General features: G+C 37.6%; 1 protein-coding gene across 1 annotated transcript; it reads right to left on the bottom strand.

Annotated features, from left to right (window-relative positions):
- Positions 1 to 14,637: 14,637 nt before the first annotated feature.
- On the bottom strand, positions 14,638 to 70,034 carry LOC118928372 (sentrin-specific protease 6-like). The gene is made up of 19 exons (XM_057493869.1): positions 69,997 to 70,034; positions 69,378 to 69,448; positions 61,274 to 61,422; positions 50,059 to 50,356; positions 44,917 to 45,146; positions 43,788 to 43,958; positions 39,765 to 39,798; positions 39,167 to 39,361; positions 37,989 to 38,212; positions 36,549 to 36,658; positions 36,306 to 36,422; positions 28,442 to 28,564; positions 27,388 to 27,480; positions 23,891 to 24,321; positions 19,207 to 19,310; positions 17,929 to 18,017; positions 16,668 to 16,736; positions 16,417 to 16,567; positions 14,638 to 14,871 (listed from the first exon to the last, which is right to left on the bottom strand). The coding sequence occupies exons 1-19, from the start codon at positions 70,032 to 70,034 to the stop codon at positions 14,638 to 14,640; spliced, it is 2,931 nt and encodes a 976-aa protein (XP_057349852.1).
- Between the last annotated feature and the right edge of the window lie 2,055 nt (positions 70,035 to 72,089).

Below are 72,089 nucleotides of genomic sequence, written 5' to 3'. Positions count from 1 at the left end.
TATATTTTTTTAAAAAGCAAAGCTGTATGGTGTGATCACATGTCTGTTATGTTTAACTGTATTATAAATAAAGTATTACTGAGTGTATCTGATCAAATAATTTCACTTAGTATTTCACTGGATCCAAGACGCTCCAATACTTCGTGCTTTCTCGGCCTTATCTGCACAGAGAGGTTTTCACACCCCCAGCTGGAAGAGCTGTGAAGAAGAATACATCAGAGTATTTCTCAAAATGTGATCTTGCCTGGGAACTAGTTAGAAATACACATTTGCTAGCCCAACTGAAGACCATCGAGTCAGAATGGGGTAGTGGCCAGTATCTTATCAAGTGATTCTGATGTGAATGAATTCCTTATTTGATGTGTCCTTAAGAGGTTAAATTGTTAAAAAAAAGAATCCATTATCATAAATTTGGACATCTAAAATTGCTTATTAGACTTATTTTTAACATGCTGTCCTTGCTCTGCAACTTCCAATGTGCAAATTCTTTTACTTTCAGTATAAATTCCCAATGATCAGATCTGATGGGCTTTGTTTTGCTTTTATCTGCTAGGTCATATCACTCACTACAAACTGATGTTCCTTGAGATCAAGTGTCTATCCTACGACCAATCGGCTGCCACCTGACACGGAGGCAGGTGGGAGAGTGCAGGCGACGGATGTTAACAGTTACGGCCACCCTGGGCAGCTCCCCAAGGGGCGTGCGACTGGCACTGCCGGACACACACCTCAACTAGTAGTAGTAACTTCACAGCCATAAAGTGCTTTTCTTGTGAAGACAATGGAATGCTGATATTTCATGCTAATTTTATTTTTATTGTTATATTTTAAAACTATAACTTTGATATTTGAAACTTCAAAGCTTTTTGATAGTTTCACATACTTCGTAAGTAATTTTGTCTGCAAAGTCAATTTTTTGTCATAATGTCTTCAGTTAATCATCCTCTGTCCGCTCTTCAGATGTATATTTCATCTATATTTAGGTATCTTTGATAATCATTTGTTCATAAAGAAAAAAACACGCTCTGACTGGGACAAAGGGAACGAACACCTTCCTGTTTCCAAAGCTTGCCTCTGAAAGGGTCGTTCCATGAATGAAATACCCAAACTGCCGTGCTATTTTAGCGTTCCCAGGACGTGGGCATGGCCGTGTCCTTTGCCCCGGCTGTAGGGCCTCTCACTGAGTGACCGTAGGGCAGCCTCGCACCCCTTCTTGCCCCCCTGCAGTGCTGTCACTACCGCCATCACGATCTTCTCAACGTTTCATAGTCAGTCCTGTTTTTCCTTTGCTTGAAGTGTTTCAGTGATGTTTTAGGGGAATGGCCAAGATCCTGAACAGGGCTTCAAGGCCTCAGTCGGCCTTCTCGCCTCCCCTGAGCTCCACTTACAGGCCTTCCTTAAGGTTATTTTAAAACTTATGAAAATAAACTTACCAAAAGATAGCATAGTTTGACAAATCTCCATACCAGTTTCCCAAATAATCAAGAACTGGCCACACTGCATCTCCACAAAAATATGCCCATCTTATTTATTTTCATCTCTTGTCTAGCCAAGTTAACCTATCTTCTAGGGTAAGGCGGTGTGTTCAAAGTCCAGCCTTGCTGGGGCCAGTATTTCTTTCTTTGGATTTCAGTTGGTTCTTCTGTAACTGGAAGTAGTAGCACTGAATATATCATACAGTCATTGTGAATAATAAATGTATTCGTACATTAAAAACACTTAAAAATTGTCTGGCATATAGTGTATGCTTAATAAACGAGGTCATAGTCACTTAGCACAAGTCACTCAAACCTTTGTGCAGCCTACAGGCACTATTGTTTTCTTGCCCTCTCAGACATTGTTTGGTGCATGTCTACCAACAGTTTAAATGTCACATCTTCAGGGAAGACTTGCCCAACCTCCCCAGAATAGGCTAAACTGTCTTACTACACTTTATGCTTTTCCAGCATGGCACTGATTTCAAATTATTAATTTGTGAGGTTGAGTAACACATGTCTCTCCAGTACAATAAAAAGACCCATGATGAGAGAACGGTATCTGTTTGGCTCCATTTTAAATTCCCAACACCTACGACATTGTAGGTACTCAAAACATTCATTCTGTATTTAAGGATCAGTTTCTTTTCACCTTACTTGTTTGGGTAAAATTCTCTGATGTCAACATGTATAAACTAATTATGATAATTTAAAGTTTTGTAACAGGTTTAAAAAACTTGTTTTTTGAGGGGTTAAAAATATTGAAAGTATATTAAGTTCATTAAGAATATTTCTTATACAGATTTCTTTTTTTTTTTTTAGATAATTTTTTATTGAAGGGTAGTTGACACACAGTATTACATTAGTTTCAGGTGGAAAACACAGTGATTCAACATTTATATACATGATAATTCTAGGTACCAGCTATCACCATACCAAGTTGTTACAATATTTTGACTATATTCCTTATGCTATACATTACATCCCGGTTACTTATTTATTTTACAATTGGAAGTGTGTATATATATATATTTTTGTGTGTGTGTGTGAGGGCATCTCTCATATTTATTGATCAAATGGTTGTTAACAACAATAAAATTCTGTATAGGGGAGTCAATGCTCAATGCACAATCATTAATCCACCCCAAGCCTAATTTTCGTCAGTCTCCAATCTTCTGAAGCAAGTTCTTACATGGAGAACAAATTCTTACATAGTGAATAAGTTACATGGTGAACATTACAAGGGCAGTCATCACAGAAGCTTTCGGTTTTGCTCATGCATTATGAACTATAAACAGTTCAAATATGAATACTCATTTGATTTTTATACTTGATTTATATGTGGATACCACATTTCTCTCTTTATTATTATTATTTTTAATAAAATGCTGAAGTGGTAGGTAGATACAAGATAAAGGTAGAAAACATAGTTTAGTGTTGTAAGAGAGCAAATGTAGATAATCAGGTGTGTGCCTGTAGACTATGTGTTAATCCAAGCTAGACAAGGGCAATAAAACATCCACGTATGCAGAAGATTTCTCTCAGAACGGGGGGGGGGAGGTTCTAAGCCTCTCCTCTGTTGATCCCCATTTTCTCACCTGATGGCCCCCCTGTGACTGTGCCTGTCTTAGGTTGTTCCTCCCTTGAGGAATCTTACCCGTCTCTGGCTAACCAGTCATCTTCCGGGGCCATGTTAAGTTGGTAAGTGAGAGAGAAGCCTTATTGTTTGAAAAGGTTAGCTTTTTACTTCTTTGCAGATTTATGCCCTGTGGCTTCTATGCCCAGCATTTGTCTTGAGGTGTCTTTACCACTTGGAAGAATTATGATACTCGGTAAATTCGATATGAGGCACGAATTCAATTTAAGGGTTGTAATTAGGAAGGAAGAAGAAAAGCTATAGGAGTAGCAGGCGGAAGAAAACATGGGAAGGTTGATTATTTCTTTGACATATCTTCTTGTAGAGTAACTTCAGCATGTATAGGTTTTAAACTACTAATTAAATTGCGCACACACATTAACATAATAGGAGTACAGTTACGTAACCAAAGCATACCTGTAATTACCAGCCATCTCCAGTGAAGCCAAGAAAACCAGTTAGGCACCTTAGGCATTTGTGAAAACTTATCTATGATATGGTGGATATTGTCCAACTGAACTTGAACAGTCTGAGAGAAATCAGACAAATTAAAACAACCCATTCCTGGGGACTGTTCACATCCCATATGTTCTTTTAACAGTGAATAGTCTGTAGTTGTAAGATTTTGGAGTGCTACAATTTGCACTTCTCCTAATTCTTGGTTGAGTTCCAACAGTATAGATCCAGTCAAATTTGTTGTTTTACTGTATGCACAGGCCAGCTTAGATATCTCCTTCTTCATTCCCATGGCAAGTCCAGGAACTGGTGGAATGAGTGCATCTACACCTGTAGCAGTGCATGGATCTTTGTTGGGGTTTTTTAATGATCATCTTCTGGCCTGAGTCTTCCCGAGAGTGCTGATGTTGGAAGTCCTTTTTCATATCGTATCTTAGTTCATTTTCGGGGTAGCCCAATTAGGCTTTGATCCTCTGTATAAACACAAACAGACCCTTTGCCTACACTTTTATATGCCCTTTATAACATTGTGTAGAACTCATTGGAGGTCACCACACAGGAACTGCTTTTTTTTTTTTTAACATTAATCTACACTTACATGACGAATACTTTGTTTACTTGGCTCACCCCTATACCAGGTCCCCCCTATATACCCCTTTACAGTCACTGTCCATCAGCATAGCAAAATGTTGTAGAATCACTACTTGCCTTCTCTGTGTTGTACAGCCCTCCCCTTTCTCCCACCCCCCCATGCATGCTAATCTTAATACCCCCCTTTTTCTACCCCCCCTTATCCCTCCCTACCCACCCATCCTCCCCAGTCCCTTTCCCTTTGGTACCTGTTAGTCCATTCTTGAGTTCTGTGATTCTGCTGCTGTTTTGTTTCTTCAGTTTTTCCTTTGTTCTTATACTCCACAGATGAGTGAAATCATTTGGTATTTCTCTTTCTCCACTTGGCTTGTTTCACTGAACATAATACCCTCCAGCTCCATCCATGTTGCTGCAAATGGTAGGATTTGCCCTTTTCTTATGGCTGAGTAGTATTCCATTGTGTATATGTACCACTTCTTCTTTATCCATTCATCTATCGATGGACATTTAGGTTGCTTCCAATTCTTGGCTATTGTAAATAGTGCTGCAATAAACATAGGAGTGCATTGGTCTTTCTCATACTTGATTGCTGCATTCTTAGGGTAAATTCCTAGGAGCGCAATTCCTGGGTCAAATGGTATGTCTGTTTTGAGCATTTTGATGTACCTCCATACTGCTTTCCACAATGGTTGAACTAACTTACATTCCCACCAGCAGTGTAGGAGGGTTCCCCTTTCTCCACAGCCTCGCCAACATTTGTTGTTGTTTGTCTTTTGGATGGCAGCCATCCTTACTGGTGTGAGGTGATACCTCATTGTAGTTTTAATTTGCATTTCTCTGATAATTAGCGATGTGGAGCATCTTTTCATGTGTCTGTTGGCCATCTGTATTTCTTTTTTGGAGAACTGTCTGTTCAGTTCCTCTGCCCATTTTTTAATTGGGTTATTTGTTTTTTGTTTGTTGAGGCGTGTGAGCTCTTTATATATTCTGGACGTCAAGCCTTTATCGGATGTGTCATTTTCAAATATATTCTCCCATACTGTAGGGTTCCTTTTTGTTCTATTGATGGTGTCTTTTGCTGTACAGAAGCTTTTCAGCTTAATATAGTCCCACTTGTTCATTTTTGCTGTTGTTTTCCTTGCCCAGGGAGATATGTTCAAGAAGAGTCACTCATGTTTATGTCTAAGAGGTTTTTGCCTATGTTTTCTTCCAAGAGTTTAATGGTTTCATGACTTACATTCAGGTCTTTGATCCATTTTGAGTTTACTTTTGTATATGGGGTTAGACAATGGTCCAGTTTCATTCTCCTACATGTAGCTGTCCAGTTTTGCCAGCACCATCTGTTGAAGAGACTGTCATTTCGCCATTGTATGTCCATGGCTCCTTTATCAAATATTAATTGACCATATATGTCCGGGTTAATGTCTGGATTCTCTAGTCTGTTCCATTGGTCTGTGGCTCTGCTCTTGTGCCAGTACCAAATTGTCTTGATTACTATGGCTTTATAATAGAGCTTGAAGTTGGGGAGTGAGATTCCCCCTACTTTATTCTTCTTTCTCAGGATTGCTTTGGCTATTCGGGGTCTTTGGTGGTTCCATATGAATTTTTGAATTATTTGTTCCAGTTTGTTGAAGAATGTTACTGGTAGTTTCATAGGGATTGCATCAAATCTGTATATTGCTTTCAGCAGGATGGGCATTTTCACGATACTAGTTCTTCCTAGCCACGAGCATGGGATGCGTTTCCATCTGTTAGTGTCCCTTTTAATTTCTCTTAAGAGTGACTTGTAGTTTTCAGAGTATAAGTCTTTCACTTCTTTGGTTAGGTTTATTCCTAGGTATTTTTTTTTTTTTGATGCAATTGTGAATGGAGTTGTTTTCCTGATTTCTCTTTCTGTTGGTTCATTGTTAGTGTATAGGAAAGCCACAGATTTCTGTGTGTTGATTTTGTATCCTGCAACTTTGCTGTATTCCGATATCAGTTCTAGTAGTTTTGGGGTGGAGTCTTTAGGGTTTTTTATGTACAGTATCATGTCATCTGCAAATAGTGACAGTTTAACTTCTTCTTTACCAATCTGGATACTTGTATTTTTTTGTTTTGTCTGATTGCCGTGGCTAGGACCTCCAGTACTATGTTAAATAACAGTGGGGAGAGTGGGCATCCCTGTCTAGTTCCCGATCTCAGAGGAAAAGCTTTCAGCTTCTCGCTGTTCAATATAATGTTGGCTGTGGTTTTTCATAGATGGCCTTTATTATGTTGAGGTACTTGCCCTCTATTCCCATTTTGCTGAGAGTTTTTATCATGAATGGATGTTGAGCTTTGTCAAATGCTTTTTCAGCATCTATGGAGATGATCATGTGGTTTTTGTCTTTCTTTTTGTTGATGTGGTGGATGATGTTGATGGACTTTCGAGTGTTGTGCCATCCTTGCATCCCTGGAATGAATCCCACTTGGTCATGGTGTATGATCCTTTTGATGTATTTTTGAATTTGGTTTGCTAATATTTTGTTGAGTATTTTTGCATCTACATTCATCAGGGATATTGGTCTGTAGTTTTCTTTTTTAGTGGGGTCTTTGCCTGGTTTTGGTATTAGGGTGATATTAGCTTCATAGAATGAGTTTGGGAGTATCCCATCCTCTTCTATTTTTTGGAAAACTTTAAGGAGAATGGGTATTATGTCTTCCCTGTATGTCTGATAAAATTCCGAGGTAAATCCTTCTGGCCCGGGAGTTTTGTTCTTTGGTAGTTTTTTGATTACTGCTTCAATTTCATTGCTGGTAATTGGTCTGTTTAGATTTTCTGTTTCTTTCTGGGTCAGTCTTGGAAGGTTGTATTTTTCTAGGAAGTTGTCCATTTCTCCTAGGTTTTCCAGCTTGTTAGCATATAGGTTTTCATAGTATTCTCTAATAATTCTTTGTATTTCTGTGGGATCCGCCATGATTTTTCCTTTCTCGTTTCTGATACTGTTGATTTGTGTTGACTCTCTTTTCCTCTTAATAAGTCTGGCTAGAGGCTTATCTATTTTATTTTCTTGAAGAATCAGCTCTTGGTTTCATTGATTTTTGCTATTGTTTTATTCTTCTCAATTTTATTTATTTCTTCTCTGACCTTTATTATGTCCCTCCTTCTGCTGACCTTAGGCCTCATTTGTTCTTCTTTTTCCAATTTCGATAATTGTGACATTAGACCATTCATTTGGGATTGTTCTTCCTTTCTTAAATATGCTTGGATTGCTATATACTTTCCTCTTAAGACTGCTTTTGCTGTGTCCCACAGAAGTTGGGGCTTAGTGTTGTTGTTGTCGTTTGTTTCCATATATTGCTGGATCTCCATTTTGATTTGGTCATTGATCCATTGATTATTTAGGAGCGTGTTGTTAAGCCTCCATGTGTTTGTGAGCCTTTTTGCTTTCTTTGTACAGTTTATTTCTAGTTTTATGCCTTTGTGGTCTGAAAAGTTGGTTGGTAGGATTTCAATCTTTTGGAATTTACTGAGGCTCTTTTTGTGGCCTAGTATGTGGTCTATTCTGGAGGATGTTCCATGTGCACTTGAGAAGAACGTGTATCCTGTTGCTTTTGGATGTAGAGTTCTGTAGATGTCTATTAGGTCCATCTGTTCTAGTGTGTTGTTCAGTGCCTCTGTGTCCTTACTTATTTTCTGTCTGGTGGATCTTCCTTTGGAGTGAGTGGTGTGTTGAAGTCTCCTAGAATGAATGCATTGCATTCTATTTCCTCCTTTAGTTCTGTTAATATTTGTTTCAGGTATGTTGTTGCTCCTGTATTGGGTGCATATATATTTAGAATGGTTATATCCTCTTGTTGGACTGAGCCCTTTATCATTATGTAATGTCCTTCTTTGTCTTTTGTTACTTTCTTTATTTTGAAGTCTGTTTTGTCTGATACCAGAATTGCAACACCTGCTTTCTTCTCTTTGTTGTTTGCATGAAATATTTTTTTCCATCCCTTGACTTTAAGTCTGTGCATGTCTTTGGGTTTGGGGTGAGTCTCTCGTAAGCAGCATATGGATGGATCTTGCTTTTTTATCCATTCTATTACTCTGTGTCTTTTGATTGGTGCATTCAGTCCATTTACATTTAGGGTGATTATTGAAAGGTATGACCTTATTGCCATTGCAGGCTTTAAGTTTGTGGTTACCAAAGGTTCAGGGTTAGCTTCTTTACTATCTTACTGTCTAACTTAACTCGCTTGTTGAGCTATTATAAACGCGGTCTGATGATTCTTTATTTCTCTCCGTTCTTATTCCTCCTCCTCCCTTCTTAATATGTTGGGTGTTTTGTTCTGTGCTCTTTTTAGGAGTGCTCCCATCTATAGCAGTTCCTGTAGGATGCCCTGAAGAGGTGGTTTGTGGGAGGCAAATTCCCTCAACTTTTGCTTGTCTGGGAATTGTTTAATCCCTCCTTCATATTTAAATGATATTCGTGCTGGTTACAGTAGTCTTGGTTCGAGGCCCTTCTGTTTCATTGGATTAAGTATATCATGCCATTCTCTTCTGGCCTGTAGGGTTTCTGTTGAGAAGTCTGATGATAGCCTGATGGGTTTTCCTTTGTAAGTAACCTTTTTTTTCTCTCTGGCTGCCTTTAATACTTTGTCCTTGTCTTTGATCTTTGCCATTTTAATTATTATGTGTCTTGGTGTTGCCCTCCTTGGATCCCTTGTCATGGGAGTTCTGTGTACCTCTGTGTTCTGAGAGGCCATTTCTTCCCCTAGTTTGGGGAAGTTTTCAGCAATTATTTATTCAAAGACACTTTCTATCCCTTTTTCTCTATCTTCTTCTTATGGTATCCCTATAATGCGTATATTGTTCCTTTTCAATTGGTCACTCAGCTCTCTTAAAATTCTTTCATTCCTGGAGATCCTTTTATCTCTCTCTGCATCAGCTTCTCTGCATTCCTGTTCTCTGTTTTCTAGTCCATTAATGGTCTCTTGCATCTCGTCCATTCTGTTTTGAAGTCCTTCCAGAGCTTGTTTTATTTCTGTATTTTCCTTCCTTAGTTCTTGCATATTTCTCTGCAAGTCCATCAGCATGGTTATGACTTTTGTTTTGAATTCTTTTTCAGGAAGGCTGGTTAAATCTATCTCCCCAGGTTCCCTCTCAGGGGAAGATGTAGCAGATGCCGAAGCTGTCTGGGTTAGTCTTGTCTGGATCATAATTTTTTGCCTTTTCATGTTGACAGGTGCTATTGACTGTCAGCTGGGAGGGCCAAACTTTTCACTTGCTACTGGCCTTTCTTTACTGGGACAACTGCGACCCCTAGTGGCTTGTGTTGGGTAATTGCGTGTAGGCTGGGTCTTTGTGTCTTGCCCGGCCGATATGGAGTGATCTCCCTTTCTGTGGGCGTGGTTTGCCTTAGGCTGTTTCTCTGCTTTCGCAGTGCCCCGAGGGGTAATGGACGGGGGGTGGGGTGGGGCGGGGGTGGCTGTTTGGCTGTTTACCTCCAAGGGGGTCTAAGAGCTGTTGCCCAGGGGGTTAGTGCGCCTGGTTTTCCCTGTAATTTCCAGCCACTGGGCTGTGACCTGTGTTGTTTTCGTCTAGCTGTTAAGTCCCTGTCCCTTTAAGACTTTCAAAAAGCACTCGCTTTTCTTTGTCACAGGGACATCAGCTTCGGCACCCGCTCAGAGGTCTTGCTGCCCTATTTCCCTAGTTTCCCGCCCTCCACGCATGCACTGTGTCTGCGCTCTGGTGCGGATGGCTGGGGCTGGGTGTTTAGCAGTCCTGGGCTCCCTCTCCCTCCCGCCGGGAGCTGGGGGGAAGTGTGCTCGGGTCCCACCGGGCCGGGGGTTGTATCTTACCCCTTTCACCAGGCGCTGGGCTCTCACATGTGTGGATGTAGTCAGGCTGTTGTCCTGTGTCTTCTGGTCTCTCTTTTAGGATTAGTTGTATTTGTTGTATTTTCAAAATATATATATGTTTTTGGGAGGGGATTCCCACTGTCCTATTCATGCCGCCATGTTGGCTCCGCCTGGACCTACACTCTTAAACAGCATCCACCACACATGCCTACAGATTTATTCAGGAGAAAAAAAATGCCCCAAGGTATGAAGTTTGTCTGCTGCACTTTAATTCTAAAGAAAAAGATGATGGAGTGGAAGTTGGGGGAGGTGTAAGCTAGCAGCTAAGGGATTCAGATATAAACAGAAGGAAAAGCCCCAGATAATCTTTCAATTCACTTTCATATTTTCATACAATTTCTATTTTCATATGAGCTTAGGGGATTTGATGGCCTTACAAAAGATTAGTATCAAGTCTTTTTTCTGAGAATCCACTTGCATACAAGAATTTTTTCATTACAATATAGAAAAATGTTTCCCATGAAACTTCATTTCCCCCAGACACTAGTCTAGTCACTTATTTTCAAATTTCCAGATCATATAGCCAACTCTTGTAAAATAAAATGTAAAAAAACCAACCTCAGGTAAGTTTCAAAAGCATCTTCTTTTGAAAGTTCAGTTTACAAACACCCCCATCAGTTAGCTCTGCTTCCTGACGGGCTGTATTCTAAGTTTAGACAATCAGCGTCAGGAGAGGATATGCCAAAGTCTACGTCTAGCATACTGTATCTCTATTTTCACTCATTTAATCATTCTGCCTTTTAGCACACTAAAATCCCCCAAATCTGTTTAACTTGGTTTAAATGTTTTCCAAACTTATGTGGCCACAGATATTATAAATAACCCTCAGAACTGGTTGTCAAATGCACTTTGAGTATTGCTAGTCTGGCTGCATTCTAAGCCAGAATTCTATTAAAAGAATCAAACAACCTTCACTGTTGTGGTCCCACAACTCCTGGTGACCACGGAGAGTTCAGAAACCACCCATTTAATGAATTCATTTCAGAACTGTACCGAGATGTCGTTTCATTTCGGAAGCAGGATGGCTGCCATTCTCTGACCTTTGAGTGATGATTCTCTTCTTGACAGCGATTCAATAACCAGGTCACCTACCAAGCTCATAAGAGGAATTTGGAGGGAATGGGGGTTAAGTGGTATTGTAAAGCATTTGAGAGAAGAAAATGTAGACAAGCTTTTCTTCATCAGCAACTTAAAAGCTTTCAGGGACAAATAGCAATCCCTTTCAATCAGTGGCTTACTACAGATAGATACAGAATTACTTATGGAATTACCCGAAAATACACAGCACCGCTGGGCGTGAGGCCCTAGGTATATGTAGTTCAAAAAGCTCACCAGGTGATTTTGATGCACATTTTAGATAAAAGTCCTTGTTTTCGATAATATGCTCCTCTACCCAATTCATTTGCAATAAGGACAATTTAACTGTTGTTTGTAGCAGACAGTAAAGACTTCTAAGCTTTCAACTTTTTTCTGTGTCTCAGGCCATGGGTCTGTGGTATTTTTCAGAGGGGAAAAAAGCCACTGCACTCTGGTACCCTTACAGTGGTTTGGGGCACTGCACCATTATCCCTGGTCTGGCATTAGAGTCAGGATGGTGGGACTACCTTTCCCCAAGGGACACATTTCTTCCACTTGATCAACCAATTCTTCCTCTGTGGTTAAACTTAAGTTTTGAAGAGTAGTTTTCATCACTCTTTTTCTTCTTCCTGGGAGTAGGAAAAAGACAAAATGTACAAGAAGGCCTGCTAGGGCATTTCAGAGATTTCCTGATACAGTCTGGTTTTGTCTTTTATGAGTTCTGTTTTCTTACTGGTAAAGCATCCCCGTGTACTCACTTGGCTAGACAATCTGCAGTGTGTCCCAGTTCCCCACTCCCTCTCCTTTTGGCCTCAAAGCCAAGCATAGAGCAGCCTTGTTATCCGTCTCTTCTCGGCACACAGCACACCACCACCTCATCTCTTAAAGGCTCTGCTCCTTCTCACCAAGTTAAGCAAGCCATCGTTACATTCCAAGAGCTTTATTCCACCAACTCTTGATCAAAAATACTAAAAAACATTCTTTATTATTCCTGTTCAGTGAATTGTCTGAGACTTTAAACAACTTCTGATTTCTGGGAAATTAAAACTTACTCTCTTAATATCTCACATCTTCAGGGATCATAGTTTTCTTAAAAAAATACTGATTTTGCTAACTTAAAACAAGATATAATTTAGGTTATATGATCCCTTCAAATAAAACCTCCTGTGTTTAACTGACTAGTAGTTTAAGCACAAACTACTATGCTGAGCTGATTCAGGTTTATGTGAATTTGAAATGATACCACTAAGTTCTCAGCTGCATGAGCGACATCAAAGGGAAAGGACAGCAAGACACCGCCCTCGCACCTGGACTGCTGAGAGCTCAGACACATACATATTTTATGGCAAGTAATCTGAAACTCTTCTAAAAATGATCAACTGTTATTCTATCCAAGAAGAAAACAAATACAGCAGATCTATCTAATTAGTTAAGACACCAGATACTCTCCATACAGTTTCAATGTCTAGTAACAAACCTCTTAACTTTAAAATTCTGTTTCACGACTTCTAAGTACTCATAACACAGTTTAAAAGGTTGATATCCACTTTAAACTACACATAGAAGTGGCAGAGCACACAATCACCAAGCACACGTGCACAGACACCGAAGGTTCTCCAGTCTGGGAGGACAACAGGCAGTCTCCAAAGACAGATGCACACACACACTTTCAAACATAGACTTCTACATGACGTGAAAGAAATATGATCAAACAACTAGATACTCTCTCTCTAGAAGTTGACAGAAATCTGTGTTTTTCATGTCAAAACGTGACTGACTTTAGTGAGCCCAAGGGACAAGTTATCTTTTTATCTTACCAAAAACTAAATGTGTAAAGTATGACCATTAGAAATTAAAACAAAACAAACAAGCATTTTAGAATAGTTTTTTTGGTACCTTCAAATTCTGACAAAACACAGCACAAAGAAAGTCAAATATGTCACTTTTGCTCACTGTTATCAGGGTTTTCTCTTAAAAAACAATTTCCATGTTTTTGGGTCCATACTCAATAAATAATAAAACTAAGCTCTTATTTCTTCATATCAGAGCTAGCAGACCTAGAGTATTCCTTTAAAAAAGAAATAATTCTATCAAAAATAGGAAATGTTACAATAATTCAGTGAAGTAACAAATCTACAATTGATACCACATCTGGTGACCTTCCTTAAGTTTACACTTCATTGTTTCCCTTGATGAGTGTGTCTCAATAGACTTTTTCTGGTTGCTGTTAACAACACCCCATCCATCCCATATTCCCACATAGACTTTATATTAAACTCAAGAAAATACCCTAAAATGTTGTGTGCAATGCCAGACTAAAAATATAAAATAATTGCTGCTGATAAAAATGACCTTCCTTTTATTCTCCACTTGTTACAAGTGCATTTTTAAATTCATTATTTAAATGAAATTTTAAAAATAATGACTTTCAAAAAATATATTTCAAGTCTCAAAGTTTCTTTGAAAGAATGTAAAACATTTCATTTGAAAAGAATCGTTTCAGCAGACATAAGCAAGATCCCTATGCAGTTCTACATCCATCAGCAAAACCATCATGTCTTAGTAATTTTAAAGGGGAGTTCAAAAGGTAGATTTTTTTATGCATTGTGCAATACAGTACTTTCACACATAAAAATAATTTACACTAAAAAACTTAAGCCCCAAAAGTCTGTTTATCAAAATAACAAGAACAAATGAGCAATGAAAAAATAGCAAAAGCCATTATAAAAAATAGTAAATTCCTATTTCAATTCCTGTGTTCACAGATTAAAAATGTTTATCAGCTGACTCCACCACAGATTGAAACATACTTCAAGCTATGATGCAGAAAGATAATGTGGGATATTTGAAATTCAAACCACACTTACCAAAACAGTTTTAACTTGAGTCTTTTATGTCTTCAGAAACATCCTTGACAGCATGTGCTAAAGTATAGTTATCACTTAGTAGGATAATTCAAGGTTAGTTTTCTTTGAATTGCTCTGAATAGTGCTTCTTGAATATTTGTGTAGAATTATAAATATTTTTTACCTTTTTGGGGTCTCTGAACACAAAGGAGTTTATGAATTAGAAATCTGTCATTTTTTCCTGGCTACACAAGCATATGATGTCTTTCTTGTTCAAAATGCCTTAGATTTCATCTTACTTTCCTATTTTGAGTTATTTTAGAATAAATGCAAGAGGTCAAAAGGGTTATCATAGATACTCAAATATCCCCATGAAATATATCATTACCCACTGAGGAATTTAATACAAGTTCACTGAAGAATATCAAAATTAATCATTTCCTCCTATAAATATTTTCTTTTTATTTTGTGTTTAGAAGTTGCAGTTTTAAAGTACTATTAACAGAAAATACATAACAAAAGCTTCCTAACAAGTGAAAAAAATAATTATAAATGCTGGAAAAATTGGCCTCATTAACATATTTACAGACTTTTATTTAATACATACTCCATCGGAAATTAATTACATGACATTTTTACAAGCATTAACATTTCCAGATCACTGAGTAGTGAGCACCTCCATTCTTCACTGCCTACAGCCCACGCTGGAGTCACGCAGCTTCTGGAGGAAACTGACGAGCCCCGGAAGCAGGTCAGTCGGAGATGCCGAGTGCGGGTCCTTACGCTGCTGCTTCTCTCTGCTCTGATCCTCCTGCAGCTTTAGAATTATGTTTCTGATTTCTTCTCTTTTTGTTCTCATTCTTGAGGGAGGAAACCAGTTTGCCAAATTCATAGGTAGGTCAAAATTGAGAATTGGATTCTGCAGAGAAAAACATCAAATGCAGATTAGAAAATTACAGCAAGTAATATTTTAGTTTCAATCATAAAAGCATTCCAGAGTTAAAAATGAAAAATCAAAATCTGATTTAGTATTTTACTCATTATCTATCACAAGCCAGGACATCGTGCTGGACACTGGTGATGTGAGCCAGTTTCTGCCTACGGACCTTATCATCTAGATCAGGGATAAGGGAACTACGGCTGACTAGTGGGCCAAGTGTGCCTACTACCTGCTTTTGTAAATAAAACCCTACTGGAACACAGCCACACTAACTCATTTACGTGGCGTCTGTGGAGGCTTGCATGCCATAATAGTGGAACTGAGGAGGACCAGAGACCATACGGCTGCAGAGTAAAATATTTACTATCTGGCCCTTTATAAAAAGGTTTGTCCAAAAAAAAAGAGTTTGCTGATTCGAGTCTAGATAAGCAGGTAACGATTAAAACAATCTGATACTTTTTTTTATGAGGAGAAGCATGGAGTCCTTCAAGAACACATGTCTGGGGGCTTCACACAGTCCCTAGAAGAAGGCTCTTTGCACTAAGACCTGACCGAGTAGGAGGCAGCCAAATACGGAATGACAGGAGCAGCAGAGAAGGGTGCTGCAGGCCAGGAAATGTGTCTCCAGGCCTGGAGGCAGGAGGGGCAGCACAGCGTGGGACTGCGCGGCACGCAGGGGACAGAACGCAGAGCCGCGACGCTGGGCACGAGGCTGGAGCTGGATCGATTGCGCGGGCCACGCTCTGGAGTTTGGTCTTCCCCCAACAGCGGCAGGAGTTAAAGCAGAAGAGCAACATGACCGGGTCTGGGTTTGTGAAAACCGGAAGGCAGCAGGCGCAGCTGGAGGCTGGGGGGGCTGCTTGGCGTTGGCAGTGGCGTACTGGGCCTGGACCAGGGCCACAGGGGTGGACATGGGAGATAGCAGACGGGGCTTGGTGGTACACGGGGTGTGGACGAAGAAGAGGACGGAGTCGCACAACCGTAAAGAGCGCCCAGGACAGGGATGCGTGGTGCTGCGCCTCCCAAGCCAGAGAAGAGAGTGCAGAGGAGGGGGTGGCCAGTGGTGTCAGGAGGCCCTGGGGGCACAGCCCAGTTTCAGTGTAAGGGCGGAAGTGAAGCCAGACTACAGAGATCTGAGGTGGAAGTGGGGTCTGTGGAAATGAAGACAAGCAAATAGAAACACCTCCAGAAATAAATATATCTGTGAAGGGGAAAAATGAGGGTGAAGGAGGCAGTCCAAATGAGGGGAGGGGTTTCTTAAAGTCAAAAGAACCAGCGGACAGGGAGACCTGATCAGTGGTGAGGAGTGAGGTCAACAAGCCTTGGATCTGATGAAGCACAAACACAGTCTTTCTATGCCTTAAAAATTCTCTGTTTTGGGAGTTTTTGCTCCCTAGGATAATTTCTGAAATGGTAATTTCTAAACTCTTTAAAATACTTGCTTATGGTATTTTTTACACTAACATCAAGTCAAATACACTACTTTGTTATTTATTATATCCGATCCAACACACTGAAACCCACCTCAAAAAAGCTCTCCACGTACTGCAGGACGTACACGCCACAGTCGCTGAAGTTGTCTTGCTGGGGGACCTTCAGGTTCGAGCCTTTCATGGCATCTTTGGAAAAGCTTCGTTTGCTTCCTTTTTTAACTTCCCACTCCATCTCTAAATACCTGTAAGAATGCATGTTAGTAAGAATACACATACATAAAAACAGACCGAGCCTCTCATTCCCAGCAGAATATGAAGTATGGGGTATGGTTTTGAACTTACTCTCTTAGAATTTTTACAACATTTGACCGAGAAGGGCCTCTGAGTGAGTCCATCAGTAGAATACAAGGTCTGCAGGGTACAAATGTCCAAATATTAGTACTTCATAGTGTTAAAAGGCATAAAAAGATGTACATTAACAAAAAATTTAAAGCCTTCAAAATTCCCTTTGTATGCCTCAGTGAAACTCAGGGGAAAGAGTATATAAACCTCACAGACACCCCCCACCAGTACTTAAAAATCTAAGGTTATGTTAAACACAAAACTATAAAATATTAATTTTCATTTCACTAAAGTTCTATAGTTGGTTCCTAAAAACACTTTAAAATTTAGGAGAAAGTCAGAACAATTATGAAAATTTGAACATCGCCATATTCCAAATCACCAAAAGTGGGACCATGGAGAAGTAAAAGAAAAATAACCCTAGTTTTAACTAAAACCCATTACAGGTAACAAAACAGGTAATCATATCATAAAAGAGTTAGGTTAGAATACAGTGTATTTTGCAAGACTACTTTAGAAAACTCAATATAAATAATATTCAACCTTCAAAATTTTGTTGTAAACCCATGTTAAGTCAGGAAATCTAATACAGCGCAAAGGGTCTTGGAATATTTAAAGATCTAGCTTCTTCCTGCCTACAATTTTATACAATTTAGAGATCTCTTAACTGATTTCCTTTATAAATGAAGTTTGCTTCTCAAAAGCTGTTAATGGAATTTCACCCAACATTTTCTACCAAAAAAGTTCAAAGAGATGAAGTCTAGAAATAGGTAATACTTCATCATGTAAGAAGTTTGGAGATCCTGGAAAGATGTCAGAACATGTAATTCTGAGAACCAAGAAAACAGACTCCCTCACTAGGGGTTCCCACCTCATCATGCCCTGTCAGGACTGCCTCAGGTCACTCCCCAGCCCCACACAGGAGCTGTGGACCCAGTATAAGCTCTGATTCCCTTGTTATGGATTGGAAGGCAAATGATAACTCTTTGTCCTTTTCTGCTCCAAATCACCATATATCCAAAAGGAAATGGTTCTCTGTGGAGATGTATGTGTGCACACATGCACATACATGGACCAAAACGACTGTCTGATATCCCCAATCTGATCCCTGGACAGCGGGCATGACTCAATTTTCCTTACCGACCCTGACTTTTGCTTAAATACTTGTTTGAATAAACACTGTTCCAATTATGCTTTATCCTGTGAGAGTACATAAATAAAAATTATCACATAGTTTGCAAGACATACAGTTAATGCTTACTGTTTACAGATAGTAGGCTTTAAATGCCACTGTCCTATTTCTGAATTGCAGTTGTCGTCAGCAAGGAATCCATCATCGCTGCTGTCATCCTATGAAGAGTCTACTGTCAGTGCTGAAAACAGTGTGAACGACTGACAACCTAACAGAGCAGCACTACTGAGGTGATCAGACATTAGAAAACGTGGTATGTCGCTTGATTCCTATTATCTATGCCACACACTGACATTTTAATGAAAAGAAACTTCTGGTAAGAAGTATACGAAAAATTGGTACATCTATTTACTCAACCTCAAATAAACTTTTAAATACTGAATATACTGTCGCTGATTCTTCCACAGTCAAATATTACTGCTCTTTTAGGTATTTTTATAGAAATACAGTTTACTGGCTAAGATAGCTGCTTCATAATAGGACATGAATGAATTACAGTTATTACTCTTTTATGTAAATAATTTTTTCAAATAAAATATTTAAAGGGATTTTGGAAACAGTTTTCCTTGACAAAACCATATATCCACTTCACTTGAGAGACGACAGGCTAATGATACTGCGTCTTATCTACTATCCTGAATGTAAAACAAAGGGTTGTTTTTTATTCCCTGAGAAAGCTGTGGCAACCTTAGAAATGAAATAATCCATAGTAGAAATAACGATAATTAAGGCTAATAATACTACACATTGTTAGATGAGCTGGTCCGCACAACTGCTCTGATCAAGGACAGGCAAGTAAGTGCTCATTGAAGACCTTGACCACAATCTGTGTATTGTGTCTGTGCATGTTGGGAAAAATCTCTCTTATTTCACAGCTCCTGCCATGATACATGTACCTTAAACTGGGCAAAAGAGAAAGAACCACTGGAAAAGTGAAAAATATATATAGTTTTGCTCAGTCATGCACCACATAATAAAAAATTTAAACATCTGCCTCTTGAAAGTTAAGTGAGACCAAAGTATGGCCCATAAATGCTTTAAAGGATCTGAGAAAGGGGTGCTGGGCGTGGTGGCTATGCTGGGGTAGGATGATTAGTTCTATATTAAAATTGTCTGAGGTAATATCAGTTTAGCCCACAGTGGCCCAAACCAAACCAGACACCCCAAAACAACACTAACGCATTTATCCTGGCAACTTCTGAGTCAAAAACTGAATTTGTACTTTGAGATGAGATCCGTATCTAGAAGGCATGAGCTACTGGTTGAAAGGAATCACCTATAGAATTCACAAGAAAAACTCTTCATTAGATAAACTATCAGATCTTTTTGCCAAGCATTAGGTTTTACCTGGTTATCTTGATCCTCTGAGAGGTCGATGAGCTCATCTTTAAGCATTTTACTGCCTTTGGCTGACTCGTCACTATAGTTCAGACTAATTTTGCTGAAGCCATCTGCATCAGTAAGAAACATGTCATTCAGGAAAGGACATGTATATCCCTTACAGCATGTGCTGTGAAAATTAGTGCTAGCAGTCAAGTACTTAGTCATTATGGATACAAAATCTGTCTTAGCATGCAATATCACAAATATAAGCTACTTTTAATAAAAACCTGGATGACAATGTCAATTATGGAGCTGTTTCTACTACTGAGACTCTAAAATTCATTACGATTTAAAAACTGGTACCAATTGTTTTAGTGGCTATAGATATTTTTGTATAAAGTATGCCAGATCTTTAACTAATAATAAAAGCTACAGTAGTCTGAAAACAACCTCAATGTCCAATGTCCAATAGCAGGAATAGTTAGCAAACTGTAGAATATAAAATGGAAATAGTGTACATTTCAAAAATCAAAATTGGAAAATATGGAAAACTATACAATACAGGGTAAAAAAAGTAAACATGATTACAATTAAGCAAAATAGGCTTGCTTTTGGACAAATTATAAAAAGAAGCTAATCACACAAAACGTTTCCAAAAAACATAGGACTTACATGAAAATAATGAAACCTGAATCAGGGACTTCAATCCAAACATACTGTTTACTATAGATCATACCACTTTCAAGTTTTAAAAAGCACAACTTTAAGGTATTTTAGGCAGGATGAAATTAAGTTTGGTATATAAGTTATTAAAAGGGAATAAAGAACATTAATATAAGATGGGATGGGAAGACAGCAAAATAAAATGTGCTCCTGAAAGTGTACATATATACAACTAAATGCTGTGATCAGCAACATACCACATAAAATAATCAATAAAATACTATGGCAAATCCTCTTGTTATGCACAGAATAGCCTTTTCAATTTATCTTTTCCAAAAAGCTGTATTTTTATGTTTGCTTGATGCTAAAATATGTAGATTTGAATAAATTTGTCCAAATCCTCAGGCAACTCAGAAAGGATCAATTACAAACAAGTTTTTCTAGTGGCAAATTGTTCCTATCTATAGAAACTTTGTCATGTAAATATGAACCTTATACATATTAATGTATGTGCATTTCAAAAAGGGAGAAAAATAATGTAAAGGGTGTAGTCTCCTTCAATTATTTTAGTTCAGTAAAGGAATGTCCTGGTGTAACCTGAGAAGGGATCAGTTCCAGTTCCCGAGAGCCTCTACTACAGTGAGATCATGTGGAGGTGCTGAGTGGGGTTCTAGAGTTTACACACACACACAGTTTTCGTATACCACAGCAAAGTGGCTCTTTCTATGATGCCCAGCTGAGAAAATAGCAAATGAAAGTAGTGATACCACACATTAGTATTTTCCTACTGATGACCTTAAAAACCGAATCCCTGGGATATAAGTCCATCTATTGACAACAGCATGTTATTTGACATGAGTAGTCAACACTGCAAGTTATGTGCTCAATGGTTAAAATAAATCCTGTCAACTCTACACCCACACCAAACAAATAATTATTGAGATATGAATCGTAATCAAAACTCTTACATGCTCTTCTGATCCTGAGTGTTAGTGTCATCACCTTGCACAGGACAGCCTGCTCACCGGAGGCAGTAACAACACCTCGGGGAGCACTCTGACTGAGCACGCGTTTAGGTGAGTGACCCCCTGGAAATCTGAGGACAGCCTGGGGCCTCATTTCCTGAGAAATGTGCAGGCCTACTCTGAGCACTGCTTGTCCATCTGTGGGACGCTGTCATTACTGGGTTAAGACAAGCATTAAAAATAATAGAAAATATCAGTGTATCACACACAATAAAGATAAATTAATTTCCTTTAAGGAGATATAGTTGATATGGTTACACACACACTGAAAACAAAAACAAAACAATGTTTTTAAAAGAACCATCTGTTTTATATAAAACAGATGGTTCTTTCCTTTCGTCTCCACTAGGATCTGTGAGGGTATCTACTCAAATCTAACTGGCTACTCATTGACTAGAACATTACCTTGCAGGAGAGGGCCACTAGGAGTCCCTGGGGTTTGGATATACAAAGCCTTAGGCTTTGTCCCATTGCTTTAAGTCATGCACTTCAATCGGAATTCACATTAAAGTGTATGAGATTACTGATCAAAGGAGAACTTTAAAAAATAGTTCTATGGAGATACAATTCACATACTATACAATTCACCCATTTAAAGTGTACAATTCAGTGGTTTTTGGTATATATGCACATATGTGCAACTATCTTCAAGATGTTTTAAACCTTAAAAGCAAGCCCTGTGCCCTCCAGCCATCACTCCCTTCTCCCCACATTTCTGCCCCCCAACACCCTGCCAGCCCTAAATAGCCACTAATGTATTCTATAGATTTTCCTGTCTAGGAAATTTCAGACAAAGGGAATCATATAATATGTGGTTTGGGGGATGCCTTCCACCTAGTATACTGCTTTTGAGATCCATCCACCTTGTAGCACAGGTCAGTCCTTTGTCTCTTTTCACTGCCTAATAATATCCCATGGGATGCATATGCATTTGATTATCCATTTGTCATTTGATGGATATTTGGGTTGTTTCTATCTTTCAGCTATTACAAATAACACTGCTATGAACATTCATGTATATGTTCTTGTATGAACATATGTTTTTATTTCTCCTGGGTGTACATCTAAAAACAGTTTCTAGGTCACATGCTGACTTTGTGTTCACCTTCTGAGGAGCTGTCAAACTGCCCTCACAGCGGCCGCACCATTTTGCATTCCCACTAATAATATACAGGGGCTCCGATTTCTCCACATTCTCACCAATACTGACCAGGTTAGTGCCTGACTTAGTGGTTCCAGCCACGCTACTACAGGATTGAGAAGAATCTTGCTGTGGTTCTGTTTACACTTCCCTCATGACTAGTAATGTCCAGCATCTTCTCATACACTACCTGGCAGGGCTGTTTCAAAGGGAATGAGAAAACGGTGTACACCGCCTTGAAGGCTGAGTCTTCAGAATGCCCAAAGTAGTGATTAATCCCTACCATGACTGTTTACTGCCTCTTTTAACTTCTTTCTACTCAAGTACTAAAATACTAAAACTGAGAAAGAATTGCTACTTTGCCTATCTTCATTTCATATCCTGCTTGAAGAAACAGATTGGAAAAGAAAGTGAGCTGGAAAAGAGGAAGTATTTCTCTGCTTGTTTTTTGATGCACTTTTTTGTACTATCTGCTAAATCTCCCCTTCCAGCCTCTTACCGTGTGCCTCCCTCAGAGGGGCAAAGATCAGCCCTCCAGGACTCATGGCAGCTTCTCAACAGCTTTCTGACTTACTGAGCTGGCAGAGGTACCAGGAGTGTGTGTGTTCAGCAGTTACAAGTTTTGATAAAGGTTCTTTTTGAATTCCTGATTTTTCAAGCTTTATACTGATTTTGAACTCCAAAGAAAATGTATTAGACTTATTCACTTTTTAATAAGTTTATAAGGCACATATTATAGCATGTTATGGGTGTTACAATACCATTTTACTTTGGGTTGGAGAGATAACTATACAATTGATTAGATATGAAATTTAAGTATTTGAAGAGAAACTGAGATATCTGTAACTAGTGCTGGAAATGTTGAACTCATTCAAAGAAAAAAAGCAGTATATTAGAACTCAAGGTGAATAAAAAAGCAGAGGTTGGACCAGTATCCTTCTTTACACTAAAAAATCCCAAGGAAGAGGGCAGAATAAGAAACTAACATTTAATTTGAATGTCAACAACTATTTTGGAAGAGAAACTTTAATTTCTGCTTATTGCCACTTGATCTCAATTTGCCCATCTGTAAATTGAGAAGACTGAACTAATTTGCCTTACTTATCTAAGACTGTCCAACTACTATTTATAATTTCCTGTGAAATAAAAAATAGATTCAGGTTCTTATAAATGGGAAATGTAGACCTTGTGGTACAATTTTAGAACTGCGCTCTGGAGGAGGGGGGGGAGGAGATGGACTGTAAGAAGGCACAAGGGAATTTCTGGAGTGATGGGAAGTTCTAAATCTTGACTGTTGTAGTAATTACATGACTGTATACATTTATCAAAGCTTACTGAGCTATACTTATAAAATGAGAGAATGTTACTGTAAGTAAATTATATCTTAATCAATCTGGCTTAAAAAAAACCTGCACCCTGAGAACCGGGAAGGACGTGTGAAGCAGTGGTGACAGGGTGCCAGCCTCCCCTTCCATGCTGGAAGGCGATGGATGTCACCCAAAAATGAAACATCAGAATCAAGGAGCAGCAATATGTCACTTAGAAATGTGGACGGAAATACCCAGGAATCCAGTTGAAAGTGTTTGCTTCAGGGGAGAAGTGGAGAAGCTTTTAGAGCTTTTTAAGGCTTTGGATGTATTTGACTCTGTAATCTATGTACCTATATGTAACTATGATTTTTAAATCTTTGTTATTTTTTACAGTAGCATTTGTTCACACCTATTGGGCTTTGAGTTTTTTAAATTGTGGTAAAATACACATTAAAATTTATCTTCTTAAACATTTAAAAAAAAACTGCACCCTGAAATCTTAATACTGTTTATAAAAATTTCCAACTTATTTGGAATTCCTTGATTTTTTCAAGGCATTAGAAACATACCTGTATGGTACATAGAACTTAAATATTCATTCTGTAGACCATTCTCACTTTTACTCCTATTAATAACTTTCTGGCATGTAGATTCTTCTTTATTCAATTCTTCATTTTCACTTGCAGTATGATTTATCTTTTTCAGACTACATTTCACACTGCACATGTTTCTCTGATAAGGAGGGTCACTTTCTTCCTGTTCAGCACTTAAATCAGTTACATCTATGCAATGCTTCCTGTTTAGCATCTTCTTAAATACAGGCTTGACAGAAGAATTTTGTGAACAACTGTCCATTTCACTGGCTGAAGGAGAATAAATACAACTATCCTTTACAGTTGGACATTTTGGCATGATTGTATTTTCATGGTAATGAGGATTAGGTTCATACTTTGGTTTTTCCAAACCAGGGAAACATATAACAGCCAAAAACCAGTGTGCACTGTAAAAAACAAATGAAACTACTGAATACATTATTAGAAAAGTTTATTCTATTTGGCAACAAATATCAATTGAAATGTTTTTTCTAAAACTTTTGTGAACAAATTAAAAATGACCAATATTTTCAATTCTGAAATTAATCCATTAAAAAAACACTGTTTATATGGTCACTGATTTATTAACAGAATACAATGTCTACTCAAAAATAACATAATTTTTGTTAAGAATTATGTATCCTGCATCCACTTTTGCAAGTGATCCTTTGAACCTTTTCTTGCTTTCCCAGTGAAAAATTCATCATTTTTTCAGGCAACTTAACAACATGTAAATTATATCACTCTAATTCATCATTCCCATTTACCTTCCCTCTGGCTTATTCATGTCAAAGGACAGAAAATTAGCCTCAAGACTAAAATGTCTTCATTAGTCTAATTAGACTGTATAATAGTAAACATTTTGTGAATCTATTGTATATAATATATAGCTTTTTCATCACATCTGTGTTTTTATTAATAAAGTAGGAATTGCTTAATACTGAAGATATGAAATCCTTCCTTGTCCAAACAGTAGGCCATGGGCCATGAGTAAGACACTGCACCACTGAAGTCGGCTACTGCCCACTAACCCAGGAAGAACTGCGTAAGGGCTCAATACCTGCTCGGCACGGTGTTATGTGCTAGGACAGGTCGTCAGAGAACTTCCTAACTGAGCGTATTTGTCATATAGAAGGGTGTCCAGTAGATATTTGCTGATTGGAAAAACGAGTATCTTGACATGGATAAAAGTCATTCTGTGTTCTCATTTCTGCAAAACGCTAACTTCCCTGAGGTGTAATACTAAGACACAGCATTGTGTCTTCAGCAGACAGCCTACGCAGAAAGGTCCGAGGCTGGCTTCAGGGCTGGGAGGCCAGAGGGAGGAGGCCTCTCTCCCAAGGGGTCAGCGTGCGCGGGCTCAGCGGGGGCCGGGCAGTGGGCGGGGCAGCACCAGCCTCCACTTCTCATGGGAATACAAGGAGACGGAGCCACACCTCTATTTCAGAATACTAAACTGTGGAAAAGCGTGTTTTAAAAATTGATTGAATACAGTATAATACAGGGACTTTGTACCTACAGCTGTAACCTAAGTCTAACATACTTAACATTTCTGAGTTATGACAGACAATATGGATAAGCCGTACATTTTCTGCTGCCTCACCTAAAAACCAGGGAAACTCTACCTTCACCCAGCTGAGAGGAGAAAGCTGCATTAGAGCCACTGAGGCCAGTTCAGCCTCTGAGAGCCAGAGCTTATATTTTGAGTCCTTTAAACAGCAGCTACACTGACCTTAAATCAACAATGAGAGGAGAGGCTAAAACAGGTAATTTCACTTATCTTATGATGTGGATTAGATCTAAATGTTACATTTCTGCTCCTTGTCAATTACTGGGACAATTTTTTAACAATAGCTTATAATCTTTCAAGTTTAAAGAAGTTAATGCCACCAAGAAAATTGAAAATAAAATAGATGACTAGTATATGGCAGCCTATCTAATATAATTATTAGTGTCTATAAATATTTATGGCTTTACCTCTTCAAAAAAAAGAGCCCTCATGCCTCATGCTGGAAGGTGACCCTTCTGTCTAGAAATGGCACAGGTCTCCTCCTAGTCCTTCACAGGACAGTACACCTTTGTTCGCCACCTGTCACCAAGGTGAGAGAAGCAACATCGGCAGCTTCCGTCTGTGTGAGATACAGTGACCAAGTGGGGCGCACCTGGGCTGCCCTGAATTCTATTTCTATTGTGAATTTTCACAGTTCATTTCTGACAAATGCTGTGTACATCCTCCCTCTCACCTAGCAAGCAGCTCACATGTTGCTTTGTCTGACAGATTAGTGTCAAAAAACCTTATTCTAAGGAGTATGAAGAAATTAAAGGTTAGTTTTAAACTTTATTATGATACTATGTTTGACTTAAATATATAGCTTTGAAGAAATTGGGCTTTGTAGCCATAACCAAATGTTTTAACCTAACTCACCTATCTTTGGCTGGGCTAATTAGCACAGATTTTATGATAAAAGCATGATTTTTAAATAAACAGACTTTGATTATACTACAGAACGAATTTGCTTTTGGTAGTAAGAATAAAAAAAGAGCACATTCAGAAGCAAGCCTGGCACGGCTAGGCTTATCAGACATAAACAATCTTACAGAAACCAACCTCAGACAAGGTTACTCTGCACCCATGATAAAATGAGAAAAAGAAGGCCATTTTCCAATTCGTCTAAGCAGAGACAAACGTAAGGCCACCGTGGAACCCCCAAAATACCAGCTATCTCCCTTTCTCGCTAAGTGAGTGAGTGCTGGCTCTTTACCCAAGTAGCCACCGCTTCCTTACACCTTCCCCCAAATCTTCAAACCAAAGCCCACAGTCTGCTGTATGTTTTTCAAACACACTTTCCTGAGGGGCTCCGCGGTTGCCCATGGTGTGTGTTCTTCCCTGAATAAGTAATAAACCAAAGTTATCTTTGGCTGGAGGGCATGAGAAACAAAACCAAAATGAAATAGAACAACTCTCAACTCGAAATTATATAATAATCCTATTCTACACATCATTGTGTCTCTAGTCACTGAGGGGGAATAACAAAATGTTTATCCCATTTACTTCTAAAATCGTTTCAAGAAATCAGCTTTCTGGTTTTCAACTTGAGCAAGGACAGAAATCCTTTGGTTTCTTCTTTTTAAGAGCCAAAATGTATTTTAAAGATTCAAATTCTGTGACCTAATCATCTTTTTGTATAGTCTCTGTAGGTTGTTTGCCAAGCCACAGAAACACCATTTTTAAAAAGTGACATTATTCCACACTGAATGAATACAATGGATTAGAAAGATCTGACCCAGTGTTGTAAAATTCAGTACTGTACATGAGTCACTGCAGAACTCTATTAATTTTCATAAATAAGCAGTACACATACAGAACTATACAAATTTCAGACATAGGTTTAAAGATGGATGAATTCTTCACCTCATACACACATTTTATAAAAACTGCCATCACATTTAACATAAAGGAAATTATGACTCACTCTTCATTAATGGGTACAAAAATAAAATCCTTCTCAAATATGTCTACATGCCGGGTCCAAGTTTTAACTCTCCCATGTCGCTTTTGCTGGATTCTGCAAGACAAGAGAAAAACTATCAAGCCTTTGAGATGTGCTACTGCTTCGGTTTATATGCAGCAATTTGTAAATACGAAGATTAAGATGTTAACAGAGCAAACAGTTGCATAACATGATTTAACAAGTTGGGGGAAGGAAACAGAACATCTGAGATGGAGCTAGGAGGCGCGAAACTGCTCATGACCGAATCTGGAAGAGAGATACTGAGTTCCTGCTCCTACTCACTCGGTGGCCCCGCGGAGCCGGCTCTCAGCTGTACCACATAGTGCACAGTGCACAGCACCCCACCCCGCTGGGCGCACATCAGACCGTGCCCTGGGATGACTGAGGGAAGAGCGCTGGGAAAGCAGGCGTAATTGCACATTACAGAGGAAGACCAACTAACCCTGAGAGGCACAATTAGCAATCTGTGAAATAGTAGAAAATATTACTTATATTACACAGAGCTGCCATCAGTTCAAGACATTTAACAGCACATGACAAAAGAATGTACCAACTCTGTGCCTTTGACCAATCACCATCGAGCATCAGAGCCAGACACAGTCACTGCACTCATAGGTCATCAATGAAGCAGCTCAGGTTTAACACACAGAGTATTTTTTCCTAACAGGTCTTATAAGAATTATCCCAAGACCTTATTAAAAGTACAAATTCACAGGTTCCACTCTTAGGTATTATAGATGGAATATCCAGAGGAAAACAGACTAACCTGTATTAATTGAGTATCTAAGTAACTGTTTTTAAACTATCAGGCATATTTGGAAAATACTGATCTAGATATTAGATCTAAAACCTTTATGAATTCAAGGTATTCTTGAGGTTTTATAATAGTATGAATTATATTGATTTTGTTAATTGATTATAGAATTTAAAAACTGCCTAAATACAAACAATTTTACTAAGTTGAACTCGAGTGTCTTATTACATCTGTTGAATATTTTCAAAGAGATTGACTTACGACAGATTAGTTGTTTCATGAAGATTTCTCCTCTCTCTCTGATTAAGGTGTTTATAGAAAAAAGAACTGAATATATGTATTCGGTCAGCCTCTTCTTTCTTCAGTTTTTCAAGCACCAAGTATCTATTTTATAAAAAATAACTCTAAATATAATATATTTAATAGTTTATACTAAAAATAGTCAAAATGATCAAGTGTCTCTTATGCACATCAATTTATTCCTTACAACTGAAGTTATTAGCAAAGTTTATTTTCTTTTATTCTTATTTATTCTTATTATTCTTGACAACGATAATTACCAGATTACTCTCAAGTAATGAAAAGTGGTATTTGAGAGTAAAACTATGATCTGAAAGAGCCAATCTTTTAAAACAAGGGTACATTCATCAAACACTTATAGCAACATTATAACAACCAAAAATGTAAATGACAGAAATGCTCATCAACTGATGAAAGAAAAAATAAACGTAATTTATCCAGAAAATGGAATATTATTCAGTAATCAAAAGAAATGAAATACTGATCATGCTATTACAAAGAACCCTGAAAATATTACGCTAAGTGAAAGAAGTTCATCACAAAGGCCCATAAACTGTATGACTTTACACATAACATGAAATATTCAGAATATGCAAATCAACAGAGACAGAGAGGAGAAATAATTGCCTGAAGTTGGAGAGCTACTGCTAATGGATTCTGGGGTTCTTCTGGGGGAGGAAAATGTTCTAATATTGACTGTGGTGATGGCGGTACAACTGTCTGAATATACTAAAACCCACTAAATTATAAACTTTACATAGGTGAATTGTATGGTATGTGCATTGCAACTCAAGCTGTTATCTTTATGTAATGTTTAGTTTTAAACAGTTAATAAATGATGCATATTCTTGTTTTTACAAAAAGGAAGAAGAAATAGAACCTGCACAGTGGTGAGGTTTTAACAATGACTCATGATAGGGACCTCGCATGAGTTCTAGTTTTCCCTTGCCTTAGTTGTTCCTCTATAGGTCTATATCAGAACAAACAGCACTGGTTCTTTACATCACAAAAGTAAATTATGATATAGTAAATTTGTCTATGTCCCAAACTCCCACAAAGGAGTTATGCAAATTCATGCTTATAACCGTATTTTTTATTAAAGTGAGGACAGTCTGAGAGCCTTGTGATATCTGTACAGAAACAGCAAATGTCCCAGAGAGCACATCTTTGAGATGTGTCACTTTTATCATATTTGTTAATTATAAAGCTTAAGTGCTGATGAAAAAGATGTAACTTGCAGACTTCTTGCTTTAAGACAACTCAATGTGGCCCCACAAATGATATTATAAGGCAATGAATCAGCTCATGACAGTTTAACACAAACTGCTGACTTCTACAATAATATCTTCAAATCAGAGCATGTAGTGAACAGATCAGATTTGAATTTAGGGAGAACGATACCGTAATGGAATAACCATGCAGCTTTTACCAGCCCAAATTACAATGGCCCCTTTGTAAAACTAAGATAAATAAACCAAGTGCTAATTCAACTTAAAAGGTTATTTGTTATTTAAGAAAACCAACTTTCTACTTTCTACATAAACAAATCCATGACTGTTAAAGTAATTTGTTTTGCCTTTCTGTTCTGATAAACATACATAAACCTTTCTGTGACTATTTATAGGGGTTTAAATATATATATAGTTCTGGATTTTTTACATATGTGTGTCAGAACTATTGATTTTAATTAGAATAGCCATAACTCTCAATTTAGAACTAAAGGGAAAATCCAAATTTATTACAAAAAACTTGTGGGAATTTCTCCCATTTATGAGCATTTTTTTCTTCCAGTGTATAAATCACTTAAATAATGATGTCATGGTAAAGCTGTTCATTTGCCATTTCATAAAAGTAGACAATCTAACAATCAAATCATGACTTCTTTAAATGTAGGATGAAAAGATGACTTTAAGGCTAATTTGCAACCATATGTAATTTAGAAAGTAATTTTTACTAAGATAATTTTCTTCTTTGCATTTTGTTAACATTCTCCAGATGCAAAGCCCTTCTACTTCTTGCAATTTAGGCATTTATTTAAATGTCTGTTCCTGACTTGTCAAAAAAGGAGGAGCAGTTCTGGTAGCAGCCATCTTACTTATTTTTAAAGTGAAGTTTTAAAAAAAAGTTTCCTCTTTTTAACTTCTAACAAATACAACAGATTTCTTTTTAAATGACAGATTTTGTTAGGTTTTCTTTTTTATTTGGAATACTAATTTGCATCAGAAAGGCAAAACTTGCAGACAGTGTAATTTTATTGAAAGAAATTTGTTTTAAAGTATAACTATAAAATGTCAAGAGGCCTCCTGAAAATATAAAGAATTTCAAGGGTATAAACAAATGACTATAAAATCTCTACTGCAAAAAAAAAGTGTAGATTATTTAAGTATGAAATAGAATAAACTAAAATGTAAACAAAATACAGGAGTTTAACCTGTTTTGTAGATTCAACTATGATTTTGAAAACAAAAAGAAATTTTTTAATGTAAAGACATTAAACAGGTTCAAATTAAAGGGGTGAAGAAATATACATCGTGCAAACAAATCAAAAGAAAGTTAGAATAGCTACATTCATTTGAAAGTAGGCTTATGAACTAGGATATTGTCAAGGATAAAGAGAAATACTACATGATAAAAGGATTGACTCTGCAAGACACAAACATATATGTGCCTAACAACAGAGCTTAAGAATACATAAAGCAAAAACTGCTAAGATTTGAAAGGAGAAATAGATGAATCCACAATTATTGTTGGAAATCAATAACCTTCTCAAAAGCTGACAGAACAAGTAGGCAGAAAATCAGTGAGGACAAAGGAACCCAAACAGTACTATCAAAAAATTTGACATAAATGATATTCACAGAGCAACACTTCATCCAACAAGTTTTGTTCACTACATTTGAACTTTTCAGTAGCTTGGCTTGTTAAGGTAGTATACATTAGAATTAAGGGAGAAGACCATTTTTAAAAATTATGGGAAAAAAAGCATTAACATAAAATTTCCAACTGAACCATTTTTAAGTGTAGTTCAATATTGTTAAATATATACAAGTTGTTGTGAAACCGATCTCCAGAATTTTATCTTGCAAAACTGGAACTTGGTTATTAAACTACAATTTTCTTTTCCACTGTCCCTCAGCTACCAGGTAACCACTATTTATTTTCTTTTTCTATGAATTTGACTACTTGAGATACCTCATTAAGTGAATTCAGTATTTGTCTTTTTGTGACTTATTTCACTTTGCATCGTCTTCCAGATTAATCCATGTTGTAGCATGTGACAGGTTTCCTTCCTTTTAAGGTGAGTATATGCTGTATTTATATATATGCCACATTTTCCTTATCCACTCTTCCATCAGTAAACATTTGAGTTGTTTCCATCTCTTGACAAGTATGAACAGTGCTACTATGAATATGAGTGTGCCAATATCTCTGAGACTCTAAATTCTTTTGGATATATACTCAGAAGTGGGATTGCTGGATCATATGATAGTTCTAGTTTTAATTTTTTGAAGACCCATTATATTGTTTTCCATAGACTCTAGACCATTTTACATTCCCACCAGCAGTGCACAAGGGTTTCATTTTGTCCACATTTTCGCCAACACTAGCTTAGTTAGTTAGTTAGTTAGTTAGTTAACATAGTAGTCATCCTAATGGTATGTGGTGCTCACTGTGGTTTTGATTTGTATTTCTCTGATGACTTATAATGTCAAGGATCTTTTCATATGCTTGTTGGCCATTTGTATGAAGTAACATCTTTTGACTGAGCTATTAAGAACTGTTTGAACTTGTCCTTGAATGTGTCTCTTAGGTCTCAAAGGGGTCTACATCTGCAAAGTTAGGCAATTAAAGTCTAGGACAGTTCTTCTTGCCAGCAAATCTTTGACACATTTTATAACATAGTAAACTTATTCCATTATCATTAAATTTTGTAAAAGGAAAATCAGTGCCTTTGAGAAGGGGGTAGGTAGAGTTACATAAATAAGAATATATTACCCCCTGATGTTAAGTAGACCCTGTTGATGGCGGTGTTGAGTTCTTCTATATGCCCTTGATGATTCTGTCTTGTTATTCTATCAACTGTTCAGAGAGAGGCATTGAAGTCTCCAGATATATTATGGATTTTCCCATTTCTCCTTTTAGTTCTATCAGTTTTTGTTTCATATATTTTACAGCCCTGTTGTATGGCACATATCAGTTTAGGATTGCTAAGTCTTCTTGATGGATTCATATCTTCATCAGTGTATAATGTCCCTTTCTATCCCTGGTAATTATCTGTTTTGATGTTTACTTTATCTGATATTAAAATAGTACCTCCTGCTTTCTTTTAATATTTACATGGTATATCTTTTTCTACACTTTTCCTTTCAACTTGCATATATCATTATCTTTCAAATGACTTTTCTGTAGACAGGACATAGTGGGGTTATGCCATTTAACCCTTTCAGCCAATCTCAGTCTTTTAATTGATATATTCAGTGCATTTAAATGGGATGTAGTTAGTGATGCACATACTATTTTCTAGTTCACTTTTTCTTTCCTCTGTTCTCTTCATTCTCTGTTGAGCTTATTCATTAAAGTTTCTGTTATTATAGTTTCAGTTCTTAAACTTCCTATTCTTTTGTCTTTATATCCTTCTAATTTTCCACATTTCACACATGTTCATAATTTTTCATTAAAGAGTTTTTATTTTTTTTATGATGGATATCTTACAACATTGTCAGGTAATTCTAATATCTGTCCCATCTCAGTGAAGACTGTCTATTGATTGTCTTTTATCATTCAGTTTGAGATCTCTCTGGTTCTTGGGTGAGACAAATAATTTTCAGTTGAAATCAAGACATTTTGAATATTATGAGACACTGGGATGTCACTTAATTCTTGTGTCCCAGTAGGCCTCCCCTGGCACCACACCCCAGCGGCTGCAGTGAGCACCACCTCATTACTGTCAGGTGGGAGGAGAAGTTCAGTCCACCATTCCTATGAGAGGTGGAGAGGCTCCAGGCTACTGGCAGTGCGAATGGGAGGTTCCCCAGTAGGCCTGATGGGGGAGGGAGGGAGGGAGGGATCTCTCAGTATCCCCTAGGGACCAGAGTGTAAGTCCAGTTTTACTCAACCCTAATTAGCTTAAGGCCACTGTGACCTCACAGCTCCCCTCCGCCCTCACCTGCCTGTGCCTCTGAAGTGTTGATACCCCTGGACGTGCCCCCCTTTAACACCTCACCTGCCCTCAACCGCATGCCGTCACTTTCTGGCCTCTTCCTCTTGCCTCTCAAACACCTCCAGGATTCATTCATGGGAGCAGCTTTCCTCCCTGTCTCTCTCTTAAAATCTACTCTCTAGGTTCTGTCTTTACAGCTCTTTTTCTCATTCTGTATCTGTACCTAAATAATTTCATCCATCCTCATAATTAAAGTACCACTTCGAAAGTAAAGACTCCCAGCTCTGTATGTCACCAGACCAGAACTCAAATGACCTCCAGAACCACAGAGTCAACTGTCCCTTTTGCAGAAGCACTGACATTTGAAGGGTAACTTGTCTCCCCCTCACCCAAAGCTGTTCTGCCTCTGCAGTAACTGCTTCACTAGAGGCAAAATCACTTTGCAGGTCTCACTCATCAGAAAAGCAGGAGTTATTTGGCAGCCATTTCCCTCCTTAATATCCATTCAATTAGCCCTGGAGTTTTGTTAAACAACTCTGTTAAAACACTTCATTATTTCCCCTTCACTCCAAGTAAAATGTCTGAGACTTCTTATATCACCTTAAATTTCCTTAAATCATATTTCATCTAGACATCCACAATGAACATGTTTGTCAAAATGATCTTGAAGAAACCCAATTATGATATCATTTCTCTGATCAAAACCTCTCGCTCCTTATAACGAGGTTTTCTTTTCCCAGACTGTGGGTTGCAATCATTAGTAGACTATACAATCAATCAAACAGCTTTTAATAATGACGTTTTTAAAAAGTACTTGTTTTATGAAATACATTTGAATAATCTAGAAAACCTGGAGAGCACTAGACACCGACAGTTGTTTTGTTTCATGTACACACCCATTATATATCACAAACCAGTAAACACATACAACTTTATACATGTATAAACACACTGCACATACATGTATATGCATGTGTACACTGGGTCATGATGGAAGCTCTTCCAGGGAGGCCTCTTGGTCCCTCACATTTCCCAGCCCCCCCCCAGAGAATAAAACATTACACTTTTGCTGTCTCTCTACCATGTTAATGCTTGTCAAAGCTTTACTCCCATGTTTGTGTTCCCTGTAAGAACATAAACTGCTAACACAGGAGCTGGCACACAGCTGCAACTTGGTGAACATTTATTGAAGGAAATGACTGAAATCATACTTCTGTGCTTGCTCAGCAAACTAATATCTAATCTAGGACAGTAATTATTTATTTATTTATTTATTTTGGTATCATTAATCTACAATTACATGAAGGACATTATGTTTACTAGGCTCCCCCCTTCACCAAGTCCCCCCCACATCCCCGTTCACAGTCACTGTCCATCAGCATAGTAAGATGCTGTAGAATCACTACTTGTCTTCTCTGTGTTGCACAGCCCTCCCTGTGGCCCCCCAACACTATACATGCTAATCGTAATGCCCCCTTTCTTTTCTTCCCACCCTTATCCCTCCCTTCCCACCCGTCCTCCCCAGTCTCTTTCCCTTTGGTAACTATTAGTCCATTCTTGGGTTCTGTGCTTCTGCTGCTGTTTTGTTCCTTCAGTTTTCTTTTGTTCTTATACTCCACATATGAGTGAGATCATTTGGTACTTGTCTTTCTCTGCCTGGCTTATTTCACTGAGCATAATACCCTCTAGCTCCATCCATGTTGTTGCAATTGGTAGGATTTGTTTTTTTCTTAGGACTGCGTAATATTCCATTGTGTATATGTACCACATCTTCTTTATCCAATCATCTACTGATGGACATTTAGGTTGCTTCCATATCTTGGCTATTGTAAATAGTGCAGCGATAAACATAGGGGTGCATCTGTCTTTTTCAAACTGGAGTGCTGCATTCTTAGGGTAAATTCCTAGAAGTGGAATTCCTGGGTCAAATGGTATTTCTATTTTGAGCATTTTGAGGAACCTCCATACTGCTTTCCATAATGGTTGAACTAATTTACATTCCCACCAGCAGTGTAGGAGGGTTCCCCTTTCTCCACAACCTCGCCAACATTTGTTGTTGTTTGTCTTTTGGATGTTAGCCATCCTTACTGGTGTGAGATGATATCTCATTGTGGTTTTAATTTGCATTTCTCTGATGACAAGTGATGTGGAGCATCTTTTCATGTGTCTATTGGCCATCTGAATTTCTTCTTTAGAGAACTGTCTATTCAGCTCCTCTGCCCATTTTTTAATTGGATTATTTGCTTTTTGTTTGTTGAGGTGTGTGAGCTCTTTATATATTTTGGATGTCAACACTTTATCGGATCTGTCATTTTCGAATATATTCTCCCATACTGTAGGATACCTTTTTGTTCTATTGATGGTGTAGGACAGTAATTTTTAAAAGGCTTAAAACACTCTAATAATAACAACACAATAAGCTATCATTTACGGTCACTTTTCCTGGTACTTGACATGTGTTGTTATTTCATTCTCACAATTCTTTTAGATACTGTTATTATTACCATTTTTAAAATGAGGAAACACAGAGACATAAATTACTTCCCAAATGTCACACAGTAAGTGGCAACAATGAATTAAAACCAATTTTTTACTCTAGAAAACAAAATTATACATTGCAGAATGTTAAAGATATGCTAAAAGGTTAGTAGAAAATTAACTTACTTCAAATAAAAGTCTATAATAATATCATTTAAAAATTCTCCTTCACTTAGACAGTGCAGGTCCTCATTAGTAACAGAGATACTTCCCTTAGCTGGAGGTGGTGGATAGACTATCAATCTGCAAAAAAATTTAAAAACAAGCAAATAAATAAGTAAATATGTATGCAAACACACGTGTGTATAACTGAAGTGTAATAAAACAGACAAGAAATTCAGAGCATTGCAAACATGGAGGAACTCTCACTTCTCTACAGGGCCCATGAAGATGGTGTGAGTCTCTCCGGTTTCTTCTTCCTCATCAAAAAACTGGAATTCTTGTTTCTTTTTAAGTTGTATTTTAGATTCAAGGGACACCTGGTAAAATTCAAATCATCAATTCACAAAGTCAACTGAGAAAATTTAAATAGAAAGAGCAAGCACAAGGCAAGGAAGCTTTTCAAATGAAAATATGAATCTAAAAAGTACACGTGCTCTTTAACAATTACAAACAGCAAACAGGCAAAACTGGGGCCCACTCCCTTTGCACCCACAGCTTCTAAAACAGCAGCACTCTTCCCACTTTTTAACAATGGTTTACTGGGTTTTGTCTAAGATCTTTACTATCAATATTAAATGAGATCATGTGAGTAAAATCCAAAGAGCAGATACCCTGTTTTTTCTCCCAGGGGTGGAGGTCTGTCTAAACTCAGTGGAGCAGCCACCCATGGGGTACAGAGCTGAGGCCCGGGAAGCCCAGGCCCACGAACGCCTCCTCCAGACACAAAAACAAGTCTGTGGGCGCCGGTCACTGGCATCTGCACCCACCGCAGCCTCAGGCTCCAGCCGCTCTTTTCTCTCCCTGGAACCACCTCCTGAGGCCAGTTCTGCCAGCAAAGGGGAACACCTCCCCTCCCTTCCTCTGCTCTTCTCCTTGACCCCCTAACTGTGTCAACAGCTTTTTTTCTGGTGAGGCCTTGCTCAACACCAACATTGCACCTGATTTCCAAGTCTGTGCATAGGTTGAAAGATTTTAAGTATTTCTCAAAGTGAGCAAAATTCACCTGCTGTAAAGTGGCACAGAAATTTAGAGTATTTAAGTCACATTTGTGTCACTTAACATTATACTATGTGTTACAGTGGTACTGAAGCCCTTGGTTCAGATGGATTCGAGTTACCTACTATATGTTTGGATACATATATTGACAGTCAAGATCAAATCATATATATTCTTCACTTGCCAAGCTTTCAAACACATATGTGCATGTTATATATAAATGTACAATGCACCGGGGACCAAAATTCCTGTATTTATATTGAAGCCGATGGCATCACTGATAACGACTGGCAAATTTAGGAAACAATAATAATCGGTTTGAATATAACCCTGTTTGTAAATGTAGGCTGAGAGTGGGAGGTAAAGAGAAAAGGATGAGAGAAAAAGAGACAGAAATTAAAGATAAGAATAGAGTGTGTAAAGAAAACTAAAAATGCCTATACCAAGTTCTATTTGCAACACAAATCACCTACCCACCATTCGTGTTTTGACAAAAGTAGTTTACAAATTACATATAAAAAGCAAGTAATTCTGAAATGGAATTATTAAAAAGATCTAACTCCAAAATGAGAGGTAAAATAATGTAACATATTTCCCTTTCATGCTGTCCATCGTTTAAAAGTACATTGAAAAATTTTAAAACATAATTACATTTTCTTGGTTTTCCTTTTGTACACAACTTTCTTTGATGCTCTCTTCATACGTGCTTGTACAGGCAATAAGCCTGCTACTGGCTTCTTCAAAGGGAATTTTCGCAAAAAAATTGGACACATTATTCTTTATACCAATTTCAGTAATGATATTTTCAAACACCATGTTGGCCTGAGGATCTAGGCCATTTTGAAAAATTAAAATGATGTACTGTTCTTCCAAATCTGAAAAGAAATCAATATAACTTACAAGTTTAGAAGAAAAAAATAAGCAGACATTAGAAAAAGAGTAACAACTAGGTATTTCCAAGAGTATCACCAGAAAACCCGGTGTACATGCTCCAAGCAATGGTGGCACACAGCAGACGCACACAAGCACTGGACCGAGGACCGGCCAGTTTCTCCTGACAGTGTCCCCGAGTTCTGAAGACGGAGGAACTGCAACACCCACTAGCGGCAGCTCAAGAGCCAGTCTATTCGTGGATGTAACTAATTCACCTCATCTACCAGAATGCAAATAGAATTAAGGTTTTAAAAACACATCAATTAACATTTTTGTTAAACACAAATAAGAAACTGCCTTTTTGTTCCATCGCCTCAGAATTTAACTGCAAACACTGCTGTCACTGACGCGCCAGCTGTAGCGATCATCCTTGATCCATCAGGAAGCGGAAGCAGCAACTACCGCTGAGCATTTATTTCACAGCTAGTCGCGCGGGGCCATAAATGGTAAGAAGGGAAGAGAAACGAAACAAACTGGAGAACCACATCTGTTGGTGACAGAGGATGAAGACCATTCTTCGAACTTGCAAATTTCCTATTCAAGCCAAGTTTCAAGGACTCCAGATTTGTATGGTTGATTTATACTTAGCACTCTTTATCAGTTCATTTTTTAAAAATTCATTTCACTCAGATTATATAGTGTTCAAAAAAGAGTGCAAATCTTTTCAGTTTTAACCTGTTTTGAAAACTTTCTAAATGGATTAAGTTGGTTTTATTTTCAGAGCTCCCAATACTTGTGGACTTTTCTCCATCTGTTAATGGGGGCAGTAATATCTACCTTACAAGGTCCCTGTAAGGACTGTAGTAACACGCACCAAAGCATCTATCAAGTGCACACTCACGTTCTGCTATTCAGTGTATTCTATGGATTACTATAATCTGTTCTACATGACTTACTTGCCATCTTATTCACTCCTTTAAGATCACTCCACATCTGATCCTCCGCGTTCACTGGCAGCTGTATGCTCAGCTTCTGATAAACTGCTGGTATTGTCTGGAGAAACACTACTGGTAATTTTCGGACATTACACCATTCACATTTAGTTAGATCAGAGGTATTTAAAGTAATCCCTACAGGATCACTTTCTGGTTCTGGGGGAAAACAAATGGAAATGGAACAGAGTCAATTATTAGGAGGGCAAAATGACAAATGCAGGAAACTGAGAAAATACAAGTTTAAAGTTAAGCACATATTTATTATGCTCTGTAAATAGTAACTCTAGTGGGAAATGAAGAAAAATCTTTTTAACTATTTCAAAGAAGCTTCTATATTTTTTCCAAATTAAAAGAAGATTCCAGTGAAGTATACTTATAAAATTAAACATAGGTTTTATAATGTTACAGAATGAAATTATACAGATACACACCCTTTGTTAAGATAAATGTAATAACAAATCACCTCAATGAATTCTATGAATATCATTTTAATTTCTATTCCTGTAAAGTGTTTACTGTAGACAAAGCTTTAGTGAATCAAAAGACATAAAAAGCTTACCTTCTATCTGTATCTTGATAAAATCTAAACAAAACTAAAAATAAGATAAATTAGTACCAATCATATACTTGTGAAGATTTTGCTGCCAACTCCTAAATGGCATGTTATTTCAGTCTTAAGACTACAGAAGGCAGAAATGGAACATCTACCATGTGCTTAAATATGAGCTATTCCCCCCTCCGAATTCTCTCTCAAAAAACATGGGCTTCCCCTTTTGTATTCAAGTACTTAGAACATTTTTATTACTGCTTTTCTTTCAACTTCAAAGAGATGTTGAGAGAATATTACAACAACCTGAATATGCCATACCTAGATTTCCTGTTAGTATCCCACCATACCTACTCTATCATTCTTTCTATGTATGTATATGTACATACTCCCTTTTGCTAAATCAATGCACACATATCTCAAGAACAAGGGAATTCTCCTTTGCAGCCCAAACATCTTCACCACATCTGAGAAAATCAAGATTAACCTCACCTGACATAGAGTTCCATATTGAAATTTCCCAGCTGCCAAAAATTGTCCTTTATTGCTGTTTTAACTTTTCCCCAATCCTTAATTCTATCAAGATTATACTACATTTGCCTCTTTTGTCTACTCCAGTCTAGATCAGAAACCTGCCTCCCTCTTTTCTTCATAACATGGCTTCTGAAGAGTTCAGTTTAGGGTCTACAAAATGTACAACATCCTAGACTTGCGTTTCCTCAATTTTAAACTCAGGCCACTCTTTTCCAGCAAAAACCATCACATCAGTGACAATTTTGTACCTCCTACTTTATCACACTGGAAAGCAAAAGATGTCAGGCTGTCTCACTATCGATACAAGTTTAATCACTCGGCAAGACAGTGTGCCAGGACTTTCCACTGTAAAATACATTTTTCCCTTTGTAATTAAATAATAATCCATGGAGAGATACTCGAAAGCTTGTTGCTTTTCTTAGTAATACTCTATCCAAATGTTTTAGCATCAGTTGAAGAACTTGTGGTCTGAACTGGCTATTGCTGATGATTATAAAATGTTGATTTTCAAACTATTTTAATATGGAGAAGACATAATTAGGCCTAATATATCCTGAGCTTATACTCATTTTGTGTCTACATAAGAGAACTGAATAAAGAGATAAGAACTTCAAAATGCATTAACAAAAGTAAGTTGGACACAATAATTCGCAATTACAATATAAGTCAGTCACAGGGACAGTAGTACAGCATGGTGAATACAGTCAATGATTCCGTAACATCTTACTACGTAGATAGTAACCGCACTAGAGGGGGTGAGGGTTTAGTAATATGAATAACTGTAGAACCACTGTGTTGTGTATTTGAAATCAACATAAGATTATATATCAATGATACTTTAATAAAACAAAGGTAATTTGGATTATCAAAAAAAAGTAAGTTGGATTAGTATGTAGTGGGATGAACAGATATATGAAAAGCAAGTCTAGGAAAATGGTAATGGCAGAAAGTAGCTGGGATTTTATGAGTGCTTACTTTAAAATTTTTTTCAACTCTGAAAATCTTCACAATGTAAAAAAAAGGAAGCAAGAAAATACATAATAAATTTTAGTAATTATTACAATAATTGCAAATTCTAGAATGTCACTAAACACAATTTCTAAAGATTGTGTTTGAAAGTAATATGTTACTTGGTATTACTGGAAAATAACATTAATTGGGGATATCAAGAAAGGTACTGTAGCCTGGGAAACGCTCAACACACACAGGAGCAGAAGTTGCATGCTTTAAAAGGTCTATTAGATAACTCAAAATATGGCAATAAGGATGATTTAAAAACTAACACGGAAGCATTTTAATAAAATTGTTGCAGGAAATGTAGCGGCACAAGATGTAGGAATAAAAAGAAGCATGTCTAAGTATTTGTCATTCTAACATTTGTGTATACCTAAGTGATACGCCCAAGAGCTTCTGGACTTAAGCTGCCATAAACCTTGATTTTTTATCTTCTCAATTTTCTCATTGGAAAAATGAGGAACTGCATTATATTCCTAATAATGGAAGCCATTTTCCTATTAAACATAAGTATTTAGTTTTAAATAACATTAGCTTTTCTAGATAGTGACAAATTCTAATGCTGAGGGGATTTAAAATAATTCACCTAGTAATGATACATTTAAAATAGTAAAAGATTAAAAAATGTCTCAGATTAATCATGACAAAGCAGATAAATTATTTCACTACAAAATGTAAGTATGTTATGCTAAACAAAGAACTGTCAAATCATTTTTTAGCACACTATCTGCAGAATGTACAGATCCACTATTCTTCTCTTCCTTCATCAAAGAATGTTCTTCTGGAAAATCCCATAGCACAAGGAAGGTTAATACCACAGACTGAAAACTTCTACGCTGTAAGCACAACTATTTTCTGGCTGAGATATTTCATTTAGCATTTTTAACAATAAAAAAACTGTATCAACACATTATATTACACATACTGTCCTTTAAAGTAAGTTCACAGTTTTCTTCACTAGATTATATAAAACCTAACTAGTAACTGTCATGTAAAAAGCATTATGTTCAAACACTAATATAGTTCTTGATAGGTAGCCTTGAGACTAAATACTCAACTTTTAGCTAAATGTCTAAATTACCAGCAAAATCTTGATCATACTAAAAAGTCCTGAATAACTGTTAATGTGGGGAAAAGCCATAAAACTTACATTTTTGAGGTATAGTGACACAGAATGACATTTTTGTTAATTGATAGAAGCTAGGAAAAATAATCTCTACTATGAAGGTTTGTAACAAAACACAAGCTTCATAAATTCCTGACAATATGTTGCAATGTTACCAGGCAATTAATGGATAGACATTCTATGCATAACTTGCTCTGAGTCTCTGGAGTACTTCTGAAATGCTCTAGTTCTAGGGTTTAAGTTGTGAGTAGGTTGAGTTTTTGATGAAAAAAGAAAAAAAATGCTAGTTTCGCACACAACTTTCCTGATAAGAAATCATGCCCACATTTCATTTTCTCCTAAAAACTAACATATAAAGTTTCCCCCGCTTCTGATCATATTGTATCCTAGAACCATGAATCCTAGAAAAGTACTTATTTATCAAGATTATCATTATCAAGATTTAAACAATAATAATAAAACCACCCTTTAACTTTCCTAATGTGACATAATGTGCTTTCTGAAAGACAGTGTTTTATGTATAAAGGATAATACTAGGAGACAGAGTGTGGAAAAATAATTGGCAACAGTCAGGGAAGTCAAGTAAAGGCATTAAAAAATAAAGCTTATAAAATAAAGTTAGTGCTACAGGGAGACTGACCTACCAACAATGTACAGATACCCTGGGAGGAGGAAAAATGATGACTAAGAAGGCTGGGTGATGACATCATGTAACTAAGAGGACATTACATTAAATCTCCTCTACAAGAAGCATTAAAATTTCAATCAGGAAATCCACATTTGAATTGAATTCGGGGCAGCAGACTAGTAAGTATGACAGGTAAGAAAAAAGGATCACAGAAGGTCCTTTGGGCGTTGTGGGCACTGAACTAGCCCAGAAGTGCAGTGCCTCTTGGGTGGCCATTGTAGTTCAATCATCTGTTTCTAGAAGTCTTAGAAGACATTTTCCAGCAGACCCCAAAGCTTTCGGGATCCTCTTTCTATCATTACAGTTCTTTAAGATACTCTCTTCACGCACTGAGCTGGTCTAAGAATGACACAGTCACACACTAGGGGGACTTCTAGCCCAGGAGAACAGTATCTTCCTAGGATGAATTTGTCACTAATTTGAACATTGCATTTTGATTAATTTTTTTACCCACTGATTTTTATAGTGAGGAACTATTTATAACTTTATATTATCCTTTTATCATTCATACTTGTTTATATTATACTTTTAAAGCAATTTGAAACCTTGAAATAATTTTGATCTATTACATTAAGTATTTCAGTTTACAATTTAAGAATATTACCCATTAGCTTTAGCCATGGAATTTTGCCTCTTATAACTGGGACAGTTGAGACATTGAGAATTTACTTACAATCACAGGCTCTATCAATAGCCGGAAGAGTGTTCCCACTTGTATGCTCCGACAGTTCAAATTGACTCTCTCAAAGGAACTCGGGCGGTTTAAAGTTATAGGATCAAGTGAAGCTTCTTGATAAGTCACCTTGCGACGTTTTAGAGGTGTACTGACAATAGAATCACCAAACTGAAAAGGGAAATGTTCACGGAATAAGTCACTAAAACAAGGCCGCCAACTAAGCATACACAACGCAAGAAGACCCACCACAGAGAAGTATGGTCATCAGGACGTCACACAGATTCACTGCCGCATGTCAGATGGGGTGTCTGTGTTATAATCATACCTCCTGGGTCCAAACGACATCTGCACCCCCTTTAATGATCTGATCATTTTGAACATTAGTAACAACTCCTTGGGTTCTGGTGTCCGACACTGTAAAGCCAAAGGCAAGAGTGGCTGCCGAGTGAGCCACCACAGAGCAGCAGGGCCGCACCAGGCCCCACACAGGGGCCCGGGGGGCGGGGGGAAGCTGGCCAGTAACTGGCACTGCGGATGCCTTGAATTAAATCAGCAATTCTTTAGAGAACAGGTAATTTAGGGGGATGGTCAGTTACATTACAAAAGAATGCTTCTTTATATATTTAAGGATGTTAAACTACTTTATCTGTTAAATTAAGCTTTCAGTCACTTCCAAATGTAAATTAATCATAATATGATTGCATTACAAATAGCCCTCTCTAGATCTATTATCTGTTACATAGTTTCTGTTCTTTTGCCATCTAACAATTTGAAATTTGCATATAGTAAAATATAAAACAGAACATAGTCAAACATCATAGTAAAATACATCCAAGATAAAATGACTTCTCCCTGTCCACTAGATTATATGAGTACACTTTATAGTTGTAATTTGCTGTAAGGATGATGTAGTTTCTTCTTGAATTTTTTTACACTTTAAGTCTTTAACTGAAAATTATTCTCATGCATGTTTTAATGTTCTTTCAAATAATCTTCCAAGTGGCATTTTAAGCCCCACTTAAAGAACTACTCATCTTTTTCTCCTATGGATGCTGCCTATCGACAAAAAAGTTACATCCCCAAAGGGAGACTTCATACGAACGGTGTCGGCCAACATGAAAAGCACCTGGTCTCTCATCCTTGCTTTCCATGGCAGCAGGACTAAGCTCGCCTCTGCGTCCGCGGGGCGGCCCCCCAGCGCCTGCTCTGCTCCCCAGGGGTCCTCCTTTAGGGCTGCTTCCGCGTGCCCAGTGGACGATGCTGGGGAAGAACATGCTGAATCAGCAGGTTGGGGAGACACGCTTTTTCTTCCCTTAGTCCTGTCATTGTCATCATCATCATCACTGGACAAAATGACTATAAAGAAAATGTTAACTACTTCAGGTGTTTCGTTTCTGTCAGTTAAATATGTAAATACATTACCAAGGTGGAAGGTAGATCAAATTTGCTTTGGATCTCCTCCAGATATGAGACTAATAAAAATGAATGAAGACAAAATAAGTTCTCTCTAATGACAAGTTAAATTTTGAGAACAGTTAAAAATGAAGAAAGCATAAGAACTGGCTTTTTTTTTTAACAATATGCAAATATGAAATTGATTCTTAGTCCATCACCATCATCCACACAAAACATACAGCAGAAACTAAATGTTCATTAGTAGGTCTATTTTAGAGTTCCAAAAATATAAAATATGAAGATAATCTGCATACACACTGTTCACAAAATAGCACTTTAAGTGTATATGAAACTCCATGTGACCAAGTAATTTTATCTCATCCAGGAAATCACTAAAATCATCAGGCCTTGGGAGAACTTAGACCAGTGCCTAATACTAACTAGATATTGAGAAAATGCATGCGGGCAAGACATCACAAAGGTATTTGCTCGTACACCTCAGTCATTACTGAATCTTACCAAACCTGCAGAGCCACCCTTGAGCCAAATCTTAAACCCTTACCCTGGATTATAACGTACAAAATCCCGACCCTGCCTACTACTCCAATTTTCTTATTCTACTCCATTTTCCTCTTTTTATGCTCCAGACACTCTAGCTATTTATTCTGTTCCTCAAACAGCACAAGCTTATTCCTGCCTTGACTGCAACTCGCCTAACACTTTGTAGTTCTGTCATAATATCAGCTTAAATACCACTTTTTGACTGACTACTCGATCTGAATGTAAGCACACAGGTACTTGCTTATTCACATCATCTGATTTAAATCTTCTGTTGTTTTTTGTTGTGGACATTTATTTGTTCTTTTGTCTCTCCCCACTGCATATACACTGTAAGGGATCACCTGGCTCACTGCTCCATTCCCAGTCTAAACTGTGCCTCGTAAAGAGAAAGCATTCAAAGATCACATGCTGTGGAATGCATGAACTCATAGGAGTGGTTTTCTTTTTTAGTATCCCAAACATAAATGTCTAATTGATAAGTTCTGAGTAATTACATACCCCAGAGAGGCTTCATTGCCACATAATTCCACCTGTCTTATTTTGCTAAGCAGTCTCAAAAGCAAATGCTGAAATTGGATCTTTCTTAAAACTGGTACTTTATTATTTTACTAACAGAAAACCTAAAAGGCCAGATTAGAAGGTCTAAGCAAATTTGTACATATTTGAAAGAGAGGGCTTCGCCACTTACTAGCTGTCTGCCTCGGTTTCCTCTCTCCGAAACTGGGGACTATAGTGGTACCTAGTCAAAGGACTGTTGCAAGAATGAATGACTTATTAGGTAAATAAATTAATAACTTGTTTTGCACAGTGCCTGACATATGTAAGTTTTTAAAAAGTCCAAGAACTGCTTATGTTGTTTATGAAAAACCACACAGAAATAAGCAAGGCCTAGTGTTCTATCTACAACTACTTTCATGGAAAGCAGTTATGCTTCAAGGGCATTAAACCTTCTGTATCTACTGTATCAAAACTTATTCTAAAGCCCCAACTGCTGCAACAGACAGCACTGTATTACATGCTTGTTTTATTAACTTGAAATAAGTGAGGGTTGTGCTCAATGTCACCAGAATTGCAAAGCAAACGGAGTATGAAAGATGACATTATATAGTTAAAAAAGTTAACTATAGCTGCTTTAATTCTATGTAAAACACACATTTTTATCTATATATATCTAAGATTTAGGTCAAAGTTTGCTAAGGACTGAATTGTGTCCCCCCCTCAAAATTCCTCTGTTGAAACCCTAATCCCAATGTGACTATATTTGGAGACAGGGCCTAAGAAGAGTAACAAATGTTAGATGAGGTCATAAAGGTGAGGCCTCAAGGTGACAGCACTGGTGTCCCTGTAAGAAAAAAGAAACCAAGAGATCATGCTTTTCCTTGCTGTGAAAGGACAGTGACAGGGAAGCCATCTGCAAGCCAGGAAGAGAGGCCTCACCAGACACCAATCCTGATGACACCTTGATCTTGGATTTCCAGACTCCAGGACTATGAGAAAATACATTTTTGTTGTTTAAGCCACTCAGTCTGGGGTATTCTGTTACAGCGGCCTCAGCAGAATACGGGGTATCTTTGTACTTAGATTCCAAACTTGTCCCCAGAGACACCAGCATGTCTTCCTCCTCACTAATTCACTGTTCAGAAGCTCCTTTATCAAGAATGCCAGTTCTACCACCTAAAAAGTACCCTTTCTCACTGTGATGCCGACAACTGCTGCTCCCTTTCCCCGGGTGGGCCTCACTTTCCACCTGAAATTCATGACTCCTTGAGACACTGCATATTTTACTTACTATTTAACCACCCAGGACAGAATAAAAGCTTCATGGTAATAAACTATTTTAATGGGAATACAAATTTAAGAATTATTAAGTATATTAAAAAAACAGACTTTGGAAGCAGAAAAATCTGTTCATTCTAAACTCCAATAGTCCATATGCATAAAATATTTAGAAGTCACTCAATGTCCTTAGGCCTGGGTTGCCTCATTTATAAAACGCAGTGTATTAGTACCTACCTCACATGATTGTAAAAATAAATTGGTTAGTGTAGAAACCTTTATCACAAAGTACATGGCATGCAATAAATGATATTCCTATCATATCCATATTACTAATATGAAATGTTCTTAAAACAACATATTTTTTCATATACTTTAATTAGATGTACTTAATTATACTTTTTAGTTTTGTTTTTTGAGCAGGGGAGGGGAGTAAACCTAGGCTTTATGGTTTTAATTCATTGTTGATATGGTTGGTGCTAGGTTAAGCTCTGAATAAATTACCACCTCAGAACCACATGAATTTATCTTTGTTTTACTTATCAACTTAACCCCCCATCCTGGAAACCTCCTCAGGATGTTAAAAATTTGGCTCAATAATAATGCTCAGTAACTGCCTAATAAATAGATTTTTCATCATTATCTTACCATTAAAATACAAAAACCTCACCATTATGAACAATTCAAATGATATTAACAGTATTTAATATTGCATTGGTACAACACTAAAATGTATAATAAAATATCCATTAAATACCAACATCATCATAACAGAATGCTGGCTGGACAGCTATCATACAGTAATTCTTTTTTAAATCAAGTTCTTTTCAGAAAATAAGCTAATGTACTGGTATGGGCTAAGGTTTTTATATTCAATTGAATTAAAATAGAACTTGAAATGTTTCTGAAGTTTAAAAAAAATCTTAATTTTACTCCCTTTATTTGCCAGTTTTCAGAGTAATGATTTAGAACCTTAAGCAACCTCTAAGGGTAATCAATGGAGAGCCTTTTTCTTTTGGGGTTAGTATGGGGATATCGTTATTAATTAATTTCAATGTATTTGATGTATTTCAATGAACAGTAGTTATGATTCATTTTGTGACCTGAATAGACGTATTACTGGTCAGCGGGGGCCCTTTCATTTTAGTGCCTGTGCCCTTCCGATATGCCCATAGTACTTTCTGGCAGCCTCTATGCTTGTGAAAAGGTGAGATGATCTAGGTTATTCTCATCTGTTTGTGCCCCAGACCTGGAGTCAGTCATTTCTCTGAGAAGCTTGGGTTATTTTTAGTGGAAATGTTTTTAAAAAGTACCAGTATTGTCAACAGGGCTGTTCATGTATAGACGAGGGTTGCTTAGTTCTCTAGGTATGTGCTGTGGATAAAATCAGGAAATTATTCTCTATATAAGAGAAAATATATAATAATTTTGCAGTATTTCCAATTCAAATTTAAAGTTACAGGAGTTTTACTTCTTTGATTTCACTTTTGTATTCCTTTTCTCTAACAATGAATAAACTTAGGATTTCTTTGCAGTTCTGTTTGACCTTAAAATATATACCGCAGTAGGAATGTACAGCCACAATGTTTTTATTTGAAATGCATTTGAAATATTCTGTATTAAAAGCCATCAACTAAACATATAATCAGGTTCATTTGTTTCATTAAAATTTTCTTTTAACATTTCTGATTTAATTTTGTTTTATGACCGTGCAAAACATTTAGATGGTTCCAGGGTCAAATATATAAAACAAAGTATATTTAGAGAAACCTAGCATCTATCTCTAATTCCTACATTGTTTCTTCCTTTCCAAACAGCTTCTTTTTAAAATTTGGTATATCTTTTTCATTAGAAAAAAAGTATATTCATTCTTGGTATGCACTGTGCTCTGCATCTCGCTATATTTACTTGATTAAAGATCTTGGAAACCACTCTACACAATATTAAATGAGATCTTTCTCCACTTTTACAGCTACAAGTGCTATACACATTCAACCAGTCCCTGGCTGTATCCAATTTTCTGCTATTTATTACCTAAGACTGCATTTCAAGGATACACACATATGTATACATGTGTAGGGATAGGAAAAAGATGTAGGGGAGAAATGAAAGTGGTAAGGGACTCATTTCCACTGAATCCTTCCTATGTGTCAAATACATCACTGGACTGTGGAGGTACTTTACACATTGTTCTATTCACACCCTCAGAAACACCCTCAGGCAGGAACTTCACCCATTTACAGATAACCAGGCCAAATTGAAAAAGCTGGGCATAACAGGCACTTATTTGAGACAGGGGCAAAGGTCTGTCAGGGCTCTTGGGTTTTTTCTATGTAAGGTGGATAGGATGAGAACAAAATCGATTATTTTCCAACTACATGGACAGTTTTAATTGTCTACCCAAAATGATATTACATAATTGACACAAGAAGATACCTATTAAAACTGTACTTCTCAAATATGTTCATGCTCACATTAAAAACATATGTGAAAAATACTGGACTGATAGAAGTGCTAAACGGGGTAAAATACTTACTTGGATCATTTAGGTCCAACAGGCTTGTTTTCCTTTCTTTCAGGGATGTGATTCTGGCTACTTTTGCCCAAGGTAAAATGACTTCCCCATTTGTGTGCAAATAATTCTGTCTACTATCATCACAATTCACAATAATATTAATTGGAACCTTTCCCACACTGTTGCCATAAAACTTCCTGGGTGGTAATGCTGTGTTTTGTGACTTCTCTCCTCCAGAATTCTGATGAATTGACGTTCTTAATAATGGTTCAGCAGATTCACTCAAAGTTATAGCTTCTCTGCAATTTCTTTGCAAATCCTTAGGAAAAAGAATACCACAACTTTGGCATTTGGTCTGATTTTCTTTTTCTTTTCCACCTTTTGGATAAAATCCACATTGTTTAGAAACTTTAAGTTCCAAAAGAATAAAAGAAACAAAATACTTTGGTATTTTATTTCAACATTACAGAATAATGAAAAAAATATCTCAAAATAAGTCTCTCACTCCCCATCATCACCATCAAGGCTACCATAATATCCTGAATACATGATACTACTTGGGGTTTAGTTATCAGAATGCTGAAAGGAATTTTCAAGAGCATCTAGTCTAGCTATCTTCAAATTAGACTATACTCCTCAAGGGCTGTATTTTCTAAGGCACACGGGGCATAAATAGCCTTAAAGGAATCAATGTCTAGGTCCTCAATTTCCACATAAAATTTTCCAAAAACTGATTTGATTATGCTTTTGATGTCAAGAAACCTCCTGCCACAACTTCTCTCCTATTTTAAGAGAACTCTAAGCCTTTCTTCCATTTTGAATATTACAATGGCACATTGCCTTGGGTATAAAAACCATAAACTAAACAAAAGGAGAATTTTAAATGTTGGAAAAATGAATCAATTCTCAGTTTTGGTTGACAAACACTTCTTACAAGACAACTGTTTTCTAAGAGTGCTTCAAAATATTTTGAGGAAGGCCTATCTAGGTAATAATTCCAAGATCACTAAAAAATGCTTTTTGATGTTAGAGTATCATCTGATTTTGTGCATATCAGTTAGGAGTTCAAAATATTAAGTGATCCCACTATAATAAAAACTTCCCACATTCATGAACTTATTTATGTGAATAAGGTTCTTCGGCACTTACATCTGTGAAGAAAAATATGAATAGATGCTGAATACTGTCTCAGGAGTTAACATGAAATTTATCAGTGGACACATGAAGTAAATGACAGAAGTCAATGTCTCTAATTAAAAGATGAATTTCTGATCATTTTAGTTTTTATGTCAATAATGACTTACCAAACTTTGTACCAATATATAATTTTAATCAATAGTGTATGGTTAATAACCTAAATGACTCAATCTAACAAATTTTTTTAACACTTTCAGCCTTGTATCACAGAGAATGGGTAAACAGATAAATATTTGTGTAACAATGAAATGACAGACTGAGATGATAATTATCAAGTGTATCGTATGTGGATGCTACCAGATTCATATATGAGGAGAGCGACTTAACCATCCCATTTAAAAATGTTACTCCTTTCACTGCATCAATTATTATATCCCATGGGATCATTTAAATTTGGGATGAAAAATGTTTACTGTCAACTAAAAAATATGTAAGAAAAGACACAATTGTTTAAAATTCCCTTTGGCCTTTCAGGTGACAGAAGTCCTCAAGTGCTTGCAGGACTGACTGGTAGGTGGTAGTTACACGTGTACACATAAGCAACAAAATTCAGCAAACTGAAACTTATGTTCTATATATTTTATTCTATGTAAATTTGTAACTCGAAGATATGTAGGAAGTATGCAAACAAGTCTAAAGACCGCTGTTTTAGTTATATCTCCTTGTTTTAAAGAAGAAACAACTGATAAAGAAATTGTTTACCTTGCCCAACGTGATTAGTAACAAGGCCCTTCCACTATGCCATGTTACCTGTTCAAGCAGCTAAACCAGGTAACAAACCAAGCTTTACCCATGGCAAAACTGAATTTAGCAGAACTATCAGCTCAGGTATAGGGTGAAACTCTCAGGGCCTGGTGAAGAACAATTCACAGGTATCTACAAGCAAAACAATTCCCTAAGTTGAGACAGGGCTGTGAGACCTGTGTGCCTAACGCAGAGTGGAGAGCTGATACCGAATGCCTGCTTCATCGAGAGAAGGCCACAGAAGGGCCACGTCTCACCAGGACTGAATCCATCCTGCAGGAAAGGCCTGCGAAGAAGCTGTGATTCAAAAGGATCGACCTGATCTCCAAATGCCCTGACTGCCCAACGACAGATTTCAATGATCCTTAAAGAAAGACAATGAAGTCCAAACACTCAGTAGCAGCTTAGCATATGTAGATTATAAAAAGAGCATGTCTCTTTCTCTGCTAGTATATAGGAGAATTCAGTTATGCTATTTGTGGAGTCTAGGTGTAAGGAGATTATTTTTCTCATAGCACTTTCAATAGGGCTCTGTGTATTAGAAAGCACAGGTAGCAGGTAAACTGTGCGAACACCTGATTAGACACAGATATGGGACAGATGATCTGACTCTCACATTTTGGCCTACTGCCAATCTGTGAGGGAAATAACAGAACATTTAAATGAAACACAAACAATGCTCCTGGCTGGTCATGTCCCACTGAGCCTGAAAGGGAAACCTGTAGAAAGGAGTCTCCCATATTGAAATACTACATACACACTACCCTGTATGAAATAACTAAGAAAAACCTGAACCCCACTATTCCCGTGATGTGCAAAGACATATTTCCACCTCTAGCTAGGTTATAAATTTTGTGGTAAACCAAAACCAAAAAAAGTTCAAAGTCATTCATATAAGTGGGAGACAGAGCCCCACTTTTCACCACAGTGGGAGTCAGCTATGTAACCACCCACTGTCTTTCAAGAAACTGAGGATATAGTCAAGCTGGGTGTGACTGGCTGCAATACTATAATGCACACGATAAAGATGAACAGGACATATTTCAAAGACAAGAACTATGGAAAAGCAAAACTTCCATGTTTCCTTGTATAAAATTGATACTGAAACAGAAAAAGCACATCCCTCCTATTAAAATTTTCAAAATTGAAATATGGCAGGAAATACAGTGTGAGCTATTATCATATCCTTCCATCAGCTAAGAACTACCTTGGAACCATCAGTAACAACTAAGAATACAATGCAGATCAGCTGAACTGAATATGGTATTACATTTTTCATTATAAAAACTAGAGATTAAGAATTTTATCAATCTAGCAATCTAAAAACTAGAATCTCAACATTGCTCAATAACTTAGATGTTAAAAAAAGTTGTTTTCATCTGGCATGTCTAGTGGAGGAAGGACGGTGTGCTTGGAGAGCAGCCTTCTTCTTTTCTCCTCCCCTGCCTGGGCCAAGCAGGAGCCCTGCAGAGGCGATGCCAGCATGGCTGAGGCCAAGTGCAGGCTGGCATGCCAGGAGACACGTCACGTACAAGGCAGCAGAGCAAATGAGGAAATACACTGGTGATGACAGGAGTCAGGTTTCTCTCCGACACGAGAAGGGAGTGACAAACATGCGAATTAGAAAAAGCCAAGAAAAACACTGTGGTGTTGAAGCATTACGGAAACTCCCAATGTGAACTCATGGATTTCCATCTGTGCTAGACATTCTCTCTCACAAACACACACGCATGTCCATTTCCCAGCTGTCCACTGTGAGGGCCCAAGAATGACTGGCAGGAGCAACGAACACAACCAGAGCCCAGATCCTCCTCCACTTACAGGAGTAACAGCTCCTCAGAGAAATGCAACTCAGCTGAGACAGAGCGAAGACAGTCTAGACCACCTGGTTATACTAAAAAGTAAGTATCAAAGATGGTGCAGACACCAAAAAGGAAGAGCAGCCAGCAGGGAGAACTTCCCAGGGGCCAAGCCTGGGGCAATCTGGGCACCAAAATAAGGACAGCCACAGGATACAACTCTGAGTTAGACAACAACTCACAGGTCTATGGCAGTTAAGGAAAAGCCCCACCTTACAGTAGGCATATTAATAAATGAGTTTAGAAACACCTACTAAGTAACTAGTGGGCAAATCTAGGTGAGTACATCTTAAGATAAAAGTTATGTTATCGGGAATGTAAAACAGCACCCTGCGCCTCCTGATGTGGTGCAATGATAAGCTTTTACAGCATCACATCTGAGGTACCCTGAAAAATGTATAAATCATGACGACTCTCCAGACAAACCCAACCTGAAGTACAGCGTAAGTGGCCTATATTTCTCACAAATACCAAGGTTATGAAAGATAAAGGGAGACTGAAGAACATGATAGTTAGATGTGACATATGATCCTGAACTGGATCCTGTTCCCATAAAGAACATTAATTGGGTGAAATTTAAATGGAGCTTATAGATTAGATGGTAATTCCATGTTACTTCAAAAACTTTGACAGTGCACGCTGGTTATACAGGAGAATGTTTTTTTACTAAGGAACCATACACTAAAATCTTAAGTGGTAAATGGTATCATGCCTGTAACTTATAGTCAAATGGTGTAGAAACACACACACACCCAGGTGGGGTGGGGGAGGTGGGAAGCAGGCAGAGGGAGGGAGAACGATAAAGCAAATGTAGAAAACTGGGGAATTTAGTAGAAGAATATGTGGATAGCCTATTATTTTTCCAATTTTTCTGTAAATTTAAAATTATTTAAAAAATTTCTGGTTGAGAGAAATTATTTAGAGTATGCTGTAGGAAGGTATTGATAATTTATTTTGAGAAAAATACACATTCTAGATTTTGAATAGTTAAAAACAATATCAGAGGAGGAGCCAAGATGGCAGCGTGAGTAGGGCAGGGGAAATCTCCTCCCAAAACCATGCATATTTTTGAAAATACAACAAATACAACTATGCCTAAAAGAGAGACCAGAAGACACAGGACAACAGCCAGGCTACATCTACACCTGCAAGAACCCAGCGCCTCGCGAAGCGGGTAAGATACAAGCCCCAGCCTGGCGGGACCCGAGCGCCCCTCACCCCAGCTCCCAGTGGGAGGAGAGGAGTCAGAGCGGGGAGGAAGAGGGAGCCCAGGACTGCTGAATACCCACTCCTAGTCATCCGCACTGGAGCGCAAACACACAGTGCGTGGTGTGCTGGATATTAGGGAAATGGAACAGTAAAACCTGCGAGCGGGTCCCTGCAACCAGCGCCCCTGGGACAAAAGTGCTTTTTGAAAGTCTTAAAGGGACAGGGACCCCACAGCTGGACAGAAGCGTTCCGGGAGGACACTCAGCTCAGCAGTTGGGAATCCCGGGGAACTCTGGGTGCCCTAATCCCCTGAGAGGCAGTCCAGCTCTGAGGCCTCTCATGGCGATAAACAGCCTCCCGCCCACTACCCCTCCGGCGTGGCCCTGCCATAGCAGGGGAGAAGCCTGAGAGCGGCCGCACCCACAGCAACTGCCTGGAGCCTCCACCGCAGCTGCCCAGGCTAGAATCAGAGGCCCCATCAGTGGGCAGCTACCCAGCACAAGCCACTAGAGGTTGCTGTTCTCGCAGGAAAGGAAGGCGAACAGCAAGCAAGAAGGGACTTTGTTCTCCCAGCTGACACAAGCACCAACTGCCCACGACTACCTCTATCACCATGAAAAGGCAGAAGAATTTGATCCAGACCAAAATCACACAGACAATCCCCGAGAGGGAGCCTGGGGAGATAGATTTAACCAATCTTTCTGAAAAAGAATTCAAAATAAAGGTCGTAACCATGCTGATGGAGCTGCAGAGAAATATGCAAGAGCTAATGGATAAAGTTGGAAGGGAGATTACGGAAATAAAACAATCTCTGGAAGGACTTAAGAGCAGACTAGATGAGGTGCAAGAGGCCTTTAATGGAATAGAAATCAGAGAACAGGAACACGGAGAAGCTGAGGCAGAGAGAGATAAAAGGATCTCCAGGAATGAAAGAATATTAAGAGAACTGTGTGACCAATCCAAGTGGAACAATATCTGCATTATAGGGGTACCAGTAGAATAAGAGAGAGAAAAGGGAGAGAAAGTGTCTTTGAATAAATAATTGCTGAAAACTTCCCCAAACAGGGGGAGGAAATAGTCTCTCAGAAGACAGAAATCCACAGAACTCCCAACAGAAGAGACCCAAGGAGTACAACCCCAAGACACATAATAATTAAAATAGCAAAGATCAAGTACAAGAACGGAGTATTAAAGGCAGCTGGAGAGAGAAAAAAAGGTGACCTACAAAGGAAAACCCATCAGGCTATCATCAGGCTATCAACAGAAACCTTACAAGCCAGAAAAGAATGGCATGATATATTTAATGCAATGAAACACAAGGGCTTTGAATCAAGAATACTGTATCCAGCACGATTATCATTTAAATATGAAGGAGGGATTAAACAATTTCCAGATAAGCAAAAGTCGAGGGAATTTGCCTCCCACAAACCACCTCTACAAGGTATTTTAAAGGGATTGCTCTAGATGGAAGTACTCCTAAGGCTAAATAGATGTCACCAGAGAAAATAAAATCCCAGCAAAGAAAGCAGAACAACCAAATACTAATTAAAGGCAAAAATTAAAATAAACTACCCTCAAAAGCAGTCAAGGGAAACACAAAAAAGTACAGAATAAAACACCTAACATATAAAGAGTGGAGGAGGATAAATGAGGGAGAGAAATAAAGAATCATCAGACTGTGTTTATAATAGTCTAACAAGAGAGTTAAGTTAGACAGTAAAATAGTAAAGAAACTACCCTTGAACCTTTAGTAAGCATGAATCTAAAGCCTGCAATGGCAGTAAGTATATATCTTTCAATCATCACCCTAAATGTAAATGGACTGAATGCACCAATCAAAAGACACAGAAAAATAGAATGGATAAAAGAGCAAGACCCATCTATATGCTGTTTACAAGAGACTCACCTCAAACCCAAAGACATGCACAGACTAAAAGTCAAGGTATGGAAAAAGATATTTCATGCAAACAACAGGGAGAAGAAAGCACCTGATGTTGCAGTACTAGTATCAGACAAAATAGACTTCAAAACAAAGAAAGTCACAAGAGATAAAGAAGGACATTACATAATGATAAAGGGGTCAGTCCAACAAGAGGATATAACTATTATAAATATATATGCACCAAATACAGGAGCACCTACATATGTGAAACAAATACTAACAGAACTAAAGGAGGAAATAGAATGCAATGCATTCATTTTAGGAGACTTCAACACACCACTCACTCCAAAGGACAGATCCACCAGACAGAAAATAACTAAGGCACAGAGGCACTGAACAACACACTAGAACAGATGGACCTAACAGACATCTACAGAACTCTACACCCAAAAGCAGCAGGATACACATTCTTCTCAAGTGCACATGGAACATTCTCCAGAATAGACCACATACTAGGCCACAAAAAGAGGCTCAGTAAATTCAAAAAGATTGAAATTCTACCAACCAACTTCTTGGACCATAAAGGTATAAAACTAGAAATAAATTGTACACAGAAAGCAAAAAGGCTCACAAACACATGGAGGCTTAACAACATGCTCCTAAATAATCAATGGATCAATGACCAAATTAAAATAGAGATCAAGCAATATATGGAAACAAATGACAACAACACAAAGCCCCAACTTCTGTGGGACACAGCGAAAGCAGTTCTAAGAGGAAAGTATATAGCGATCCAGGCATATTTAAAGAAGGAAGAACAATCCCAAATGAATAGTCTAATGTCACAATTATTGAATTGGAAAAAGAAGAACAAACGAGGCCTAAAGTCAGCAGAAGGAGGGACATAATAAAGATCAGAGAAGAAATAAATAAAATTGAGAAGAATAAAACAATAGAAAAAAATCAATGAAACCAAGAGCTGGTTCTTTGAGAAAATAAACAAAATAGATAAGCCTCTAGCCAGACTTATTAAGAGAAAAAGAGAATCTACACACATCAACAGAATCAGAAACGAGAAAGAAAAAAATCACGACGGACCCCACAGAAATACAAGGAATTATTAGAGAATACTATGAAAACCTATATGCTAACAAGCTGGAAAATCTAGAAGAAACAGACAACTTCCTAGAAAAATACAACCTTCCAAGACTGACCAAGGAAGAAACAGAAAATCTAAACAGACCAATTACCAGCAACGAAATTGAAGCGGTAATCAAAAAACTACCCAAGAGCAAAACCCCCAGGCCAGATGGATTTACTGCAGAATTTTATCAGACATACAAAGAAGACATAATACCTATTCTCCTTAAAGTTTTCCAAAAAAATAGAAGAGGAGGGAATACTCCCAAACTCATTCTATGAAGCCAACATCACCTTAATACCAAAACCAGGCAAAGAACCCACCAAAGAAGAAAATTACAAACCAATATCCCTGATGAACGTAGATGCAAAAATACTCAACAAAATATTAGCCAAATGATTTCAAAAATACATCAAGAGGATCATACACCATGACCAAGTGGGTTTCATCCCAGGGATGCAAGGATGGTACAACATTCAAAAATCCATTAACATCATCCACCACATAAACAAAAAGAAGGACAAAAACCACATGATCATCTCCATAGACGCTGAAAAAGCATTCGACAAAATTCAACATCCATTCATGATAAAAACTCTCAACAAAATGGGTATAGAGGGCAAGTACCTCAACATAATAAAGGCTGTATATGATAAACCCACAGCTAACATCATACTGAACAGCAAGAAGCTGAAAGCTTTTCCCTGAGATCGGGAAGAAGACAGAGATGCCCATTCTCCCCACTGTTATTCAACATAATACTGGAGGTCCTAGCCACGGCAATCAGACAAAACAAAGAAATACAAGGAATTCAGATTGGTAAAGAAGAAGTCAAATTGTCACTATTTGCAGATGACATGATATTGTACATAAAAAACCCTAAAGACTCCACTCCAAAACTACTAAAACTAATATTGGAATTCAGCAAAGTTGCAGGATACAAAATTAACACACAGAAATCTGTGGCTTTCCTATACACTAACAATGAACTAACAGAAAGAGAAATCAGGAAAACAATTCCATTCACAATTGAATAAAAAAGAATAAAATACCTAGGAATAAACCTAACCAAGGAAGTGAAAGACCTATACCTTGAAAACTACAAGACACTCTTAAGAGAAATTAAAGAGGGCACTAACAAATGGAAATTCATCCCATGCTCTTAGCTAGGAAGAATTAATATAATCAAAATGGCCATCCTGCCCAAAGCAGCCTACACATTCAAAGCAATCCTTATCAAATTACCAACAGCGTTCTTCAACAAACTGGAACAAATAGTTCAAAAATCCATATAGATCCACCAAAGATCCCAAATAGCCAAAGCAATCCTGAGAAGGAAGTATAAAGTGGGGGATCTCACTCCCCAACTTCAAGCTCTACTACAAAGCCACAGTAATCAAGACAATTTGGTACTGGCACAAGAACGGACCCACAGACCAGTGGAACAGAAAAGAGACTCCAGACATTAACCCAAACATATATGGTCAATTAATATACGATAAAGGAGCCATGGACATACAATGGGGAAATGACAGCCTCTTCAACAGTTGGTGTTCGCAAAACTGGACAGCTACATGTGAGAGAATGAAACTGGATCATTGTTTAACCCCATACACAAAAGTAAATTTGAAATGGATCAAAGACCTGAATGTAAGTCATGAAACCATAAAAATCTTAGAAGAAAACATTGGCAAAAATCTCTTGGACATAAACATGAGCGACTTCTTCATGAACATATCTCCCCGGGGAAGGGAAACAAAAGCAAAAATGAACAAGTGGGACTATATCAAGCTGAAAAGCTTCTGTACAGCAAAGAACACCAACAATAGAACAAAAAGGCATCCTACAGTATGGGAGAATATATTCGAAAATGACAGATCTGATAAAGGGTTGACATCCAAAATATATAAAGAGCTCACGCACCTCAACAAACAAAAAGCAAATAATCCAATTAAAAAATGGGCAGAGGAGCTGAACAGACAGTTCTCCAAAGAAGAAATTCAGATGGCCAAGAGACACATGAAAAGATGCTCCATATTGCTTGTCATCAGAGAAATACAAATTAAAACCACAATGAGATATCACCTCACACCAGTAAGGATCACCACCATCCAAAAGACAAACAACAACAAATGTTGGCAAGGATGTGGAGAAAGGGGAACCATCCTACACTGCTGGTGGGAATGTAAACTAATTCAACCATTGTGGAAAGCAGTATGGAGGTTCCTCAAAAAGCTCAAAATAGAAATACCATTTGACCCAGGAATTCCACTCCTAGGAATTTACCCAAGAATACAGCAGCCCAGTTTGAAAAAGACAGATGCACCCCTATGTTTATCGCAGCACTATTTACAATAGCCAAGAAGTGGAAGCAACCTAAGTGTCCATCAGTAGATGATTGGATAAAGAAGAGGTGGTACATATACACAATGGACTATTATTCAGCCATAAGAAGAAAACAAATCCTACCATTTGCAACAACATGGATGGAGCTAGAGGGTAATATACTCAGTGAAATAAGCCAGGCAGAGAAAGACAAGTACCAAATGATTTCATTCATATGTGAAGTATAAGAACAAAGAAAAACTGAAGGAACAAAACAGCAGCAGAATCACAGAACCCAAGAATGGACTAATAGTTACCAAAGGGAAAGGGACTGGGGAGGATGGGTGGGAAGGGAGGGATATGGGCAGGGAAACAGAAATGGGGCATTACGATCAGCATGTATAATGTGGGGAATGGGGAGGGCTGTGCAACAGAGAGAAGACAAGTAGTGATTCTACAGCATCTTACTATGCTGATGGACAGTGACTAATGGGCTTGTGGGGGGCACATGATGAAGGGGGGGCCTAGTAAACATAATGTTCCTCATGTAATTGTAGATTTATGATACCAAAAAAAAAAAAAAAAAAAGGCCACATCTACGTAAGACCACCAAGAATCAATGTGCGTACAGGAAGGGGAGGGAAGCCCTCCTTTATAGTTCTTATTATGTGTGTGCGTGTGCAATAAACTTTGAAAAGTGTGCCAAATAAATAAATAAATAAATAAACAAAACAATCTAACGAAGGTAGAAAAGTTTGCCTGAGTAATTTCTCTAGGTCTCATCTAGTCCAATAAGAAAAGGTCACCTAGAATTTAATTAGTAAAAATAATATTAAACATACCAACTGATGAGCAAAAACAAGTAATTTCCCCACCCACCTCTAAATCAGTCAAACATTTTTTTTTAGCAGTAGACAGAGGAGGTGAAGTAGACTGATATGTTGTACTGTGACGTTTTTGTGATACTTTTCTTTTAATTTTGGACTCCAAGTGTGATTCAGATTCTTCTGTTTTCTTCACTATACCATCTAAAGGAAGGAGAAAAAAACAAAAGTATTGAAATTAAATTTTATAAATTCCTCATGACCTTTGCTATGAAAAAATGCTAATGTGTATTATTCAAATCATTATGCTTGGGTTAAATAATGTTTCAACATGCGCAGTAAAGGACCACCCAAACTTAGGTCAGAGCCTCCAGCCATGTTTGCCACCCCGCTGAGACCCCCACCCCAGCCAGGACCACGTGGGGCCACCCACCAAGAGCACCAACACTCCCTGCAGCTGGTTTCGTGCTGCAAAGGAGCAGAGCACTGCCTGCACGGAGTCACCCCCAACCTCCCCCACACACATTTTCTTCTAAATTACTTATTCTTCTAAGATTAGTAATGAGAAAAATTTGAATTCAAATGTTGGGTACAACAGTTTTGAAAAAGAAAAGCAAATTATCCCCACCTAATGATTTTTTAAGTTTAGGAAACACAAAAGACAACATTCCTCATTATTTTTCACGTGTTTAAAAATTTTCACTGAAGATATATAATTAGGATTTTTATACAACTTAATGAAGTCCAAAACAGGACAACTTACAATATATCACAATCCGACCTCATTAGCACAGATCTAAGCACACAGACCAAACATGCTCCTGACATCACGGCCGCGGTCACACACTCATGCGGCCCCGGCTTGCTGGGTACTTTTACTTCTCAGTCTTAAATGTCCTCTTCTGGTTTTTCTAAAGATTATCTACATATAAAAATCAACATTATCTAGTATTTCTGAGTTTGATGTGCGGTAATGTATTAAGAACGTTATGTAATTACCTGTGGTCAGTGTAATCACCGAGTTCCACTAAGTGATTTCTCCTACTCAGTCTTGGCACAGTTCAGCCACCTTCATTTTCCTGGACACCAAAACTAAAAATCTAAATAATCACTGACCTCTCCTTGCACTTCCTTCCTCATATCCAAGGGAATTCTAATAGTAATAGCTTCGGAATTCCTTCCTTCCTCTCCAACCCCACTGCCACTACATTTCAGATGTTTTACTCTGACCTAAATTGACCTCCCTCACTCCAAATGACCTGACACAAAAGTGTGACCATCGTCCAGTACTTAAAATCGTTCAATGATTCTAGTAGTTAAGGAGAAAATTCTGAACGCTGTCTCTTGGCAAGCACTGGTCGTCGATGCCCATCTGCCATGCAAACCAACCACCTCAGAAGTGCGTTTCTCCAGGGTTTTTTCTCTTTCACCCTCTTCATATGTGCTGCTCTCTTCAAAGCAAAGTTCCTGTCTATCTAGTAAATTCAAACCTTCCTCTGTGAAGAGGCTCCCTCTGCCCAACACGAGGCACAATTAAGCGCTCCTGGGGCTACCCCAGCACCTGCTCCGGACTCCGTCAGCACCCACTTGCTTTTACTGTAACTGTGCACCGATCTGCTTCCTCCCGTTACAGTGTCTGTTCTCAAAGAGCACAAATCATGCTTTAGTCATGTGTTTTCCCAGTGCTAGAAACAGCACAATGTAAGGGCTCAGAAAATGTTGACTGGATTCATGAATCACATTACAAAAGGTAAAACTATACAACATATTAAAAAAAGACAAAACTACATGAGTGGAAGGGATGCTGTTACTATGTCACCTCTTAAAATGGCTGAAGTTTGCCACACAGAAATACTGATTCACTCAGATCTGGAAACATATGGACTCAGCTTCCCCAAACCTGCTACCATGCCTGAGGTTGCAGAAAGCTGCTCCAGTCCAGAGCCTCCATGTGGTAGTAACTACTACTAGGAGGGCCATCTCACTTCTTAGGTTGGTTACATATAAAAATTAGTTTCTACACAAATGAATATTAAAGAACTAGAATGCAGCACTAAATAAAAATGTAGGCAGATAAGATTTGGAATTCAGAAAATTAACACAGTTATCAGGAATACACAGCCAATTATTGGCATAATTTAATTTACAAAACTGTCTTAAAACATTTTTCCCCCCTCCAAGTTTCTTTGGCCTTACGAACTAAACTTTTTGGTACAGAAGAGAGCTTTCCCTTATAAACATATTTCATCAATCTTGTAATCCCCGTAGTATCTTGGTGCATCATTTTGCTCAAACATGTATCTGTATCGCTTCTCCGCCAGAGCCTGCCTGCAGACTGACATTTAAAAAACCATTATCACTTCACTCCTGATCACATAAACACCCTATTCTCTCCACCACAGCTGTCTCATCCTGTCTGTGTCATATTTTCTCAACTTCCTATCATAATTAACAAAGGGGGAAGCAAGTGCACCCAGGTTTTGAGAAAATCTGAAGATTTTTACTAATAGAGAAAAATTATTTTACAATCTTGATCCCAATCTTGAACCCTTAACAAGGTTATCTACAAGGTAAGATAAAACAAATGGCAAAGAATGACAATAATTAGGAATTCTAAGAAGAAACCAACGTGACATGCAGGTATGGCAAACGATTGACAGTGTATGGGAAAGCAGATCTATAAGAAGACAGTAAGCATAAAAAATTAACATCAGAATTAAGAATATCTTTAGAATTCTATCTTCTATAGAAAAACAGTTGAGAAGATTATGGTAATTCAACTGAAAATTAGCTAATCGCAACCTATAGGCAGAAAAATAAAATGGCAAAAGACTTAAAACTTGACTGGTCCAGGAACGACAAATGCTTAACAAAGGGCTCGTGGAGGTTTTACGAGCTGATCATGGAGGTCACTGTAGCAAAGCCATGACACAGCTGCCAAACCCCCACCACACTCCTCCAGGGAGGGACCTGACGTGAGATCTGTGTGACAAGCTTGCTTCCGCTGAACGCCTCTTTTAAGGATGAGAATATAACATGTTCACCCAAGACCACACAGTAGAGTAGGAATAGCAAGACTAAGGTATTTCCTGCTGGATTCCCTAGCTAAACATCTTATTTCTAGGGATTTGATCTAAAAAAATAATAGATCAAATACATAAAATGAATGTGCTAGTTAATTATAATATATAATATTGAAATACTGAAAACAATCTAAATTATGGTAAATATAATGGGTCACCATGCATTCATTAAAAAATGATTACAGAGACTTGAACATAAAACTGTCTACCATAGACACCCTCATCCATTTGATTTTAAACTTCCTTTAATTCAGTTTTCCAGGCTGATTTTCCTCTGATATCCCACTATCTTTTTTTTTAATTGAAGTATCGCTGATATACAATCTTACCTTCGTTTCAAAGATACAACCCAGTGGTTCAACAGTTACCCATATTATTAAATCCTCACCCCCTCTAGTGTGGTTACTATCTATCAACATAGAAAGATGTTACAGATTCAATGACTATATTCCCCATGCTGTACTACTGTCTCATGAGCAACTTCTATTGTGATTGCAAATTACTGTGTCCCTTTATCCCCCTCACCTTTCCCACCCACCTACCCCCTCAGTGACCACTAGTCCCTTCTCAGTGTCTGTGAATCTACTGCTGTTTTGTTCATTCTGTTTTGCTTTGTTTTTATATTCCACAAATAAGTGAAATCATATGGTTTTTGCTTTGTTTTTATATTCCACAAATAAGTGAAATCATATGGTATTTGTCTTTCTCCTCCTGGCTTACTTCACTGAGCATAATACCCTCTAGATGAATCCATGTTGTTGCAAATGGGAGGATTTCTTTTATTTTTATGGCTGAATAATATTCCACTGTGTATATGTACCACCTCTTCTTCATTCATTCATCTATTGATGGACTCTGAGGTTGCTTCCATATATTGGCTATTGTAAATAATGCTGCAACAAACACAGGGGTGCATATGTCTTTCCAAATTAGTGATTTTATTCTCTTCAGGTGAATTCTCAGAAGTGGAATTACTAGGTCATATTCTATTTCTATTTTTAGTTTTTTGAGGAACCTCCATACTATTCACAGTGGCTACACCAATTTACATTACCACCAGCACTGTAGGAGGGTTCCCATTTCTCTGCATCCTCACCAGCATTTGCTTTTTCTTGTCTTTTGGACATCCCACAATCTTTTAATGGGATTACAGAAACCACATAATATAAAAAAGTAGAAAATCAAGTTAAAGAACAGTATAGTAGTATGAATGCATTTTTAAAAAATGGGTATGTATGCATAAAAAAGTCTGGGATGATACATATTAAGATGCTAATAACTGGTCAAGGGTTACTGGTCCTGACTGGTCAAGGGTGAGGGGAAATTTTTCTTCTGTGTATAAGTTAAATAGTGCTAAATCAGGTGATTTAAATTATAATCATAATGTAATTACACTACAAATGCAATTAAATGTTCATTCAGAGACTGTGTATAATGTCTATTATTCTCTTTGACAAGGATACAAAGAACAGGTGAGAAAGCAAGAAGTTTAAGAAATGAAAGAAAAGGTAGGGGAAAGAATGAGACATCTTAATTTATATGATTATGTAACTGTTATTACTCTACGTGTTTAGAAAATATATAAAAGGACCAAACAAAAAAGCAACAGGAAATGTGATCTGACCAAAGATCATACTTGTTTACCAACTTTAATTTTACCCTAGAGAGATGCTTATCAATGTTAATAAGTACTGATACAGGGCTATAACTTATCAAAATTCACATTAAGTGCCGCTTAAATGCAAAATAAAGGGAAAAAAAGGAAAATAGAGAAAATTACCTCAGTTGTTAAGAGCTACAGAAAAACTGATTCCTTTTTAGGAGAAAAATATTCCAGGTGCTATGCCAGTAACTACAGATCCTAGGGTTTGAAATCTCAATGTTTTCCAAAAAATTAAGGAAATACTAAAATAAAATGCAATCTTGCAAATATATTCTGTGCTCATGTATAGGAAGAATTAATATTATCAAATTGGCCATCCTGCCTAAAGCAGTCTATGGATTCAAAACAATCCCTATCAAAATACCAAGAGCATTCTTCAAAGAACTAGAACAAATACTTATAAAATTCATATGGAACTAAAAAAGATCCCGAATAGCCAAAGCAATCCTGAGAAGGAAGAACAAAGCTAGGGAGATTATGCTCCCTAACTTCAAGCTCTACTACAAAACCACAGTAATAAACAATTTGGTACTGGCACAAGAATAGACCCATAGATCACTGGAACAGACTAAAGAGTACAGATATTAACCCAAGCATATATGGTCAGTTAATATGCGATAAAGGAGCCATGAATATACAATGGAGAAAAGATAGCATCTTCAACAACTGGGGTTGGGAAAACTGGACAAGCTATATGCAAGAGAATAAAACTGGATTATTGTGTCTAACTCCATACACAAAAGTAAACTCAAAATGGATCAAAGACATGAATGTAAGTCATGAAACCATAAAACTCTTAGAAGAAAACATAGGCAAAAATCTCTTGAACATAAGCATGAGCAATTTTTTCCTGGACACATCTTATTAGGCAAGGGAAACAAAATAAAAATTGAACAAGTGGTACCACATTACACTGTAGAGCTTCTCTACAGCAAAAGACACCATCAACTGAACAAAAAGTCATCCTACAGTATGGGAGAATATATTCATAAATGACATATCCAATAAGGGGTTAACATCCAAAATATATAAAGAACTCACGTGCCTTTCAACACCCAATAAACAAATAACTCAAATTAAAAAATGGGCAGAGGAGCTGAACAGACATTTCTCCAAAGAAATTCAGATGGCCAAGAGGCACATGAAAAGATGCTCCACATTGCTAATTATCAGGGAAATACTAATTGAAACCACAATGAGATATCACCTCACACCAGTTAGGGTGGCCACCATCCAAAAGACAAACAACAACAAATGCTGGTGAGGATGCAGAGAAAGGGAATCCCTCCAACACTGCTGGTGGGAATGTAGATTAGTTCAACCATTGTGGAAAGCAATATGGAGGTTCCTCAAAAAACTAAAAATAGAAATACCATTTGACCCAGGAATTCCACTCCTAGGAATTCACCTGAAGAAAACAAGATTCCAGATTCAAAAGGACATATGCACCCCTATGTTTATCGCAGCACTATTTACAATAGCCAAGAAATGGAAGCAACCTAAGTGTCCATCAAAGAAAATGTGGTACATATACACAATGGAATATTATTCAGCCATAAGAAGAAAACAAATACTACCATTTGCAACAACACAGATGGAGCTAGATGGTATTATGCTCAGTGAAATAAGCCAGGTGGAGAAAGGCAAGTATCAAATGATTTCACTCATCTGTGGACTATAAGAACAAAGCAAAAACTGAAGGAACAAAACAGCAGGAGACTCACAGAATCCAAGAATGGACTAGTGGTTATCAAAGGGAAAGGGGTTGGGGATGGTGATTGGGGAGGGAGGAGAAGGGGATCAAGGGGCTCTGTAATTCGCAATCACGATATAAGTAGGGCACACAGGGAAGGCAGCATAGCACAGAGAAGACAAGTAATGACTCTAGCATCTTACTACGCTGTTAAGACAGTGACTGCAATAGTGGCGGTGGGGGGGACTTGATAATATGAGTGAACGTTGAAACCACAATGCTGTTCATGTGAAACCTTCATAAGATTATATATCAATGATATTTTAATTAAAAACAATGCAATCTTTATGCAACAAGACCTGCAGTATTACTATAGCATTTCTCCTACGCCCGAGTAAACATAAAAGAAGCTACAATCAAAGTTTAGAGGTTCAATATACCAATATCCTTCCCCTGAAATTTATAGTTATTATCTGTGTAAATGAATCATAGATATATATATACAGTTGACCCTTGCATGACCCGAGTTTGAACTACCTAGATCCACTTATTCATTAATATTTTTAACATCCATATAGCCCCTGTAACTGGCTATCAGGCAGCAGGTTCCACTGGTGATATGGTCAATAGAAATGGAGAAAGAAAAATACTGTGCACAGTGGTCTGCCCAGGGATCGAGCCACAACTGTGGTGTTATTAGTGCTGCCCTCTGACTCACTGAGCAACCAACTGCTGTCTGGACCAGAGAGGAGCTCCAGGATCTAAGGGCAACAGGAGAAGCAAGTCCCAGGCAGGAAACTCAGAGGAAGGAGGCTGGGAGTCTTTGCCCCACCAAGTGCAACCCTCCCATTTTTTTCTACTTTTCTACCCTTTTTTGCATGTGAAGTTGAATGACCCCTTTGGTATACAGCAGGCTATTACTAGTTTAAGGGGAGTCAAAATTTATACATGGATTTTCTACTGCAGGGGGTTCGTGCCCTTACTACATTGTTGCATCAGTATCAGTAATTTAAAAATTATTTTAATGCCAATGTAAGTTTCCTTTCTTTTTTTCTTTTGGTATCATTAATGTACAATGACATGAGCAACATTATGGTTACTAGATTCCCCCCATCACCAAGTCCCCCACACACACCCCATTACAGTCACTGTCCATCAGCATAGTAAGATGCTGTAGAGTCACTACTTGTCTTCTCTGTGTTGCACAGCCCTCCCCATGCCCCCGCTCCCACCCACATTATGTCTGCTAATCGTAATGCCTTTTTCCCCCTTATCCCTCCCCTACCTAAGTTTCTACTTACAATTTTTTTCCAACATCTTGTATCAGGTATGGTCTTTTTTAAATTCAGTGGTTACCCAATGCATGCTCAATTTTAGAATCAAAACCATTTAAATCAAGAAAATTACATGACAGAAGACTGTAACACACTCAGCAAAACTTCGAAGCTATAACCCATCTACAGTTAATATTTGGATCTTGAATTTAACAAAAAAGCTAATATAATCAAAAAGATTTCAAACTGTAATCACCTGAATGTGCAACGATTCTGATGATTTCAGGTCACAGTTAAATAAATTTCCGAACCAGTTACAAAAGTGATTTTCCACATATTTCTACTATGCCTGAGAATATTCTAAAGCTGGTATCATATCTATTTCTACCTTTCATACAATTACTTAAAACCCTTCAAAGGTTTAACAACTGAAACTGTACACTTACCCACACCTTGGGGCCAACATAACCTTACAGGATTATTTTCAAATTTTTGGACATGAGGTGGGTATTCATTCCTAGAAAAGGAAATTTATAGTTTTATTCTAACAGAAAACATTTTTCAAAATGAAAAAGTTGATGGAATACTTAAGTTTTTAAGAGCAAATAATAGCCTCTTTGCCATATAAAAAGCAGTACTATAAAATAATAAAACTATATTGCACAAACATACTAAGTTTAATACATCTAAGATTGCTAGGGGTAGTGACCATAGTTCATTTTGACTGTCAATCTATCAGAGCCCACAGCAGGCAGACTTTCAAACAAATATTTAGTAATAATGAATCCAAATTACTATCCTTTCCAAGTAGTCACTTTGGGAAGTGACATATTTATTCCCCCAATGCACAAAACTTTGGAACTTTTCTTTTGGAACTGACTTCATAATCAGTTCATAAAAACCACATTTAAAGAAAACTCATAATACTTTATTATCAACATATTTTTTTAGTAAAAAAGTCACTCAGCTTAATAATACTCAATGTGCCTAATTTTGCTGTGAATGTTTTTTAGTTGTTGAAAAAAATCTATGAATAAAGGAATAAATGGTGCATAAGACACTCACCTTGAAGACAATTCCAAAATCAGTACAAAAAATGGCATGTTACAAAGTCAGCAATCATAGAACAAGTATTTTAGCCTTATGATTACATTATGGTGATATAATTACATTTAAAAATATTAAATTACATTGTCCCACGTCACATACAATTGATTTTCAGGATTTTGAACACAATGCATATTAAACAAGGATTTTAAAAATACCACTTTAGTTCAAATATATACTTTGAGGAAAAGCAAAAAGAACAAACAAACAAAAACTATAGATAATTGTGACATAAAAGCATTAAAAAGGAGATCTGCAAAAAGTGCAGTAGAGCTCAACAGCCACTTTTCCACCCTAAATTAAAGCTTCTAAAAACATGCCCTTCAATATTACTCAGCCATAAGAAGAAAACAGATCCTACCATTTGCAACAACATGGATGGAGCTAGAGGGTATTATGCTCAGTGAAATAAGCCAGGCAGAGAAAGACAAGTACCAAATGATTTCACTCATATGTGGAGTATAAGAACAAAGGAAAACTGAAGGAACAAAACAGCAGCAGAATCACAGAACCCAAGAATGGACTAACAGTTACCAAAGGGAAAGGGACTGGGGAGGATGGGTGGAAAGGGAGGGATAAGGGCGTGGAAAAAGAAAGGGGGCATTACGATTAGCATGTATAGTGCATGGGGGCACAGGGAGGGCTGTGCAACACAAAGAAGACAAGTAGTGATTTTACAGCATCTTACTACGCTGAAGGACAGTGACTGTGAAGGGGTATGTTGGGGGGACTTGGTGAAGGGGGAGAGCCTAGTAAACATAATGTTCTTCATGTAATTGTAGATTAATAAAAAAATTAAATAAATAAAAAATTAAAAAAACATTCCCTTCATTTCTCCAGGGAATTAAAAATAAGAATTTATTCTATAATTTGTAAATTCATTCACATTAGTGATTGTAATAACAAAGTGAAATATTTGATTAAACCAAAATCCTGAAGGCATTTTCCTGTAAGGCTTTCAGAGTCACGCTGTGTTAGTCAAAGTCCTAAATTGCACAGATGCAAATGCCAGGAGAACAAGATGAGAGTAGACAGAGTGTCTGTAACAGCTGCGAGCAAACAGCATCATGTGCCAGGTACTGTTCTGAGTGCTTTGTATCTTTTGTTACTTCAATCCTCACAAGACCCTTAGAAGTATATGCTGTTTATTAGCACTTTATAAACGGGGGGGGAAGCTGAGGCCAACGAGGTTAATTAATCTGCCCATTGTCACACAACTACTAAATAACAACGCCAGAATCTGAATCATGGTAAACTACACCAATTTCTACATTGTCCAAATTTTAAGATTCATAAGGATATGAATTACGAAGATGAGAATTTGCCTTAAAGACAGGAGCACTACCAGTGAGTGCTATGAAAAAAGGTAGGTTTATCAGCTTCTAACTATATTAAATTTAAAATAAAACACATTTTTTATATTCCATGCAGTTTCACACTACCATCTCTTTAAATCAAATAATCAGTTTTTTAATCTCTAATTTTTATAACTGTACACTTTGGAGAAAGACAGACACAAACTTCAAAATTCAACACAGGCAATGAATCTGAAGCTAAATATGATGATACTGTTAAGGTAAACTCCAAAAACTCCAGGTAGTGTGTATTTTTAAAACAGCTGACAACACAAACAGTACATATTCTTTAAAACTACTATAGATTATCAGCTAAGAAAATAATCGACAGAGTGGCCACAAAATCTAGACCTAACAGGTATGTCGGATTTGTCAGCTCCCACCTGTTTGACTACTTATCCTAGGGTGTTCTGGGATCTTCTGGGGTGTGCCATAGGCACAGGTTTACTCAGTAGGGACGGACATACACCAACTGAGGCTACGAATGACAGATGCACAGGGGCTGATGAGAATGCTGCTTTAATGCTCTGTGCTCTTTGCCATCAGACCTAGTGCACTGAACCATGAACTGCTAATGAGGAACAAACAGTGACTGTATCATGAAGCATCCATGACCCTATCATGTTCTGTAATGTAGTTTTAATAAACTACTATGCATACTTGCCAACATTTCCACACCTTATTGGCAGTCTGTAT

Source organism: Manis pentadactyla, chromosome 16 (genome assembly GCF_030020395.1).
Source record: "Manis pentadactyla isolate mManPen7 chromosome 16, mManPen7.hap1, whole genome shotgun sequence".
NCBI lineage: Eukaryota > Metazoa > Chordata > Mammalia > Pholidota > Manidae > Manis > Manis pentadactyla.
The sequence above is the reverse complement of the archived record's forward strand: the minus strand, read 5'-3'. Positions and strand labels throughout refer to the sequence as shown.

Bases quoted from the DNA above. Each gene is read 5' to 3' on its own strand.
- LOC118928372 (XM_057493869.1), bottom strand. From the start codon at position 70,034: ATGCCATTTTTTGTACTGATTTTGGAATTGTCTTCAAG. The intron at 50,357-61,273 runs GTGGGTGGGGAA...CTTTTTCCTAAG, and splicing joins AATGTTTGACTGATTTAGAG to GATTTGCAAAGAAATTGCAG. The intron at 24,322-27,387 runs GTGAGTCATAAT...TGTTTTTTACAG, and splicing joins TTTGTACCCATTAATGAAGA to TGCACACTGGTTTTTGGCTG.